General features: G+C 42.5%; 1 protein-coding gene across 1 annotated transcript; it reads left to right on the top strand.

Moving 5' to 3' along the window:
* The first annotated feature begins 28195 nt into the window (after positions 1 to 28195).
* Positions 28196 to 60641, top strand: LOC146865913 (uncharacterized). Its single transcript, XM_085640208.1, has 3 exons — positions 28196 to 29007; positions 32435 to 37441; positions 60564 to 60641. Exons 2-3 carry the CDS (start codon positions 32477 to 32479, stop codon positions 60639 to 60641), a joined length of 5043 nt encoding a protein of 1680 aa, XP_085496334.1. The 5' UTR covers positions 28196 to 29007; positions 32435 to 32476.
* The last annotated feature ends 307 nt before the right edge of the window (positions 60642 to 60948 follow it).

Genomic DNA, 60948 nt, shown 5'->3' on the forward strand with positions numbered 1-60948 from the left:
TTTATATATGTTTTGTTTTTGTGTCATATTGACCAGTCTGTTTAGCATTAATACAAGTTCTCGTCAATCTTTGCGCAACGCTTGACTGGAACTTGTTCACAATTACTAAATTTCACAGACATGATATTACCATTATCATGCTGTTAAAATAGCATACAACACGTTATCAGTGTATGTCCAATTGGTATTGGAGATGAATAAAAGAAAAAAAAAAGTTATGCAAGACTAAAATATGTGTCACATGACTGCCCTTCTCTTATAGACAGGCAGCCTCGGTCATATGTTTCCAGATTGGACATTAAGGAACAATTATGATCTGTACACTGGCATCTTAACACTTGAAATGCCTGTTTTAAATAAGGACTGCCACCCCAGAGTGACAACTCTGCCTTTTAGAATGTTGTAAATGGGTTTCCACAAATGAGGCTCGGTATTTAGGGTAATGAGAAAATATCTGACAGGATTTCCTTTTTCAAGTTTGCTTTAGTAAGCCCATTCTTGTAAATGGTGGCTCCAAAAGTTGACATGTTTTTAAATTAGGCTATTGGGTTTCTGAAGGGAGACGTTTGAATATGAAAGGCGAGGGATGCAGCTTATTGTATAGGTGGAAATTATTGCAAAATGACTGGTTTCTTTAGCAGATAAATTAATAATTATGAAATTATCAACATTAATAAGTGTTCTTAAACTTGGTTTTCCAAATATATAGGAAGATTAGCTTTCTTATTAGGGCCTCCTAGCATTAATATTGACTGCAGGTTGGTGTAGGTTCACATAATAGGGACATTTGCATATGAGATGTCAATTGGCCAGCCTATGAGCTCACACAATGAGGTTTGTACATTTGCTAGAAGGATTTCTCGCCATTTCAAATGCGCTGTGCATCTCCTATAATTTTGCTTACGCCCAGTTGCTACACACAGGGTTTGTAAGTGTTTGACAGCAGTGAAATCTGTTTCAGATTTCCTCCTGTCAAAAGGGGGGAAGGAGGAGAATATTGGCTTCCTGCTGGCCCCTGAGGAGGTTCGCTTCCCGCTAGCCCCTTAGAAATTAGCCCCCTTAGAAATTAAGCCGAGGAAATAGGTATGTTGCTCTTCCCTTTTTCACAGCCCAAGACACAAAAGGAGGTACGTGCATTCATTGGCCTCACTTCATATTGCAGGCAGTGGATTCCCCAGTATGCTTACATAGCCAGGCCCCTAATACAGTTGACGACACAGGAGGCAGCTTCTACTAATGTCCTCCCTTGGACACAGGAACACACTGTAGCATTTGAAGAATTAAAAAGAGCTTTATGTCAAGCACCAGTTTTAGCGATCCCTGATTACAACAAATCTTTTATGCTTTTTGTGACAGAGCGGGATGGAACAGCACTCTCTGTCCTAACACAAGATCATGCAGGAAAACACAAGCCCTGTGCTTATTTTTCTAGTACATTGGACCCAGTAGCACAGGCTTTGCCTGCGTGCCTAAAATCTGTTGCAGCAACGGCCTTAGCCATAAGACAAAGTGACTCGATAGTGCTGGGCCACCCCCTGACAGTACAAGTACCACACGCAGTGGAGGTTCTCTTGAACCGAACACAAACACAACACCTGACTGTAGCAAGACTGACAGGTTATGAGCTGACGTTATTTCAACCACACATAGAGATCAGACGATGCAACATACTGAATCCTGCTACTCTTTTGCCCTCCAGTACAGAAAACGTTTCACCACATGACTGTGTTGAAGTAATACATACCGTGACTAAACCAAGACAAGACTTGACAGATGTTGCACTCCCAGATCCTGACCTAACACTCTATGTTGACGGCTCATGCATGAGGACGGGAGCGGGAGAATTAGTGGCAGCATATGTAGTGACCACTGCTACTGAAATCATAGAGACTAAAAGAATAGACATACTGTCAGCACAAGCAGCAGAGCTCATCGCCCTGACACAAGCGTGCATAAGAGCTAAGCACTTGAGAGTAAACATTTACACCGATTCACCATACGCATATGGGGTAGTTCATGACTTCGGAGTACTGTGGAGAGAAAGAGGTTTCTTGACCTCTCACGGGGCCAAGATACAGCATGGCCCCCTTATTCAAGCCCTTCTGGAAGCGATACATTTACCAACAGCCATAGCTATCTTGAAATGCAAAGCACATACTAAAGCCACAGATACCATTTCTCAAGGCAATGATCTGGCAGACCGAACTGCTAAACAGACAGCTCAGACCCCACTAGACATGACAAACTCACAGATACCATCAGTGTCCAAAGCCATGACAGTCAGGGATCCTTCCAGAGATGTACAAGACATACAGACACATGCTACTCTAGACGAATTAAAGAAATGGTCTGAACAAGGAGGGGTACTGACTGATCAGGGTTGGATGACTAAGGGCAAAACAACATGGTTTCTTCCTGACTCGATGGTACAAGTGATCATAAATACCGCACATAGTCCTGCACACTTAGGAGAGAAAGCAATGCTAGACAGCTTACAGAATATATGGTTCAACAAGCACCTGCGTGCAGCAGCGAAACAAAAGGTCAGAACATGTATGATCTGTTGCCAATTCAATCCAGGTAAAGGCATTCCGATGGAACAAGGTGGATTCCATCCACCTGACCATCCTTTTGAAGTCCTCCAAATGGATTATATCCAAATGGACAGATGTAGAGGTTACAAATATGTCCTGGTAGTAGTATGTTCACTGACAAGGTGGACAGAAGCTTTTCCAGTCCCAGATTATACTGCTGTAACCACCGCCAGACAATTGGTGCGAGAGTTTTTCCCACGTTATGGATTACCGCGTGTCGTATATTCCGACAACGGTCAGCCTTTCTCCTCTGAACTCATGAAACAGGTGTCCCTTCTGTTAGGGTATACCTGGAAGTTCCATTGTGTACGACATCCTGAGGCAGCAGGCCTTGTAGAAAGACATAATCAGACCTTAAAGATAAAACTAGCAAAGATTTGCGCAGACAAAGGTGTAGATTGGATGGTAGCCCTGCCGGTTGCCCTCTTTTACATGCGAATGGTAGCCCATTCTAGAACAGGCTTATCTCCCTATGAAGTGGTCTTTGGTAGACCACCGAATATGTGGGGCACTCCAATGCCTAAAAAGATTACTGATGTTGATAGTAACATGCTGACAGATTACCTGGCTTCCTTGATGTCTGCACTACTCTCTTGTCGTTCGCAGGTTGCTACCGCCTTCCCTGACAACACCCAGGTCAAGGAACACTCCATCGCTCCTCAGGATTATGTCCTAATAAGGAACTTTGCTAGATCGAGCCCTCTTGAGCCGAGGTGGAAGGCGCCGAAGTCGTTAAAGTCGAAGGACGGAAAGGATGGGTTCATCTTCATCATTGTAAACGCTACTTCGGGAATAACCACTCTTTTAAAAAAGGACACAAACTTTTCAGACTTTGAGCCCCCTTTACTAGAGGAGACTCCCCAGCAGGAGTACAAAGCTAAACTTAGATCTAAAAAGTCAGAACCCGTTTGATCAATTAAGTCCACTAGGTGGTGAAGCGGTTGAACATGTATTCTGGCTTGCATAAGATCTCGAACAATAATAATGATGAAAAGAGCAAGATGAAAAGCAAATACTGTAAAATATTACGTGGTAGATGTATAGTGACTTTGATTTTTCTATCCCTTCTGTGTATCACGATAATATGTATCAGCTTAATACTACATGCTATTTTTCCTCCTATTGCCTCCCTCTTACACTCCTCCACTAATGATACCATAATGCATACATTCAGTGATCTGCCATCCCATGAGCTATCATATCGACTTGCCCTGCGCAACAATACCTTTATTCAGATGCTGCACCATTCACATCAGACTAGCAATGCTACAGACTGCTGGGTCTGTGGCCGACTTCCCCCGTATCAGAAGGTGAAGGGAGTGTTGCCTCTTTTCCCTTTTCCGTTCTCCCATAATGGATCTTGCGGAGCATGGTTTGCCTTAATGACATCCATCAATGGTGATGCCAAAGAATGCCAAGACAAGGAGTGTAGGGGCGACTGGGTATGGGGTAACTTGAATAAAGTCATGAATGAAGCATGTTTCCCAGACGAAGAAGGTCTTCCCCAAAGGAAAGGTACAGATCTAGAAAATGAAGAGTATCTGCAAGGAAAAGCGACCCTTGACTTTATAGTGTTGAATGTCAAGCCCATACACAATTTAGGTCCATCCTCAGTTACAGTCCTGCCAGTAAAAGGGAACTTGTGTGTCAGAAAAGAAGGCTCAGTACATTTGGGGCACAGCGAGTGTAATACTATACTAGTGTTTACAGACAAAGGAAAGTCCTATTTCAGAGCATCACGACACACCTACTTTATTTGTGGCCAGACAGCCTATGTACAGCTGCCCTTAGACTGGGGTGGGACGTGCTACATATCATTTCTTTTATTCCTAATAACGCACCATCTGTATGCAAAGCAATAACAAGGCTCCACAAGATTGCCCAAAGCATACATCAAGACCCAGGCACGTGGACTTGGTCCGGTTGGCTCTGGGGAGTAATATCGGCATGGGGATGGAGAGTGTTGACCGTCTGTGGGTTAATACTACTAATGGTATTCAGTTGTTGCCTATGTCTGCAGTGTGGCCCGGCTATTTGCGGCCTGTGTGCTACTGCATGTGTTCCACATCCCCATTTACAAAGCATTGAAAATGGAAAAGTAAGGCTGCAAGAACAGATCGACTGTCTCATGAGAATAGATGTGACATGAAGGGTCCACTAGGGGACAAGGAGGGAATGAGGAAATAAAAATTGTGAGACCTATATGTCCCCTATGTGCCCCTCAAACGCTTTATGTATACATGCATGTAACCTATGCATTTCCCCTCCATGGCCTGTCTATCATGATGCTTATGCTATAACGTGGCCTGCCATCATCCAGTCTCCCATGAGAGAAACGACAAATCTGCACTGAGGCCTACACGTTTTGCATCATGTTTTCCTGTATTTTCATGAAAACCCATGTTTGTGGCTCAGCCAGAGCCGAAAAGAGGTTTCAGGCCTCAGACGCTCTGAGAGCTGCAGCTGCGTATCCTTGGCCTTGCACACTTGGGCCTCAGCCAAAGGGGCCCTGTCCGAGGTGCCGAGACAGTATTGAGCACGGTTATCTGCTTACTCCTACTAAACCACATTCCTGCCTGGAGAAGGAGGAATAAACATGACACGTCTGCAAAGGAGAGAGAGCCTAGCCTTTCTGTCTCTTTTCGTGTGATTGCAAAGCTCACGTCAGTAAAAAGCCCATAGCCCCCATGTTACGCCTACGCAGTAAATGAAGAAATAGATGCCACATTGGCTCTTGGTGATGGGCAACCTATGTCACAAATCAGTCCCTGCTCCAGACTTTAGATATCAGATAATACAAGATGTGCTGGTCGTCCTGACACTGAAGGCCTCACTTCCAGACTCCCCGATTGCACAGCAGCCCTTCCCCACGTCAGTTACACGTCATGCTCGAGTTGAGCACAAGTAAGGCAAAGTTCCAGTTAAATTCCAGCAGATCACGCAACCCCCTCCAGGCATCCACCCACCTATGACATCCACCTATTATCATCAAGTGGACGCCCACATGGACGCCCACCTTCACGCCTACCTACACACCCACATGCTCTTATCTCATTCTCTCTTGCTCTCCTGCTTACGTGTATTATTGAAATGTATATATACTGTACTCTGTGAATAAAGTTTGAGAATATTCTGATCAGAAGACCCTTCCTGATCCCTTGTGGTGATGGAGCTATTCTCCATATAACTCGAGTTATTGGAATAAAGCCCTTTTGAACCTGATACCACAGACTCAGCCTCTTGCTTTATGCATGATCATATTTATATATAGAAATTCCGAGTGCGTAATACTTTATTTACGATCAGATTAATGCTGATTGCGACACAAACACCGGTCTTAGACCAAAATCTAAATTCCAGCCACCTATTCACACGGTTCCTCCACAGGTCCTAGCCTTTGAGCAAGCTGTTGCGGGTGATATTGCTTCACTGTGGAGCACAACAGTCAGGTCATTTAACAACCTTACCAAATCAGAACAAATGACACTGAAATCACTTTCAGAGGATCATTTAATAACTATAAAGCCTGCAGATAAGGGCGGCTCTATAGTTATTTTAAACACCACGGTTTACCAGACTGAGTGCTATAGACAACTAAACAATAGACAGGCATACTCTCCCTTGTCTACAGATCCTACAGAAGAGGTGACTAAACAGATACAGGATATGGTTGAAGAAGCTTTATCTGAGGGTTGGATCACTCAAAGTGAGGCGACTTATTTGGTTGCTAAACACCCAACCACTCCTTATTTCTACCTTTTACCAAAGGTACACAAACCACAGAGGCCACCGCCTGGTAGGCCTAATATTTCAGGAATAGAGTCTCTCCTGGAGCCGTTGTCAACTTTTGTCGATTATTTTCTGCGGCCAATTGTACAGAAAATGCCTACATATGTGCAGGACACTAAAGATGTCTTGCGTGTCCTTCCAGAAATTGATTATGATATTGAAAGAGACCTCCTGGTCTCTTTCGATGTAGAATCACTGTATACTTCTATCCCTCAGGATGAGACTTTGGAAGTCGTAACATCCATCCTGAGGGATAGTATATGTGAAACTATCACCCCTGTACCATTTATAATGGCTTTGGCAACTACAGCCATGAAAATGAATTTCTTCAAGTATGAGGACAAGCTGTTTCTCCAGATCTCGGGCACGAGTATGGGCAACATTTTCGCGCCGAGCCTGGCGAATTTATAAGTGCACCAGTTCGAACAACAACACGTACTGACACCCACCAACCCCTTCCACACCTCTATTAGGTGGTGGAAGCGTTATATTGACGACGTGTTGGTGGTGTGGAGAGGCACGGTGGATTCCGTCAATGAATTCCACCAATGGCTAAACAGTAGAAACCAGTTTCTTAAATTCACCATGGAAACAAATAAGGAAAGAATTGCATTCCTAGATCTGTCGATCTATGTCACTACTTTAGGATTGCAGAGTGAACTGTACAAGAAACCTATGGCGCGGAACTCACTTCTCCTTTACAAGAGCTACCACCCGAAGTCCCTGCGCCAGAATCTACCATATGGCCAGTTCCTACGGGTTCGCAGGAACTGCTCCAATAGAGAGGACTTTGAGGTGCATTCTAGGAATCTCTGTGGACAATTACGGGACAGACACTATCCTAATTCACTCATAAAAAGATCAAAAAAGAGAGCGGTTAACAACAACAGGGAGGCCCTCCTGGAAGCTCCAATCCCTAAACCACCTCTGACTAGACTCACTTTCGTGAGCACCTTCAATACTAGAAGCAATGCCATCCAGAAGATTGTCAAAAGACACTGGCGCCTTCTGAACCATGGGAGAGAGAAAATCGCGCAACCCTTGTTTGCGTTCAAAAGGGCAAGTAGCATTCGGGATCGACTTGTTCACACGCCCAAAAGAGCTCCCTAGGAAACTTGGTGGAACACTGTGGAACATTCCACCAGCTGTCGGGCATCACCCTTGCGGCATTTGCTCAGTCTGCCCTCAGATCAAACATATGAAGGAGATAGATATAGGCACCACGAGACCTTGGTTGCAGAGTAACTATAGTAATTGCAATAGTACCAATCTGATTTATATGCTGACATGTCCTTGCTCCACACGATATGTGGGTATGACGACCCGCAAAGTCCGCACCAGGATGTTGGAACACAAGAGTTCTTTTCGTTGTAAGAAAAACAACACTAAACTTACGAGACATTTCCTGGAGCGTGCACATTTAGAAACGGACTTCCAATGGACTGTCCTGGAGAAGCCGTATATACCCAGTCACATAAGTGATGTGTCGGGTTACCTTTTTAGAAAAGAGCAAAAATGGATTTATAAACTTCGGTCAGATACAGGAGGATTAAATGATGATATTCCTTGGACCTCCCTGTAGCCTTGGCACTAATGAGTAATAACTGGGATATACTGACTGTAATAGGGTGTGTCTACATAAACATGTTGTACATATTGATTCATGCCTGAATTACTTTGCTCACACTTTTCTCATAATATCACAAATAGGTTTGTTTATGGGAGTTTTTTGACATACACTGGAGGGTGACATATAGCTATGCACAACCATTAGGATGGTTCCCACATTTAAAGATTTTGGAGCATCTGCATAGTTATGCCCATTGAATACACTCTGAGGCCACTCATGGCATACTACTTAGAGCATTTATGTTCCCAAAAACAACATTGGAATATCACGGACCAATAGGTTGCAGTCATTGCACTACAAAGATGTCCGAAATGACATCATTGGGCAGCTGTCATTGCCCAATGACTGGTACTTGTTTCAAAAACAACACATGGTCAATCGTGATTCTATGATATACAGGTTGGAGCCTTCAGAACTACAAAGATGGCCGATATGTTGTCATCGGGTAGTTCTGAGCGCATCTTCCCACGTGATTTCGAGCGCTAAGTAGTGCGCTCTTGTTCCTAAGAAAACAAGCTCAAGTAGGCTTATTTTGGAGAAAAATAGGCAGTGACTCACAACACTGGGGGCATTCTAACATCATATGCACGTGAGGAATAATCACGGTTTAATGATTACCAGATCATAGTGTTAGGAACTACAAAGATGGCCGATATGACATCATATGGTAGTTCTGAGCACTTCCTCTCGCGAGGTCTCGCGAGATTTCGAGCGTAAAGTAGTGTCCTCAGTTTTCTTATGAAAATAAAGACCAATAAGGCTTACTTCACAATAAATGTCTGATAATAGTGTCCTTGCCACTAATATATACCAATTGAAGGGACACATGATTAGATCGCCACTATCTAGTATACATCTTAAAGGTGGAGGGATACTTCACTAACAAACCCTCACTAGACTACTTATACTAGCATCTCCTACAGATCGGTGCCTCCCCCAAGTCTCAGATGGGAGCTTGAGGTACCGACGGAAAGGTGAGCAGCTACCACAGAATATTTTTAGAATATTTTTAGCTATACTATGTTGTAAACTTTAGCAAATCACAGGTTTTGAAGATCAGTATGTTGTAAAATTCCTGAATAAGCATACAAAGGAGTTTTAATCTTCCTTAAAGGTTGGTGTCTTAGTCGAGTTTCTGGGTCATTTTGAGGCTTAGTACACTGAGTTTGGGGTGTTTATCTACCTGACATGTTCTGCCTCTAGATACAGGGCATTTGGTTATAGGAATGATCATAGGCAGGGTATAAAGCGGAAAAAATTTCTTTACAGTACTTTGCCACATTCTTTTGTTTTCCCTATATCTTTGTAGTGCGGGGCCTCTTAGTACCTGAGCAGTGTCCAGGTGAGGTGAGGTCTATTGCCCTACCACAAAGGGTAAGCATAAAAATTAATTTTCTGACCCATATTATTGGTTGGTTTGGTGACACACTATGCACATGAGACTGATGCATCGAATACAGTACTAATGATATAACGTTTTCCTTCACAGAATTCACAGTAACAATTGTGAATCGGAGGGTTAATGTCCATGGTTGTTACAGGTTGTACCGTTTCTAACCAGTTTTACTATAATTTGTTTTTGGGGATGGTGGTGAATTCTATATTTCACTATTAGGAGTGCAACTATTATACGAGCAGAGGCCCTGACGAATGCCAAGGGATTAAATACCCGTTAGGCAGAAAAATGTTGGCCCTTATGTAGACAGATAATTGTCACTGTCTTCTTTTGCACTGTTCTATTTTTTAATTAGGAGGCGTGTCCAGTCCGTAGAATAAAGTATTTAGAAGGAGGACATTCCATCCTATTTTAAATCACTTTCTTGTTCGTTGCACTATTTTTTCTTACTTTACCATCAAAAGATCAGTCATTATGGACGGTTTGTGTATTTGGTGGACCAAATCCTGATACAACAATAAGGTGCGGAGCTGAGTGTCCCACTGATCAGGGGACCAGCCTCATTTGCACATGGGTTTGGCCAAATGATAGGACTGATCATTGAGTCTAATTTGATGGAAACCCTTTACAATCTGTTGTGGATTAATCAGCCATTTTATGAATAATCGATGATGTACCGGTCTCCTCTATGCATGTAGTGTTAGCCTTTTTCCTTCTTTATCTTTATTAATACGTTATATGTGTGCGATAAAGATATTTTGAGATCTTGTTGACTCAGTATCGACAGTGTAGCCTCTTAAATTTAAATTTGGCTGTTAGACCCCCTGTGTTTCGTGTGTTATACATTCAGTTGGTGCTGGGGATAGAATCAGGTGTGGGTCTTTAAAATACATATCCCTTGGACCCTATTTTAAATGGTTTTGTTTAATCTGGTCTTCTGTGCTGCCACAGCCCCTCTCACCTTCCCGGTGTGGTCAGCTAGCTGCCCCTAACCCCCTCCCAACTTCCCTCCATGGTCTGTGCGTATGTCATTTTAGTCTCACTGTTGCTCTCCATGGTGTGTCTTGCTTCTAATGTCCATCCTGCCTGACCTCCATGGTCAGCTTGCTGCTCCTGCCCTGCTCCCTTGTCCCCTGCTCACTGTTTTTCATGTGCAGACACCTATTCCCTCCCTCCTGGCTTGTCTGTTCCATTGTAATGCCCCTCATCCCTCCCTCCTGCCCTTTATGGTCCGTTATGCTGCAGCTTTCTCTCCTGTCTGTCCCTTATGGTCAGCCATTGCCTCTTTCCCCTCTGTTCTCTGTTGTCCATGCACATGGTCCTGTCCCCTCCCTATTGCTTTCTATGGATTGTTGTGCTGCACTCCCGTCCCACATGCCCTGTGTGGTGTATTGTGCTGCTGCAAACCCTGATGCCTGCCCTGTAAGGTCCATTTGGTGCACCTCTCCATGTCCCTGCTGTCCTCTGTTATCCGAGTCCATGTCGCTACCCAAATTCCTCCTGCCTTCCATGATCCACTGTACCATACTTGCTAACATTTTGAACTTGGTAAGAGGGAGATGTTGAAAAAAAGCTGGAGTATTGATTTTCCCCATTGACTTACATTGAAAAAGAGGAGATTGTAGACAGGAGACAGATCAAATGAAACCCATGTGGGCTTAAAAACATTGGGTGTTTCCTGGCTGATTCGGGTCTGTTGGCATGTATGGTTGTACTACCACTGCCTCTTCCTTCTGCCCACAATGGTCTATTATATTGCCACAGCCTCTCTTGCCTGTCCTGTATTGTTGGTTTGTTGCCCCTACCCCCCTTTCCACTGCCCTCCATAGTCCATTGTGCTGCCACTGCCCTTCCTGCCCGCCCAGTGTGGTCAAATTGTTGCCTCTGCACTCTCCTACCTGCCTTCAATTTTTGGAGTCCGTGCCCCTGGCCTCTGCCTCTCAACAGTATCCTAATGAGCAACTAGATTGCAAACATTCTATATTTATTACAAAAGTGTGGCACGCCTGACGTCATCTTGATGTAATCAAAACTGTAATACCTAGAGCCTTTCCTTTAGAATTTACATAGATGAGAGGGTCTTATTTGCATCGAAAGTATGGTTAGTGCTCTAAAAAAATAAAATGAGGACATATTTTCTGAGTTTTCAAATAGCGACAAAGCACTTTTAAATTATTTGTTATGTTTATTTATCCAGTTAACCACTTGATTAAATGTTGCACCTAGTGGAGAGGGTGTGGTGTTACTTCCAGAGTTGCAGACTTTGCAACCGGGGAACCAGGTTGGAGTTTCTGCTTCAGCTCGACATTCTGTGATTGTGGTCAAATCACTTAATCTCCCCATGTCTACAACCAACAAGAATTTGTCCTTGTGCGATGTAACAAATGCTCATGTAAAGCACTCCAATACTTGACCAGTCTGCACTATATAAAACTGCAAAAACACAAAAAATAAAAAGTGTTTAGCACACCTCTGTCATTGGGCTACATGTGGGCTACATCTGGGTGATATTTGTGCTACATTTGGGCTCTTTTGTCTCTGGTGGCCATCTTGGAAGATTTATTTGTTGTGAAGTTTCCTAATTTCCTCATTTACTGTAGTCTCCTCAGTAGGAAATAGTCAGTTTTTTACTTTGATTCCATCAAGAAGGCATTCAAATGTGTCACACATTTGCCATAAAGTCTGAATGTTAGCACTCTAGTTGCTCATTAGATCACTGTAGTAAAGCTACTGCTCACCAGGGAAGTCTGCTCCTGGTATTGAAAGTGCATATTTCAGCCTGCATGTCAGAATTTTTTTATGCAATAGAAGGGGATTTGAGAAGTCACTCAAAATGTGCCCTAATTTTTCTTTCTTCAGCACTAATCATAATTTCTATGGCAAAATTAACCCCCTCACTGTGTTCCTTTTAAAATTAAATGTTTTAAGTGTTACCAGTTCATTCCAATAAAGATGGCTTCAGGTGTGTAATACTTTTGCTATAAGTTAGACTGTTAGCACTCTAGTTGTTCTTTAGAACACTCCGGGACATTCTGTCATTGGGCTATACGTGGGATACATCTGGGTGATATTTCTGCTACATTTGGCCTCTTTTGTCTCTGGTGGCCATCTTGGGAGACTTATTTGTTATGAAGTTTCCTAATTTCCTCACTTACTACAGTCTCCTCAGTGGGAAATACTTTCATTTTTAGGCCTCGTCTGACCCAGCGCATGCGCTGGTCTGGCGAGACTTATTGAGAGGGCTCCAAAAAGTGCTACCAGGCCAGCCTAGAGCTACAGTGCATGTGCTCGGGTGTGCGGGCCGCGCTTTACCGCGATTACTTTCACTTTCGCGGCCGCACGGCCGCTTTGCATAGCCAATAGGTCTCGCTTTTGGGACCTTATAAGTATTTAGTTATGCAACTGTTGTATGGCTAAACACTTATAAGGTCCCAAAGGTGAGACCTATTGGCTATGCCAATGCTTGTTTTCTTTGAATCTATGTCAGTCCACGGAGGCTCAGATTATGCTTCTCTTAACTATACTGACATTCACAGCAGCCAATAAACTTTAAATTTGCATAATCCCAGAAGGATAACCCCTTCCATTGTATGCACCAATCACCTATGAGTCCCATACATAACAGTCCTTGTATGATCTTCCTCTTCCTTTGCTGCTGCAGTATTAAGATAAGTACCTTTTCCTTTTATCTTGGTATGCTGGAGTTTGGGGGTACTTTCTGTTATGATTCATTGTTCTGAGTTTAAACGATTTGAACGCTGGAGCCGATACAGCATTTTTCATAGGCATGCTGTGTCGCGCTGTCGGTTTACCCCTATTATTCATGTTGTGTGGTCTTCACTGCTTTCATTAACAGAATTACAGCATTTAGGGGTTCCAACTGTTTTTTGTGGCGTTTTAAGCGCTCCAGCGCTCTTTGGGCATGAACTAGTGGAGCGGGACGCGCTTCGAGCGCTCAGGGAGCAGTCCTCTTTCAATGTCCACGCTTTGCTCATGCATGAACGGCCGATTCGAATGTTAAGCAATGTGCTCTTCATGCATCAGCAAACTTATTGACTGCTCTATCCCCGGTCCCTTATTAACGCGGACTGGAGCAGTTTCTGGAGCAAGGCTCTGCCTTAGGGGAGATTAGGGGTGGCTCCCTCCACATGACTAATAATATACTGGCATACTGTGGTGTATGGTAAAGGGACAGTTTGTGATGGTTATATAGGGACAGTATAAACAGTGCCTGTGCAGACAAGAACACCCCAGGGTTTCCCCCCCCCCAAAGCTCCTTCAGACCTCCTGCAGCACAATGGTGTACTACCCCCGAGGAGGAAGATCAGTGGGTTGAGAATATGATGAACCTGAAGAGCACCATATGAAGGAGCAGTTGGTTGAGGCCCTGGATACCCACGTCCAGGGCTCTGTAAACAGGGCATTAATTAAGGCCTTACAGCCATTTACCAAGCCATTGAAGAGTTATGGCAAATGTAAGTTTGGTGCTTCGCAAGGGGAAGCCTCAGGACCTACCTCGGCTTAGGTCCTTGCTCAGATGGCCCACAATGTTATGAATGACCATGGCTACATGGGGTCCCCCAAGTGTTCTAAAGCATTGGTGACGCAGATGGGGGAGGGGGAGGAGTCTTCTCCTACCGCACCTGACACATCTCATTCGGGTAAGGAGTCGCAAGTCTCTTGGAAGGCGACAAAGCGGAAACGCAAGTCCCACAACGTTGAGGACAAACCAGTCAATAAAAATCTTTTGTTCGACCCCAGAAGCATCATACATCCAAGGTCCACTGAGTGGGTCTCCTGTGTCGAGGTGGCACACTATGTGCAGGAGAACCTCTGGAGAGATTTCGAGAAGGAAGTCAGGGCTACCTTACGCTCCGAATGTCCCAGACCATCTTTAATGGGAAAAGTGGCAGGCACACCAAAAATAGACCCGAACATGGCAACTTTTATGAAGAAGCTTGCAAAGGACCCCAAAAAGGGAGTCGACCGAGCTTGGAGGGGATGTCAGGATAAACTCCTTGACGTTACCGGACCCCTGACAAAGATACTGGATGCCGCGGTCACCGCCAAAGACTCCAACAGTCCATTGGACCCCACGGAGGTTCTGGAGTGGGCGCAGCGAGCTTTGTGTTTTCTCGGGAATGCTAACTGCGCCCTTTCGGCAGAACGGAGAAGGTCTTTCTTTATGTGCATTGATCCGCAACTAGCGGAAATGGCAAATACGGAACCAGGCACTCTTGCCAATGGTATGCTTTTCGGGGAGAAATTCGTGAAGGAGATGAGGAAATATGTGAACACATTCTCCGCCCTGGATATGGCTCAGGTGAACATCAAAAAAGTATTCCACACTGGCCTTTTTAACAGGGGCGGACGTTTCATGGGTCGAACGACCGGCCGAGGGTTTAATCAGACCTCTCGAGGCTTCAAACAGTGTGGCAGAGGTGGTGCCCAACGCTCAAAATTCTACCCTACCCGCAATCGCGGTGACAGAGGGAGACAACACAGAGGTTACAGAGGAAAGAACAAATCCTCCGGAGATACCTCTTATTCAGGTAAGCTTAATGCACCCTGGGGACACCAAGGTGGGAGGTCAGATTGCTTTGTTCCACCATATGTGGGAGAATATTACACAAGACCCTTGGATCCTTCAGACGGTAAAAGGGTTTCAGATAGAGTTCTATGCCTCACCCAATCAGGTTCATATTCCTCCACCTCTACATTTTTCCCACGCAGAGATGTTTTTCATAGATGACGAGGTACAGTCACTGTTGGAAAAAGGGGCAATTGTGCAAACAGTTCCTCATCCGCTGGGTTTTGTAAGTATAATTTTTCTAGTGCCCAAAAAAGACAAAGGTTTCAGACTGGTGCTCAATCTGAGGGAGTTCAACTCCTGGGTAGTGTATCACCATTTCAAAATGGAAGGCACACATTTATTTAGAGACATCCTGTTGGAAAAGGATTGGATGGTGTGTCTGGATTTGAAGGACGCGTATCTGGCAGTGCCCATTTTTCCTCCTCACTGGAGGTTTCTGCAGTTCCAGTGGAGAGACCAGTGGCTCAAGTTTTCAGCCATGCCATTTGGTCTCTCGCCCTCCCCTTGGTGTTTCACCATGTTGCTAAAACTCATGGTTCAGTATCTGAGGGAATGAGGGCTGAGACTTATAATTTACTTAGACGATATTTTGATTATACCACAGAATATGAACACGGTTCTTCTTCATTTGAACTGGACGGTCCAACTCTTACAAGAGTTGGGATTCATCATCAACGCACAGAAGTCCATTCTGATTCCAACGCAGTCAATGTAATTCCTGGGGTTTCAGGTGGACTTGATTACGGCTCAACTACTATTACCCTTGAGAAAGAGAGTGGCTATCAAGAAGGAGTTGAGGAGGGCGCTAGCGTCTCCGATTATATCCTTGAGGACGTTGGCCCGATTGGTGGGGCTTCTAGCCATATCAATTCAGGTGATATTCCCAGGGCCCTTACATTACAGGGCGCTCCAACATTTGAAGATTCTGCATTTACGCAAAGGTCTGAGTTATGCAGAGCAGATCTCGATCTCCAGAGAGGCCCGTACCGAAATGACTTGGTCGTTGAAACACATGGATGCATGGAATGGCAAGGCCATTTTTGCAGCCAGTCCGGAAATAGTCATAGAATCAGATGCCAGCAGATGGGCTGGGGAGCCTGATGTGGCTTGGTGGAGACTGGGGGTCGGTGGTCCCAGGAGGAACTGAAACTCCATATCAACCGTCTGGAGCTTCTTGCAGGCTCGTTTGCGATTCGGACACTCTCACCTCAATGGGCGAGTTGCTGTATTCTACTGCGAATGAACAATGTATCAGCAGTAGGATACATCTATCGTCTGGGGGGCACGAGGTCTCGTCTTCTGGTAGAGATAGCCAAAGACTTTTGGCATTACTGCCTGGACCATCATATAACTAACGGCGGAATACATCCCGGGGTCTTCCAATGTGTTAGCGGATTGGAACTCTCGTTTTCTGCGGGAAGCCAGTGATTAGAGACTGCATCCCAGAATATTCAGGCAACTGAACAACAAGTGGGGTCCATGTTCAATGGATCTTTTTGCGCCCAGACTCAATGCACAACTACCTCAGTTTTAGAGTTGGCAATCTGCTCGGATGCATTCCTTCAGTCATGGACGATGGGTATTTCATATGCCTTCCCACCTTTCGCCATGATTCCGAGGGCATTGGCACAGGTCATTCGACAGAATGCGGAGGTGATACTAGTCTCACCACGTTGGAAAGCGCAAGCGTGATTTCTGGTGGCTCTAACTTTAACATGTTTTTTTTTTGTGAAAAAGGATGGGGCCCCTGAAATTAGGATACAAAAATGTCGTATTCTAACCTTAACATGTGCACTTCCAGTGCAACTACGGTCGTTTCCAGAGATTCTGGAGGACCCTCTGGGCTTACCTCATCCGTTGGTAATGCAAGGCCAACTGTGACTCATGGTGTGGAGAATTTCAGGTGACAATGGCAAGTGCCTGGAGTTTCACAAGAGGCTCTGTTCTACTTATCGCAATCTTGGGCACCCGCTACGCACCAATATGAATCAGCTTGGCGAAGATAGGTTAGTTGGTGTGATTGTGATTTGTTAAAGCCCACTTGGGCATGATGGACATTAATTGTGGACTGGGCAGGAATGTAATATGATATATGGATTAAGATTGATCACCACTTTTCAATTGGCCCACTGGGGCAGAATTGACAAATACTATTATCATGTATGTTTTAATTGCACACCTGTGAACCACAATTTTTATTTTTCATTAGACTTATAACGATCTCAATAAGTTTAAATCACTTGGAAACCTACTCTAGAAATGCAGTTTAAGATTCGCAGCAGCTCCATTGAATCCTATAGAGGAGTTGATACTTCAAAATAGATGACGTTTTTTCCTATGTTGGATCCAGCATTGGGATATGAAGTCCTACTTTCATTACTAGTATTTTGCACTATATGTAATTGATTAACCCAAACAGTCTGACCCGTGACCAAGGTGCAGCAGCACCGAAACACGTCGGGCGTTTGTTTTTGCCACCTGTTTGATTCAAAATAACTACGCTTGAACGGATCTGGGCTCCTTATACTTTTCTGACATTGGATTTGCTGTATATATATATATATTCACTGAAAAAACCATAGGTTTCAGGGGTGTTATAGTTAGCTGGACTTTTCACTTGTACAAAACCATTGAAATTCCCCCGTTATAGTTAGTTCAGCTAACTATAACTCGCGCGCCCGCAATGCACTGCTGATGACGTCACATATTACATCACTCATGACATGGTCAGTGACATCACTCATGACATCACTGATGACATCTCAAATGACATCACTGATGACATCACTGATGACATCATCCAGTGAATGTGTGTTTTTCTGAAAATTAAATATGTTTTATATATGTATATCTCAAGGTCGATGGAAGAATAAATGGGTATATAAGTGTCTAAATGGATGATTTGTTTTTGAAAAATTGATTGTGTAACTGACTGATTAAGTGTATCATAGTGAATACATGGCTTAGTGAGTAATGTTTAAATATGTAAATATCTGTATCAGTCTCTCACTTTGTGTATAAGTGGCTGCATGGGTTGGTGAGTAGCTACATGGGTGTCTATATAGGTTATTAGTTGGTTTTTTGAGTATCAGTCTGAGTGTCTGCATGGTTCGGTGGGGGGTATTACGTAGTGCATAGGTGCATGAATGAGTGACTCACTGTTTGTATGGGTTGAACACAGCATGTGTGCAGGACTGTATGGGTGGATGAGTGTGTGTATGGGTGTGTTAGTGAGTGAATGACTGTCTCAATAGTGTCTTTATGAGTAACTACATATGTTTTAAACTAGTATATGTGACTATTGGTGTATATATGTGAGTATATGTGAGAGTGAGAGATTGAAAGAGTTCCTGTATGAATAAGTATGTGTTTCTTTAAGTGATTGTTTAAAAGACTAAGTATGTGTAAGTTTCCGTAGAAGTAAGTATGGTGGTGTGTGTATAACTGTATATGCAAGTAAATGTATGTTTGATTCTTTATTAGCATGAGTGACTATGTGTGTGAGTAACTCTATGGATGAGTGGCATTGTGTAACAGGATGTATAGGTGTATGAGTACATATGATGAGTGAGTACATGTATGAGTGACTGTATAGGACTGTTGGTGAATGAGTAGATGTGTATGTGGATCTTAGAATTACTGAAGAGGTTGTTGTAACTGGTATTGGTATGTCCATTGTTTTGAAAATTTTAGTCTCTATTTTTGAATGTGTGTATCAAAGGTTATATTAGGGTGAGAGGAGGTCTGCCACTCTATCACACGGATGATATCATCAGTGATGTCATTTGAGATGTCATCAGTGATGTCATGAGTGATGTCACTGACCATGTCATGAGTGATGTAATATGTGACGTCATCAGCAGTGCATTGCGGGCGCGCGAGTTATAGTTAGCTGAACTAACTATAACGGGGGAATTTCAATGGTTTTGTACAAGTGAAAAGTCCAGCTAACTATAACACCCCTGAAACCTATGGTTTTTTCAGTGAATTTCTGAGGTTTTTTAAATGCTAATTCCTAACTATAACGTGCCTGAAACCTATGGTTTTTTCTGTGAATTTCAAAGGTTTTTTAAATGCTAATTTCTAACTATGCCTACAGAGATAGGACATGTGAAGAAAGAAGAAAAAATGCACAGAAAGAAACAAAAGAAGTGCAGAAAGAAGCAACAGAAGTTCTCAAATACGAAGATAAGTCCAGGAAGAAGGATAACGTGCAGAAAGAACAAAAAGAAGAGCAGAAAGAAGCCTTGTTGCAAAATCATCCTGTACCCTCAACTTTTTCAGACGGATACTGGTGGTAACTGAGTCTGACTAACCAGTCCTAGAGCCAGTGCTATGTTAAAAGACACTTAGAATACAGTGAAAACACCTACATACACTAGGGAACATTATGTGTTGGGGTCCCCCTGTGATTAGCATGACCTCCTCTGTAAGCCCCTAGTATATAATAGGGCATGGGGATTAAAACTACCTCTTAAAACAGACCACAGGGCGTTTTTGCACACGTTAACTCAGGCCCCGTCCCCTCCATTCACCACTGTGTAAACACGCCCTGTGTCCATTTTTAGTTGGGAGATTAAGTTCATTTGAATCCTGAGGGTCCCTAGGGTCCAACTAGCCCACTAGGTACCTCCAGTAAGTGCCACAGAGCTGCGTTGCAGAGAGGTGTAAAAAGTGGCACGGCATGGACCACCTCTCTGCAATGCAGCTCAGTGGCGCTTACTGGAAGCACTTGGTGGGCTAGTTAGCCCCCAGGGGCCATCAGTATTGAAGGGAAATTATATCCCCAATTTAAAACGTGCCATAGTGCGTGTTTGCACACGTCACCTCAGGCCCCGTCCCCTCCCTTCACCACTGTGTAAACGCGCCCTGTGGCTGTTCTAAGTTGAGAGATTAAGTCCCCTTGAATCCTAAGGGTCCCTAGGGTCAAACTAGACCACTAGGTACCTCCAGTAAGCGCCACAGAGCTGCGTTGCAGAGAGGTGTAAAAAGGGGCTTGGCCTCAGAACACCTGGCTGCAGCGCAGCTCCCTGGCGCATACTGGAGATGCCTGTTGGGGGCGCGTTTGCAGAGTGCTGCACAGAGGGGGCACGGCCTCCGGCACGATGCCAGTCTTTTATTTATTTTAGTTTTTTAAGAAGGGGGGCTGTTTGGTTCCCCTTCTTATTCTAATTTATTGGCCCTGATGACCCCATCCCCCAGGGCCAGTCTCCTAATTATATTTTTTTGACCCCAATCCCCAGGGCCGGCCACTGTTTTTTATTATTTTTAAAAAATATATATTTATAGACACACCTAGGACATGCTGGACAAACCGTACGTACCTATCACCCTGACGATTTGCGTGATATTCATTAAAAGGCGACTATGCATGCAATGAATCCACGTGGAATGTATTTACACCACTAGTGAAGCTCTGACATGTCTGATGCCCTACCGTGCCTAATCCTGGTAGACACCCTTGTCGTTTATTTATACAAACATGGGTAGCTATTGACGGGCACATTTAATACACATGCACACCAAGCCATTCAAAGGGGATTCGACATCAATTCGACCAAAACTATGCAAGAAACCCCCCTCACGGTTAATAAAACACACATCCACTGCCGGATGTGTAATACTTTTTATTTTACTCTCTGGAAAGGGGACGAACATCACTTGAGAGTCACAGCGTGCTCCTGACAGAGCCCAATGCTGTGTTACACCCACCATTGCCTGCCGAGTGCCACACACCTCTGTGTTGTATTCCACTAGCTAGTGCATATGCTATGACACTCTCTAGCCCATGTGCACTGTAACACCACCCCGTGAATATGTCATGCCACACTTGTCTTTGCACGGGTTATATTGCCCCATCTAACGTGCCTTTCTCGATGCCTATGTTATAACGCACAGTGCTATGCCATACATATTACAATCTGGGATCCATATCTTTGTCACAGTGCATATGCAACGTTACACTCCCCAGCACATATTTTATATTACAACTTTAGAGACTAGTTAGGTTACACAACACTGCCCTGTGCATATTACACTCCAAGGCGCATATCGCATAGCACACGCTAGTGCCTGTGCTATCTCGCGCTCTCCAATGAATCTGTCATTGCGCACAATGTATTGCATATTATATTTCACGCCCGGTTCATCTTATATCACACTTTTTGGTGCATAGTTTATACCATACACTATATCTAGTTTTCATTTTCAATCGTGCTCTCAGGACTATGTTCTATATAACACTGTGTTCACCTACCCTTTTCACGGGCATTACATTTTGCGATAGGGGGTGGAGGGTCAGGGGGTGTTTCTGCCAAGTGAGCCCGGAGTCACAGTCACAAACGTCCTCTTCTTCCTGAATAAAAGTGAGATTATGCTGCATACTTGTTCATATTTTAAGTAGTTCGCACAGACACAATGTTTTAAAAACAATAAAGTTCCAAATACCCGCCTTCTCTGAACAGTTAGCTTGCTGCCCCATCCCCTTCCTCCCTATCCTCTGTTGTGTGAATCCATGGACTAGCCTCCTCCCTCCTGCCATGCATGGTCTGATGTGCTGCCACTGCCCTCAATTTAGTATGATGTACCAGTCCACTCCTCCTGCCCTCCATTGCCCAATTCTATGCCCCATCATTGACCTCCTGCTTAAACTCTGTGCTTAGCTTGCTGCCCCTATTCTCCTTCCCCCTGCCCTCCGATGTCTTTGTGCATGCCCCTGCTCCATCCTTTTTGCCCACCATGTCCCATGGACCTGCCACTCCTATCTACTCTGAGTGTTCTGTTGAGCTGCCACTCCCCTCCCACCTGCCTAGCATTGTCAGATGACTGTAACCTGTCCCTGCCACCTCCACCCTGCCTGTCCACATGCCATGCCCCTATCCTCTTCCTCCTGTCCTACATGGTCCATTGTACTGCCACACCCTTCTGCCCTCCCTGGTCTGTTGTGCTGCAACTGCTCCTCCTGCCTGCCCCGTTTGGTCTGTTGTGAGGTCCCTTCCCCTGAACTTTCTTGTCTGCGCACAGGTCCTGACCCTCCCTTCTATCCTCCATCGTCCTTTGTGCATGCCCCTCCACCCTCCTTCTTGCCCATCATAGCCATTGTGCTGCCACTAACCCTCCCACTTGCCATGCATGGTCTTCTGTGCTGCCATGGACCCTCCCACCTTCCCTGTGTGGTCAGTTAGCTGCCCCTGACCCCCTCCCACCTTCCCTCCATGGTCTGTGTGTATGCCATCACAGTCTCACTGTTGCTCTTCATGGTGTGTCTTGCTTCTAGTGCCCATCCTGCCTGACCTCCATGGCTATCTTGCTGCTCCTGCCCTGCCCCCTTGCCCCCAGCCCTACTCCCTCCCTCCTGGCTTGTCTGTTCCATTGTAATGCCCCTGATCCGTCCCTCCTGCCCTTTATGGTCTGTTATGCTGCAGCTTTCTCTCCTGTCTGTCCATTATGGTCAGCTAGCTACCATTGCCTCTTGCCCCTCTGTTCTCTGTTGTCCATGTGCATGGTCCTGTCCCCTCCCTCTTGCTTTCTATGGATTGTTGTGCTGCACTCCCGTCCTGCATGCCCTGTGTGGTGTATTGTGCTGCTGCAAACCCTGATGCCTGCCCTGCAGGGTCAGTTTGGTGCACCTCTCCATGTCCCTCCTGTCCTCTGTTATCCAAGTCCATGTCCCTATCCCATTTCCTTCCATGATCCAATGTACCATACTTGCGAACATTTTGAACTTGGTAAGAGGGAGATTTTGAAAAAAAACTGGGGTATTGATTTTCCCCTTTGAGTTACATTGAAAAAGAGGATATTGTAGACAGGAGACAGATCAAATAAAGCCCATTTGAGCTTAAAAACATTGGACGTTTCCTGGCTGAATCGGGTCTGTTGGCATGTATGGTTGTACTACCATTGCCTCTTCCTTCTGCCCACAATGGTCTATTACATTGCCACAGCCTTGAAGGAGGGTAGATTTTGTATCACAGGGGGCCCCTGGCCCGTTCTGTCCACACCTGAAGTATGAGACCCTTGTCCTTGCCCTGCCAGCTGCATTTGTAGGCCGTATTAAATTGACCAGCGGGTCCTGTGTTGCTATATAATTATCCTGAGACATCCTTACCACTCAGCCAGCATAAAACCCCTGTGTAGGCCCTTCTGTTCAATATGTAGGCCTCTTTGTTAAATTGACCATAGCTCTGCAATTTTAGTGTATAGCAGTCTGAAGGCAGGTCTGCGAGGCCTTCTGATCCAAACTAGTAGCCCCCACCCTACCCGAGTGCTCCATGCTCGGTATCAAAGTTCAACATCCCCCTGAAGCTGTCGACATACAGTAGGCTGCATCCTGGACTGGTACTTGCTTCCTGGGCAGGTTTCCCGCTTTTAAGGAAGTGGCAACCGCAGAGCGTCAAGTTAGGAGAACTGAGGAGATTTTATACATGAATATATTGAATTCCCGTACAATACCCATTATTTTCTGCTTGCTCTATGGAACTTACGATAAGCGATTGGCCTGAGAGACTGACCTTTTCACCCAGTCCATTGTCAGCATTAAGTGGGTAAATGACGAAATGTCTGGTAAAATCTGCAGACGAAGCTTTTGGGTAGCATACGTAGGTAGATGTAGCGTGCAAAGGAGCCCACAAAATGATATAAAAAGGGAGCACCCACAGATATCGACGGACTACCTCGCCGTCTGTATGTAGGTTAACAGGCAGTGCAGGTTTTCCCCAAGAGCTGGGAGCTCTTGTCTTCCTTTGCTTAAAATGTCTTGCTCTGCTTTGCTTGAAGTATCTTATTCTATTTTACCTATATGAAATGTCATGTTATGTTTAACCATTGTTCTCTTTACTTTTGCATTTAAAAGATTTTGTATTGTAATTGCAGGAATGCTTGCTCTAAGAGTAAACGTGAGTGTTCCTAGGTAACATTTTCCTTGGTGTAACTTGTTTCTCATGGTGCATTTATAGATGTGTTTTCTCTCTCTCTCTGTCAGTACATTAATTGAGATACAGAGAATATTATGACAGCTGTATGATTATCTGGATTCTGTATTTTGTACTTTATGTCTCTATTCTGCGGTTTCTTTGAAGTTGCATCTTCTCATTAAACTGCCATTGTATTCTGCCTCCAATTCCATGTCTCATATGTCTGTTTTCTTCATTTTTGGAGCAAGCGTTCCTAGGCACCCCGGCTCAAATTAAGGTGCCCCTTTTGTCCCTGACTCACTCTCCTGCTCAGTTCTGTGGTGGCTCCCGGGGATCTGGGGACCGCCCCTAGCTTCCTTGACCCGTAATAGATCTTCCCTCCAACAGCCTCTCTTGCAAGTCCTGTATTGTTGGTTTGTTGCCCCTGCCCCCCTTTCCACTGCCCTCCATAGTCTGTTGTGCTTCCACGGCCCTTCCTGCCTGCTCAGTGTGGTTAAATTGTTGCCTTTGCACCCTCCTACCTGCCTTCAATTTTCAGAGTCCGTGCCCCTGGCCTCTGCCTCTCAACAGTATCCTAATGAACAACTAGATTGCTAACATTCTATATTTATTACAAAAGTGTGGAACGCCTGACATCATCTTGATGTAATCAAAACTGTAATACCTAGAGGATTTCCTTTAGAAATTACATATATGAGAGGGTCTTATTGGCATCAAAATTATGGTTAGTGCTCTAAAAGACTAAAATAAGGACATATTTTCTGAGTTTTCAAATAGCGACAAAGCACTTTTAAATTATTTGTTATCTTTATGTTTTTTTATCCAGTTGACCACTTGATTAAATGTTGCACTTAGGGGAGAGGATGTGGTGTTACTTCCAGAACTGCAGACTTTGCAACTGGGGAACCAGGTTGAAGTTTCTGCTTCAGCTCGACATTCTGTGATTATGGTCAAATCACTTAGTCTCCCCATGTCTACAACCAAAATGAATTTGTTCTTGTGTGATGTAACCAATGCTCATGTAAAGCACTCCAATACCTGACAAGTCTGCACTATATAACACTGCAAAAACACAAAATAATAAGTGTTTTGCACACTTCTGTCATTGGGCTATATTTGGGCTACATCTGGGTGATTTTGGGCTACATTTGGGCTCTTTTGTCTCCGGTGGCCATCTTGGGAGATTTATTTGTTATGAAGTTTCCTAATTTCCTCATGTACTGCAGTCTCCTCAGTAGGAAATGCTTTCAGTTTTTTACTTTGATTCCATCATGAAGGTATCCAGATATGTCACACATTTGCCATAAATTCTGAATGTTAGCACTCTAGTTGCTCATTAGATCACTGTAGTAAAACTACTGCACCATGGAAGTCTGCTCCTGGTATTAAAAGTGCATGTTTCAGTCTGCGTGTCAGAATGTTTTAATGAAATAGAAGAGGATTTGAGAAGTCACTCAAAATGTGCCCTCATTTTCTTTCTTCAGCATTAATCATAATTTCTATGGCAAAATGAACCTCCTCATTGTGTTCCTTTTTAAATTAAATGTTTTAAGTGTTACCAGTTTATTCCAATCAAGATGGCTTCAGGTGTGCCATACTTTTGTCATAATGAAGACAGTAAGCGCTCTAGTTGTTTTTAAGAACATTCTGGGACATTCTGTCATTGGGCTATACTTGGGCTACATCTGGGTGATATTTGGGCTACATTTGGGCTCTTTTGTCTCTGGTGGCCATCTTGGGAGACTTATTTGTTATGAAGTTTCCTAATTTCCTTATTTACTGCAGTCTCCTCAGTAGGAAATACTTTCAGTTTTTTACTTTGATTCCATCAAGAAGGCATTCAGATGTGTCACACATTTGCCATAAATTCAGAATGTTAGCACTCTTTTTGCTCATTAGATCACTGTAGTAAAGCTACTGCTCACCAGGGAAAACTGCTGCTGGTATTGAAAGTGCATGTTTCAGTCTGCATGTCAGAATTTTTTAATGAAATAGAAGAGGATTTGAGAAGTCACTCAAAATGTGCCCTAATTTTTCTTTCTGCAGCACTAATCATACTTTTTATGGAAAAATGAACCCCCTCATTTTGTTCCTTTTTAAATTAAATGTTTTAAGAGTTACCACTTTAATCCAAGCAAGATGGCTTCAGGTGTGCCATACGTTTATCATAAGTAGGACTGTTAGCGCTCTAGTAGTTCTTTGGAACACTCTGGGAAGCTGCAGTAGAACACAAAGGAATCAACTGACAGTCTCTGCCCTTGTTGGATGTACATGTTTTACTGAGAATGTCAGACTTCATTCTCACATGACTGAGAAAGATAATGTGAATTTACAGAAAATAAGCTCTCAGTTTAGCCTATAGATCACCTTCCAAACCTCTGTGGTAAAAGCATGAGAAAATATTTTTCTCTCAATCATGATATCCCAGCAGAAGGCTTTTTCACATGGTGAAATCACCTTAGAACATACCACAATTCCTAAAATGAGTATGGTACCATCAACAAATGATTTATAATGTAACTAAAGTCTTAAAACCTTCTATTAACTGCAATGCTTTTTAATGAGGTGCTATCATGTATATTGGTCCCAAGATGGCTGCCAACACTTCTTGGATGAAGTGCTGACAGCCAATCAGATCTCAGGATGAGATGTTTGGTTAGGCTCCGCCCACATATATATATGCTTTTAAATGCTATTTTCTCAGGAAATACTGAACAGATTTACACCAGACCTGCAAAAGGCACTTCCTTGACCTTATGGCTACCTCTCTGCCAAATTTCAAGTAATTCTGTTCAGCCGTTCGGGCTGTAGCTGTGTCTAAAGGTCCTATGGAAAAATGCATGGGGAAAACGCGTTTTGGGACCCCCCTTTTTTCTCGGCCCCTGCTTGACGAATCCCCCCGAGACTTTCAGGGTAGGAGCGGAGCGTAGCGCCCCACCTATTTTGAAAATTTCGCGAGGATTCGTCGACCGGCGCCAAAGTTATTCCAAATAGAATGTTGCGGATTTCCTATGGAAACAGGGTCCTAACTATAACTACCTACTGGCGACCGCCAGTAGGTAATATATATATATATATATATATATATATATATTACCTACTGGCGGTCGCCAGTAGGTAGTTATAGTTAGGACCACGTTTCCATAGGAAAACCTCAACATTCTATTTTGAATAACTTTGGCGCCGGTCGACGAATCCTCGCGAATTTCTCAAAATAGGTGGGGCGCTACGCTCCGCTCCTACCCTGAAAGTCTCGGGGGGATCCGTCAAGCGGGGGCTGAGATAAAAGGGGGGTCCCAAAACGCGTTTTTCCCATGCATTTTTCCATAGGACCTTTAGAACGAGCTACAGCCCGAACGGCTGAACAGAATTACTCAAAATTTGGCAGAGAGGTAGTCCCTAGGTCAAGGAAGTGCCTTTTGTAGGTTTGGTGTAAATCTGTTCAGTAGATTCTGAGAAAATAGCCTTTAAATCAATATATATATCTGAGCCCGCTTACGGTACGCTTACCGTACGCTTACGGTAAGCGTACGGTGGCGTGCGCGAGCGCGATTCTGATTGGCTCTTAGATCTTAGTAAACATTCGAATCGGCCGAAACCAGGAAGCGGCGGCCGCCATTTTGTGTATTTCACTCTGAAAAAAAAGAGTGAAAACAAAGAAAGGGGGCAATGAGGAGAGTTACAGACCCCCTAACAATTGTAAGGGGGTCAAAGAAGGACAGAAAAGTACAAAAAAAACATTTATTGATTTTAAAAAAATCACGGGGTACGCGTACGGTAAGCTCACGGTAAGCGTACGGTAAAAAAAATAAAAATAAATAAATGAAAATCAGATTTAAGAGTTTAGAAATTAGGGAGCTCTAAAAAGAGCTGTTGTGTTTATGGAGTCATTTTTTTAGTGGTACTTACAAGTAAGTACCGATGCAGAGTCTAAGGTTCAAGAGGAAGACTCTGTTCCCTTCATCATTGAAGTGCACACCATCTCCTCTATAAATGTCTTGCATGTCGTAACGCAAGTTGTTGTGGTAAATGGCACCCATACCATAGTCACGGAGGAAAGCAGAAACAGATTTGTTGACGTGCTTTCTTGCTTTGTCAATCTGTGGACAGAAATGATTGGACCAGTTCCATTTTTGCCTTTGGCATATGTTGGAAAACACAAAGGCAGTTTTAGGGAAAAGTGTAAACAGTTGTGCAAAGGTGTCCTTCATAAGCATTTACAGACCTACCCCAGTCAAAGTGCCTAGGTCATTGCCACCACAGTGCACTATTATGAGGTCAGGGTGTTGGATTTGCATGAAGGATTTCACCAATGGCATCAATTGGTGCCACTTTAACCCTCTCTGACCAATCCATTTAATGTCTACATTTGGCAAAGCAAGGTCTCTCACCATATCTGTTTTCTCTGCAAACTTTTCACTCCAGAAGACATAGCTGTGCCCTACAATCCACACTGTGAACATCTTCAAAGGAGAACTGGATGCACTCAGGAGGTGTCTTTCAGTAGAATGGCAATATGAAAATAAAGACAGTTTGGAAATGGAGGCATACATATTTTTTACAAAACAAAAAGAACTGATTGGCTGTTTCATACCATTCTAGAATAAAAAATAGGCTGTATGTGAAAATTAATAGAAGCATGTTTTGTATTGGTACAAAAAAATGTGTAACCAAAGAACAGTACTATGGATTTGCAGTTAGGTTTGAAAAGTCAAGCACTCTTGCTCTGTGGAATTGAAACATTGTGTGTCGAACTTCTGACCTAACTGCACACAGCAGTGTTCCATGAGCTGTTGCTATGGTAGCAGGCAGAAGTCAAGTTGGGGGAAGGGTACTAGGCAGAAGTCAAGTTGGGGGCAGGGTACTTTTGGAAAAGGGTTGGTTTTCAACCAATAGAAATGTGTCATTACATTTGAAAAAAAGGGGGAAGCACTGAGATTTGAAACTTACATGTATATGTGTGGAAAAATAGAGGGAAAGTTTGCCATTATCTGGTTCTGCTGAGAGGAGAGAGGTGTACAGAACAGAGATCCTGGCTCTGATAATCTGCTGTTTGAGTGACACATTTCTTTCACAACTAACTAAATTTAAAGGTGAGTTTACAGTTTGAGAGGGGATGTATGTGGTAACTTAAGAAATGAATAATAGAAATGGGAATTGTTTTTGTTGTAGTTACACATGGTGGATTCATAATGTGTCAGTCTGTAAAAGAGATTTTCACTTGGCCCGAAAAAAAAAGAGCAGTAAGTGTGCTTTCAAATTGGCAAAGAAATTTCGTTTTGGCACTTATGTGAAAACATGACTCTGTGTGCATAGAAGAATTATAGGCAGAAATGTATTGCGTCTTGCTCTGGTGATTTCACAGTTGCAGTAGATGGAAAAGAGGAGCGAATTTTTGGGGGAAGAAGCAGAGGCTTAGCACACACCCATGTGCTTGCCATGTATAGTCATGCACAGTAATTAGAAGCGAGTGGGGTTTTCAGGTTTAAGTCTGTAATGCAAATACATTCAGCATCACTAAGGCTGGTTGCCCCTGCTGGAGTGTAGGCAGTCACAGAGAATACACACGGTGGTGGTCTGAAAAAAAAACAGCTTGGATATGTGCATTTAAATAAATTTAAAAAAAAGGTTTCAGAATGTGTCAGTCTGTAAAAGTGATTTCAAAGTGTAAAAAGAGATTTTCACTTGGCCCGAAAAAAAAAGAGCAGTAAGTGTGCTTTCAAATTGGCAAAGAAATTTCGTTTTGGCACTTATGTGAAAACATGACTCTGTGTGCATAGAAGAATTATAGGCAGAAATGTATTGCGTCTTGCTCTGGTGATTTCACAGTTGCAGTAGATGGAAAAGAGGAGCGAATTTTTGGGGGAAGAAGCAGAGGCTTAGCACACACCCATGTGCTTGCCATGTATAGTCATGCACAGTAATTAGAAGCGAGTGGGGTTTTCAGGTTTAAGTCTGTAATGCAAATACATTCAGCATCACTAAGGCTGGTTGCCCCTGCTGGAGTGTAGGCAGTCACAGAGAATACACACGGTGGTGGTCTGAAAAAAAAACAGCTTGGACATGTGCATTTAAATAAATTTAAAAAAAAGGTTTCAGAATGTGTCAGTCTGTAAAAGTGATTTCAAAGTGTAAAAAGAGATTTTCACTTGGCCCGAAAAAAAAAGGAGCAGTAAGTGTGCTTTCAAATTGGCAAAGAAATTTCGTTTTGGCACTTATGTGAAAACATGACTCTGTGTGCATAGAAGAATTATAGGCAGAAATGTATTGCGTCTTGCTCTGGTGATTTCACAGTTGCAGTAGATGGAAAAGAGGAGCGAATTTTTGGGGGAAGAAGCAGAGGCTTAGCACACACCCATGTGCTTGCCATGTATAGTCATGCACAGTAATTAGAAGCGAGTGGGGTTTTCAGGTTTAAGTCTGTAATGCAAATACATTCAGCATCACTAAGGCTGGTTGCCCCTGCTGGAGTGTAGGCAGTCACAGAGAATACACACGGTGGTGGTCTGAAAAAAAAACAGCTTGGACATGTGCATTTAAATAAATTTAAAAAAAAGGTTTCAGAATGTGTCAGTCTGTAAAAGTGATTTCAAAGTGTAAAAAGAGATTTTCACTTGGCCCGAAAAAAAAAGGAGCAGTAAGTGTGCTTTCAAATTGGCAAAGAAATTTCGTTTTGGCACTTATGTGAAAACATGACTCTGTGTGCATAGAAGAATTATAGGCAGAAATGTATTGCGTCTTGCTCTGGTGATTTCACAGTTGCAGTAGATGGAAAAGAGGAGCGAATTTTTGGGGGAAGAAGCAGAGGCTTAGCACACACCCATGTGCTTGCCATGTATAGTCATGCACAGTAATTAGAAGCGAGTGGGGTTTTCAGGTTTAAGTCTGTAATGCAAATACATTCAGCATCACTAAGGCTGGTTGCCCCTGCTGGAGTGTAGGCAGTCACAGAGAATACACACGGTGGTGGTCTGAAAAAAAAACAGCTTGGACATGTGCATTTAAATAAATTTAAAAAAAAGGTTTCAGAATGTGTCAGTCTGTAAAAGTGATTTCAAAGTGTAAAAAGAGATTTTCACTTGGCCCGAAAAAAAAAGAGCAGTAAGTGTGCTTTCAAATTGGCAAAGAAATTTCGTTTTGGCACTTATGTGAAAACATGACTCTGTGTGCATAGAAGAATTATAGGCAGAAATGTATTGCGTCTTGCTCTGGTGATTTCACAGTTGCAGTAGATGGAAAAGAGGAGCGAATTTTTGGGGGAAGAAGCAGAGGCTTAGCACACACCCATGTGCTTGCCATGTATAGTCATGCACAGTAATTAGAAGCGAGGGGGGTTTTCAGGTTTAAGTCTGTAATGCAAATACATTCAGCATCACTAAGGCTGGTTGCCCCTGCTGGAGTGTAGGCAGTCACAGAGAATACACACGGTGGTGGTCTGAAAAAAAAACAGCTTGGACATGTGCATTTAAATAAATTTAAAAAAAAGGTTTCAGAATGTGTCAGTCTGTAAAAGTGATTTCAAAGTGTAAAAAGAGATTTTCACTTGGCCCAAAAAAAAAAGAGCAGTAAGTGTGCTTTCAAATTGGCAAAGAAATTTCGTTTTGGCACTTATGTGAAAACATGACTCTGTGTGCATAGAAGAATTATAGGCAGAAATTTATTGCGTCTTGCTCTGGTGATTTCACAGTTGCAGTAGATGGAAAAGAGGAGCGAATTTTTGGGGGAAGAAGCAGAGGCTTAGCACACACCCATGTGCTTGCCATGTATAGTCATGCACAGTAATTAGAAGCGAGTGGGGTTTTCAGGTTTAAGTCTGTAATGCAAATACATTCAGCATCACTAAGGCTGGTTGCCCCTGCTGGAGTGTAGGCAGTCACAGAGAATACACACGGTGGTGGTCTGAAAAAAAAACAGCTTGGACATGTGCATTTAAATAAATTTAAAAAAAAGGTTTCAGAATGTGTCAGTCTGTAAAAGTGATTTCAAAGTGTAAAAAGAGATTTTTACTTGGCCCAAAAAAAAAAGAGCAGTAAGTGTGCTTTCAATTTGGCAAAGAAATTTCGTTTTGGCACTTATGTGAAAACATGACTCTGTGTGCATAGAAGAATTATAGGCAGAAATGTATTGCGTCTTGCTCTGGTGATTTCACAGTTGCAGTAGATGGAAAAGAGGAGCGAATTTTTGGGGGAAGAAGCAGAGGCTTAGCACACACCCATGTGCTTGCCATGTATAGTCATGCACAGTAATTAGAAGCGAGTGGGGTTTTCAGGTTTAAGTCTGTAATGCAAATATATTCAGCATCACTAAGGCTGGTGGCCCCTGCTGGAGTGTAGGCAGTCACAGAGAATACACACGGTGGTGATCTGAAAAAAAAAAAAAGCTTGGACATGTGCATTTAAATAAATTTTAAAAAAAGAGCAGTTTGTGTGCATTGAAAATGGCAAAGAAATTTCGTTTTGTGACTATTGTGAAAAGAAATGTAGTAATATATTTAAATACAATAAAGGATTTTTTTTTTAGTTTTTTTCAGGTATTGCTGAAGAACAGTGAACAAAATTTAAGATGCCTACAAAATCTCGAGTTCAAAAAACGCTAAAAAAAAAACTATATTTGAGGACAACTGGAGGACCAAAGTTAGTAGAAGATGCTGATGTTGGGAAAAAGAAAAAATCTTCTGGTAAGCAAAAAAGACAATTCCTAAACAAAATATTGAAAACAAACAAAAATGTACAAAATGTCTGTTCTCGGAAAAATGTAACAAAACCTACAGAACAGCAAAAAATTGAGGATTTAGTTAATGCAAATATACCTTCTGCAATTGAAAAGTTTAACATAAACAGAAAAACAGCATTTAAAGAGATACGTAGAAAAATGTTTCAGAGAAGAGTTATGTCCAATTTGATAAAGGATATAAAGAAATATAAGCAGAAGGCTAAATATTATAAGAGAAAAAAAGAAATTGAAGCCATTGCAGCAAAAGCATTAGAATTAAAAAGGAAACTATTCATATTAATTTTGAATAGGATGCGTACATTAGATAAAATGGTTAATGTACTGAAATCACAAAGCAAAAGCAAAAGAGTAGTGAACAGAACAAACTTTTGTAAAGTGTTTTTAGGAAAGTGGATGCATAGTTCAAGTAGTGAACCTTTTTTTAATGAAGAAAGCTATTTTCAAAGCAATAGTTTGCTGCATGCAGTTGACACCAGAGGTCGTTCATACGAAGTAAAAAATGGTTGCATAATGGAGAAGGAGATAATGGTTCCAAGAGATGAGGTACAAGTGATGGCAGATGAGGCAATGGGGAGACGTCCTAAAGCCCCAGTGTACACTTGGAATTGTAGTAGTATTTGCACTGTGCGTCAGGAATCTATTGACAGATTTCGAGAGTTTCTAAGAGAATATAGTAAAAAAAGTGTAAAACAAAAGATTAAGGTGCTTCAAAGTCTGGATCCATGCAGAGTGAGAGAGAATACTGGTTTGCAGGGTCATTCTCTTGCTTGTCTATCTAGAAAAGTGTGCAATAGTGTTTTCCATCATTTTAGGATGCTGGCTGTTCATCATACTGAAATGAGAAAGTTTGTGAGACGGTTGTATTTTGCCAAAAGTCCAGCAATAAAGTTAAATGAATTGAATAGGGCTCTGTTCCGAGGAACGGTATCAGATGTAGAGAAGGTTGTTGATGAAATTCAGTTTTGTTACTTTGGTCCTGAACAAAACAGTGCAGAGAAGGACACAATAAATGAGGCAGAAGTGGAAGAGAATGTAGAACCCTCTGTAAGTAACACATTTAATGATCACATAACAAAATTTGCAATAGTCTCTAATGAAAGACCAAATGTTACTTGTATTTGTTGCCGCAGAACTCATTATAGAAAACAAACTAGGAATGTTGATCTCTACAGAAAGAGTGAAAATGAAGATAATTATAAGTGGATGGATTTTGCCACATATATATTTCTTGAAAATTGTTTTGAATTGGGTGAAGATCAGCGTATTTGCAAATACTGCTACAACAAGTTAGAGGAAAATAGAATGCCGACCAGAGCTGTACATAATAATTTAGAATTGGATGCTATTCCTGCTGAACTTTCTGAATTAAATACATATGAGTCTATACTCATTCAATGTGTTCATCCGTTCCAGACCATAGTACGTATGGAGCCCAAAACTGGTAAATTACCTCCTTCAGATTTACTGAGAGGTTTAAAAGGTAGAGTGGTGTATTTGCCCTTGGATTTGAAAAAAAATATGGAAACTATTGATGCAGATACTTTGGAAACTGAACCATTAATTATTCTGGTTAATGGTGTCCCTACAAAGAATAAGAAGATTTGGCAGGAGCTGGTAGATGTGCGGAAAGTACAAAGAGCAAATTTGTATTTGAAAAAAAATAACAAATGGTATGAATCAATTTATATAGAAGAAGAAGAAGAAGAAGAAGATTTACAAGGAGACACAGAAACACCAACTGGACAAATTGAAAAAGTGGACAAGTCAAAGGAAGAAGAAATTTATGAACATTTTAGCATACATCCTCTCCATTCGAAAGAAGTTATGGGAGACAATATTGATCTCTTTCAGATGAAGAAAGCAAAAGGAAATCCTGTGAGTGTATGGGAGGAGAGCTTGGAAGCTCGATGTTTTCCCCAGCTGTTTCCTAAAGGAAAAGGAGGACGATACGATGAACGTCCGGAACAGATTCCAGCTTCTGAGTATCGGACTACAAGACTATATGCTGAAGATCCCAGATTTCGACAAAGTATCCCTTATTTGTTCCATCTTTTATTTGAAAGCGACTTGTCTGCACTGTCTTATGCAGTAAATCACATTTTAAAAAGTGGAGTACATTTACAAAATGTGTCTGCTAAGGATTTTATGGAGAAAGTGCAGCACCGAGATGATCATTTGGAAACACAACTGATCAATCTGATGGCTTGTCAGCGTGGGACAAATGAATATTGGTACCGACGCCATGGTGAACTAAAATGCATGTTACGCAACTTAGGAACACCAACATGGTTCCTTACCCTAAGCTGCGCCGAGTACGCTTGGGATGATTTACTGGATTTTCTACGAGAGGCCAATTCAAACATTGAAAACATCGAATACAAGACAGCAGGAGAACTGTGCTCATTGGATCCGGTTAATGTTTGCAGATATTTCAATCATAGATTTGAGGCTATGATGTCCTTCATCTGCAATAAAAAAAATCCACCCCTTGGAGAAGTAGTGGATTTCTTTTGGAGAAAAGAGTACCAGGCAAGAGGTGCTCCTCATATTCATATGCTGCTGTGGATCAAGGATGCCCCAAAGTTTGGAACAGATACTGATGAAGCAGTGTTATCTTACATTGAAGAATATGCAACATGTGCTATACCTAAAAACACAGAAGAGAACAAGTTAAAGGAGCAAGTTCTACGTTTCCAAAGTCATCGGTGTGGAAAATACTGTCGACGGAAATACAAGAGCAAAGAAAAATACTACACTAAATGTCGATTTGGATTTCCTAGACCTGTTCTTACAAATGGAAGAGTCAACAGTTTTATGTCAGCTGTGAGACATACTATCACAAGAAAATCACCTAAGAATACCTACAACCTTAAAAGAAAAGAAGAATCAAAAAATATAAATGACTACAACCCAGTCATTTTATCCATGTGGAACGCTAACATGGATATACAGTATGTTGCTGACAATTCCATTGCTGTTGCTCGATATGTAACGTCTTACATTACGAAATCAGAAAAAACAGAATTGAAGGAAATGTGGGAAGAGATTTCTCACGAGAAGACTGTCAGTAAGAAGCTGTACAGTTTTAGTTTGAAGATGTTATCGCATCGAGAAATTGGATCCTACGAATGTTCAGATAGGTTATCTTCTGCAAGTCTCTACTCGAAGTCAAGAAGAATAATTTGGGCAAGTTTAGGCCTTGCAGCAATGAGAAATCGGGTACTGAAATCTGTTGGAGAAATTGAATATTTGGCCGAGAATGACCCAGAAAGTACAGACATATTGAAAACAAACATGTTGGACACATATTATCCCAAGAGAAGTCATCATCTGGAGAACATGTGTCTCTATGAAGTGCTGCAGAACTACATTTATTCACGGAAAGCTGCAGAAGACATCAACAGTGGAAAATATAAAGTTGTTGGTGAAGAAGGATGTTTGGTGAAGCAAACCAAAGGAAGTTTGATAAATCACCGGAAGCTGAGTTGCGACACTACCGACAAGAAAGAATTTTACTACTTGGCTCTTTTACAGTTGTTTAAACCATGGCGTACAGAGGATGAACTACTGGGAGAATTCCAGAGCTATGAAGATTCTTTTAATGCTTGCAAAGACAGCATACAATGCAGTACATTCTCAACTTATCTGCAAATGTTAAATGAAGAAATTGAACAGGAAACTACAATTGCAGCAGAAATAGCTAGAGACAGTTCTCAGGACAGCCAAAGTTCAGGAACACACAGTCAAGATCCCCTAGGACAACCAATCGTTGAAAATGAAGCATCAATAGCCATGAATGAAGTGGAAACGGCTATGAATCAAGCTCAAGAAGAATTTATAGACTTAGAAAATTTGGAAAGACAACTGAATCAAGAGCAGCAACAAATTTATGAAGAGATCAAAAACAAAATTGATCACGGATTTCTACATATCAAAAAAGAGTGCTCATGCACATCATTTCATCCAATCAGGATGTATGTAAGCGGACAAGCTGGCACTGGAAAAAGTTTCCTAATTAAAGTCATCAGAAGCTACCTAAAGCAAAAAACGGATTCTACTTTGTCTTGTGTGGTTACTGCTCCAACTGGGTTAGCAGCATATAACATAAAAGGAATCACCTTACATCGTTTGCTAATGTTACCAGTGGAGCATGAGAACAAAATACAATTCAACAAGCTAACTGGAGAAGCATCCTTGGAAGTTTCACGAGTATTGAAGAAGATGCAAGTTCTCATTATTGATGAGGTGAGCATGGTATCAAACTTAATGCTTGCCTTTGTGCATTTAAGAATGCAGCAAATTTTGAAGACAGACTATGACGTGTTATTTGGTGGAAAACACGTCATAGTTTTTGGGGATCTTTTGCAACTTACTCCAGTTAAAGGACAACCAGTGTTTAATACTGTGACACATGAAGACACGAAGAAGTCATTGGGAAGCATTGGAAATACAAATATTTGGTCCTTCTTTGAGTACAAGGAACTTACAACTAATATGAGGCAAGCAAACGATGAAGAATATGGAAGTATTCTGAAAGATATCAGGATTGGACTACTCACAGATGTTGGGAAAAAAGCATTACAGAGTCGGCTGCTACATAATTTATTTCCAAAGGAAGAAATAGTTGCAGAGAAAATATACAAGAATATTGCAGAAAACAAAAGTGTCATCTGCTTAATGCCAACTCTACGTGAATGCTCAATATTTAATGAGGAGCTTTTGAAATTGGAAAAGGAAGACATCAGGAAATTGGAAGCAGTGGACAAAATTGAGGATGGAAGAATTACAGTCACAGTAACAGGCAAACTGAAAAATAAATTGGACTCACTAGAGAAGAACATCTCCAAAACAGCAGGATTAGAAAAAAATCTTTATGTTTGCATGAACTGTAGAGTGTTTTTAAGGAGAAATTTTGATGTTGAGAAAGGCTTAGTGAATGGAGCGATGGGAAGAGTTGTGGGTTTTATTAATTATCAGAAAAAAGAAGGAATTGAATGTTTACAGATAAAATTTGATCAGATAGAGGAAGTTAAAGACATTTGTCGTTGTTCAGTTCGTTTCATGCTTGTGAAAGACTTATATGTACGTAGGAAGCAGTTTCCGTTTTCACTAGCATATGCTGTAACTATCCACAAGTCTCAAGGATTGACTGTAGATTGTGCATTTGTGAACATTGGTTCAACTGTGTTCAAAGAAGGTATGGCATATGTAGCTTTGTCACGAGTCAAAACATTATCAGGTTTATTCATGATAGACTTTGATGACTCAAAAGTTAGTGCTGATACAAACTGTGTAAAGGAGTATAATAGATTAAGAAGAAGCTATGCTCCTTATTTAGGTCAGTATCCTGTGTTGGAGAAACGTGTAGTTTCTCGTAAAAGGAGAAATGAGAATATCTGTAAAGAAGATGTAGAGAAGAGGAAAAAAAAGAGGAGTGATGTAATTGCAAGCAAAAAGAATAAGGAAAATGAAGAACAGGTTGTAGGATGTCATTTTGAAAATAGCTCTGGTGTCAACTGCTACGCTAATGTAGTGCTGAATGTTGCATTTTATCTGGAAAGTTTGCAAGAGCAGATAATAGTAAATCAGGGAAAAAGATTCTGTTCAGAGCTCAGTCTCCTTTTTCAAAAGCTGAGTAAAGATAAAACTCAAATAGAAAGTGCTACTGAAATTAGAAAACTTTTAGATGTATGTTCAGGACGAACACAGTTTTCTCAAAATGAACAGCAAGATGCACACGAATTTTTGATGTATTTTCTTCAGGTAGTGGAAGAAGAAGGAGTTCCCATTGACATTTTTTTTGGTCTCTCTTATAAATGGGAACATAGTTGTGATAATTGTTATAATATATGTGGCTCTATTGTTGATAATGAAAGGTTTATTTATTTGACATTGCCAGAGAGTAAAACAGTCACTTTTGCAAAATTAGTTAAAGATGCTAATCATAGCATGAAATGTGGTGAGTGTAATTCTGACATGTTTTCAACATTAATTTTAAGGGAATACGGACAGTATGTAATTTTAATGATGCAACGATGTAGAGCTGATGGATCAAAATTGGATACTTTAATAAAGAAGTTTACAGGACAGCAATTATCAATTTCAGGAAAAACTTTTGTAACTGTTGCAATAATTTTCCATGATGGACCTACTGTTACTTCTGGACATTACACAGTTTATCTAAAATGTGAAAAGGCTGGACACTGTGTAATGATTCCAAATTGATTTTCAAACAACGTTTGCCTTTTGATTTAGCAAATTCCTATCTAATCTTCCTGAAACCTAAATTTTAGAGAGATTTGGCAAGATCTGGACAAAATAATTTTACCATTTTACTGGATTACCATTGCAATTTTGTAGAAAAAAGATTTTTAAAATTATCATTTGGCCTAAAGGAAAGATAACCAATTGTAATGTGGACTTTTTTAAATTTTAATGCAATTTTCAAAAACCAATAATTTAGAGATAATCGGTAACTTCTGCACATTTTAATTTATGGAATGCTATTGGACTGCCATTGGAAATTTTTTCAAAAATGATTTAAAAAATTACTATTTGGCCATGTGGAAAAGTAAGCAATTCTATTGTGGACTAAATAAATTATTCAAAAAATTTTCGGGAACCAAAATGTTACAGAGAATTGGTGAGATCTGGACAGATTAAACTTTAGAATTTTAATGGTTTTCCCTTGGAAATTTATTCCAGGAAAAAAAAAAAATACTATTTGGCCTAAAGGAAATAAAATCAGATGTATTTTGGAGTTATTTGAGATATAATATTGTGATTATACTTTTGAAACAAACATATCAGACGGTATTTTAAAGAAAAAAGTATTGTTTTTAGATGATATTTTTTTAGAATAATATGCATTTCTGTAATGATAAGTTTAAGTGAGAAGACATTCTGGGCTTTTTTAATACAATCTTTGTGATTGTTAATTTTTTTTGCCCGCTGTAAAATGATGAATGCAATTGCTTTCACAATTAATAGTGAAATGCAATATATTCTGAAAACAGCAAAAATAAGGCAAAAATATTTTTTTTAAAAAAATGTAAATATGTGTATTGTATTATAAAATGGATAAAAAATATTAATACTTTTTTCTTTATTTTCAGATCGATATAGAAAATTTTCGGAAACTACAACCATTTTAAAAACTATTTTTAAAAAAAACAAATGAATAAATATTTTTTTGAGTGAGTATGGTAAGTTAAAAATAAAAATTGTAGTCTCTCAAGGACTTTGTAATGAGATAAATGATTTTTAGTGTTTTTTTTAAAAAAATAAAAAAAAGGTACGCTTACCGTACGCGTACGGTAAAAAAAAAAAAAAAAAGTTTTTAAAAAAAAAGAAAAAAAAAGATGAAAGATAAGGTTGGCTCTTAAAAGAACCGTTGTGTTCATGCAGGGACAGAGGAAAGAAAGATTGGGAATATTAGACGGTACGACAAGTGTGCTGATCTATTTTACTGTTCACCAGGGAAACACTGGTCTCCCTATAAGTAATTAGATCGTGACAAGTGGCGCACCGTACTTCAACCCTCGCAAACCGAGGGTTAATTTCCAGAGGGCCAGCAAAAGGAGATTCTCCCCCCACAGATGAAGGGCTCACCTGACCTGCAGAAGAAGGAGTCTGCCCTGCAGATGATGGTCCAGGCTGAGCTGCTGTGGATGTACTGGCTCGTCTTTCTGAAGAGTTACCTCCAAAAAGATGACCATGTGTCCTTCTGTGTACTTCCTGGAGGTGTCTCTTCATGGTGTGATTCCCAAAGGAATACTTCCTGTTAGGATTACCTCTAGAAAGTACACGCTTACACAGCTTGCAAGTAACTAAGGGTGCATTCACCTTTTGCTGGCCTTCTGGAAAAGTAAAATACTCCCAAACGTAAGAAGGCTTTACTTTCCTCGCTCTCTGCCTCAAGACAGTGCTGCTGGTGCTAGCCTCACTCTCAGAAGAGCTCTGCTGTTCTGCCATCGTATCCCAAAGACAAACCAGCTCCTTCTCCCAAGGGATCACAAGCAGAAATGAGGGGAATGGGTGTGGTGTAGGAGAGTTCTAGAACTGAAAGTAGTTTCAACCAATCAAAAGTTGTGTTTCAAGATCACATGACCTACCGTACGCTTACGGTACGCTTACGGTACGCTTACGGCAAAAAGTACGCGTGCGCGTAAAAAAGACACGCGCTTGCGCGCATGCGCATAACAGTCATTTCCCGGCACTTCCGCGTAACGTGCGCGTGTTGCGTAAGCGCGCACGCGTCCCACGCGCAGTACGCGCGGCTACGCAAAGTACGTAACTATACGCAAGCAGCGTAGATAGATTACGGGCGTTGCGTAAACCGTACGCTTACCGTGAGCTTACGGTACGCGTACTATAAAAAAAAATAATAAAAAAAAAAAAAAAACTGGAAATAAATTTTACATGTTTATTTTAAAAAATATATATAAAAAAATATTTAAGGATTTTAAAAATTTAAGCATAGTCTTTATAAAAGATAAGAAAATTAAATTAAAAATATGTTTGAAAAAAATGAAGAATAAAAAAAAAAATAGCATTTAAAAAACCTTGCAAATTCACTGAAAAAACCATGGGTTTCACACACGTTATATTTAGGAATTAGCATTTAAAAAACCTTGCAAATTCACTGAAAAAACCATGGGTTTCACACACGTTATAGTTAGGAATTAGCATTTAAAAAACCTTAGAAATTCACTGAAAAAACCATAGGTTTCACACACGTTATAGTTAGGAATTAGCATTTAAAAAACCTTAGAAATTCAGTGAAAAAACCATAGGTTTCACACATGTTATAGTTAGCTGGACATTTTACTCGTAAAAAACCAATGAAATTGCCCCGTTATAGTTAGTTCAGCTAACTATAACTCGCGCGCCCGCAATGCACTGCTGATGACGTCACATATTACATCACTCATGACATGGTCAGTGACATCACTCATGACATCACTGATGACATCTCAAATGACATCACTGATGACATCACTGATGACATCATCCAGTGAATGTGTGTTTTTCAGAAAAATAAATATGTTTTATATATGTGTATCTCAAGGTCGATGGAAGAATAAATGGGTATATAAGTGTCTAAATGGATGATTTGTTTTTGAAAAATTGATTGTGTTACTGACTGATTAAGTGTATCTCTCACTTTGTGTATAAGTGGCTGCATGGGTTGGTGAGTAGCTACATGGGTGTCTATATAGGTTATTAGTTGTTTTTTTGAGTATCAGTCTGAGTGTCTGTATGGTACGGTGGGGGGTATTACGTAGTGCATAGGTGCATGAATGAGTGACTCACTGTTTGTATGTGTTGAAGACAGCATGTGTGCAGGACTGTATGGGTGGATGAGTGTGTGTATGGGTGTGTTAGTGAGTGAATGACTGTCTCAATAGTGTCTTCAGGAGTAACTACATATGTTTTTAACTAGTATATGTGACTATTGGTGTATATATGTGAGTATATGTGAGAGGGAGAGATTGAAAGAGTTCCTGTATGAATAAGTATGTGTTTCTATAAGTGATTGTTTAAAAGACTAAGTATGTGTAAGTTTCCGTAGAAGTAAGTATGGTGGTGTGTGTATTACTGTATATGCAAGTAAATGTATGTTTTATTCTTTATTAGCATGAGTGACTATGTGTGTGAGTAACTCTATGGATGAGTGGCATTGTGTAACAGGATGTATAGATGTATGAGTACATATGATGAGTGAGTACATGTATGAGTGACTGTATAGGACTGTTGGTGAATGAGTGGATGTGTATGTGGATCTTAGAATTACTGAAGAGGTTGTTGTAACTGGTATTGGTATGTCCATTGTTTTGAAATTTTTAGTCTCTATTTTTGAATGTGTGTATCAAAGCTTATATTAAGGTGAGAGGAGGTCTGCCACTCTATCACAAGGATGATGTCATCAGTGATGTCATCAGTGATGTCATTTGAGATGTCATCAGTGATGTCATGAGTGATGTCACTGACCATGTCATGAGTGATGTAATATGTGACGTCATCAGCAGTGCATTGCGGGCGCGCGAGTTATAGTTAGCTGAACTAACTATAACGGGGCAATTTCATTGGTTTTTTACGAGTAAAATGTCCAGCTAACTATAACATGTGTGAAACCTATGGTTTTTTCACTGAATTTCTAAGGTTTTTTAAATGCTAATTCCTAACTATAACGTGTGTGAAACCTATGGTTTTTTCAGTGAATATATATATATATATATATATATCCACACGTAATCCCTCCAGCTGGAAGGACAAACAGGACGCACTCTCTGCCACCTTTTGCACTTTTTTTATTTTCTTATTACCAGATACCTTGCTCACGATCAACTGTTTGCTTGGCACCGCGGTGATCGTGAGCAAGGTATCTGGTATACTGAAACACGTAGATCTGTTCATGCCTGTATCCCGTGAAATGAAGTAATTAAGAAAATAAAAAAAGTGCAAAAGGTGGCAGGGAGTGCGTCCCGTTTGTCCTTCCAGCTGGAGGGATTACGTGTGGATTTAAAGCGGCGTGGTTCTGCCGCAGAGACAAGCACCCACGAGGAGCGCTGCAACTGCCCGGTGACTGGGGAACCAAAAGAGTGGATATATATATATATATATATATATATATATATATATATCAAAACACAAGGTGCCTGGAGAGAAGGAAGCCCACAACAGGTAGGTTTAGCCAAAATTCTTTACTTGGAGGGAACAAGGAGGATGTAAAGTTCGCCAGCACAGGGGTGTCGTCCAAGCCGCCTGACGCGTTTCGTGATATTCACTTCTTCAGAGGCGATGGATTGGTTGAACGTGAGGCAAATCAAATTTCAGGCTTTTAAATGTCAATTTCTTGCTCCGCCTCAGTGGGCGTGGTCACAGTTCGTGGCATGATGGTAGTTGCAGTGCCTTGTATTTCTACAGTGAGCTGACGTTGCCTCACATTAAAAATGTCAAATGAAGCCAACAGTGGGGGGTGCTGCAAACCAAATTTCCTCGTTGACGCTGAGTGTCTCCAAGTAATAGGCACCTGTCCCTTGAACAACGGCGTCGATTGGCGTCGCTGCAGGGGTGCAGAAACACCAGTGCTTCCTCCGCGGCTCAGGCGAGACCGCTAGACATCAAAACACAAGGTGCCTGGAGAGAAGGAAGCCCACAACAGGTAGGTTTAGCCAAAATTCTTTACTTGGAGGGAACAAGGAGGATGTAAAGTTCGCCAGCACAGGGGTGTCGTCCAAGCCGCCTGACGCGTTTCGTGATATTCACTTCTTCAGAGGCGATGGATTGGTTGAACGTGAGGCAAATCAAATTTCAGGCTTTTAAATGTCAATTTCTTGCTCCGCCTCAGTGGGCGTGGTCACAGTTCGTGGCATGATGGTAGTTGCAGTGCCTTGTATTTCTACAGTGAGCTGACGTTGCCTCACATTAAAAATGTCAAATGAAGCCAACAGTGGGGGGTGCTGCAAACCAAATTTCCTCGTTGACGCTGAGTGTCTCCAAGTAATAGGCACCTGTCCCTTGAACAACGGCGTCGATTGGCGTCGCTGCAGGGGTGCAGAAACACCAGTGCTTCCTCCGCGGCTCAGGCGAGACCGCTAGACATCAAAACACAAGGTGCCTGGAGAGAAGGAAGCCCACAACAGGTAGGTTTAGCCAAAATTCTTTACTTGGAGGGAACAAGGAGGATGTAAAGTTCGCAAGCACAGGGGTGTCGTCCAAGCCGCCTGACGCGTTTCGTGATATTCACTTCTTCAGAGGCGATGGATTGGTTGAACGTGAGGCAAATCAAATTTCAGGCTTTTAAATGTCAATTTCTTGCTCCGCCTCAGTGGGCGTGGTCACAGTTCGTGGCATGATGGTAGTTGCAGTGCCTTGTATTTCTACAGTGAGCTGACGTTGCCTCACATTAAAAATGTCAAATGAAGCCAACAGTGGGGGGTGCTGCAAACCAAATTTCCTCGTTGACGCTGAGTGTCTCCAAGTAATAGGCACCTGTCCCTTGAACAACGGCGTCGATTGGCGTCGCTGCAGGGGTGCCGAAACACCAGTGCTTCCTCCGCGGCGCAGGCGAGACCGCTAGACATCAAAACACAAGGTGCCTGGAGAGAAGGAAGCCCACAACAGGTAGGTTTAGCCAAAATTCTTTACTTGGAGGGAACAAGGAGGATGTAAAGTTCGCCAGCACAGGGGTGTCGTCCAAGCCGCCTGACGCGTTTCGTGATATTCACTTCTTCAGAGGCGATGGATTGGTTGAACGTGAGGCAAATCAAATTTCAGGCTTTTAAATGTCAATTTCTTGCTCCGCCTCAGTGGGCGTGGTCACAGTTCGTGGCATGATGGTAGTTGCAGTGCCTTGTATTTCTACAGTGAGCTGACGTTGCCTCACATTAAAAATGTCAAATGAAGCCAACAGTGGGGGGTGCTGCAAACCAAATTTCCTCGTTGACGCTGAGTGTCTCCAAGTAATAGGCACCTGTCCCTTGAACAACGGCGTCGATTGGCGTCGCTGCAGGGGTGCAGAAACACCAGTGCTTCCTCCGCGGCTCAGGCGAGACCGCTAGACATCAAAACACAAGGTGCCTGGAGAGAAGGAAGCCCACAACAGGTAGGTTTAGCCAAAATTCTTTACTTGGAGGGAACAAGGAGGATGTAAAGTTCGCCAGCACAGGGGTGTCGTCCAAGCCGCCTGACGCGTTTCGTGATATTCACTTCTTCAGAGGCGATGGATTGGTTGAACGTGAGGCAAATCAAATTTCAGGCTTTTAAATGTCAATTTCTTGCTCCGCCTCAGTGGGCGTGGTCACAGTTCGTGGCATGATGGTAGTTGCAGTGCCTTGTATTTCTACAGTGAGCTGACGTTGCCTCACATTAAAAATGTCAAATGAAGCCAACAGTGGGGGGTGCTGCAAACCAAATTTCCTCGTTGACGCTGAGTGTCTCCAAGTAATAGGCACCTGTCCCTTGAACAACGGCGTCGATTGGCGTCGCTGCAGGGGTGCAGAAACACCAGTGCTTCCTCCGCGGCTCAGGCGAGACCGCTAGACATCAAAACACAAGGTGCCTGGAGAGAAGGAAGCCCACAACAGGTAGGTTTAGCCAAAATTCTTTACTTGGAGGGAACAAGGAGGATGTAAAGTTCGCCAGCACAGGGGTGTCGTCCAAGCCGCCTGACGCGTTTCGTGATATTCACTTCTTCAGAGGCGATGGATTGGTTGAACGTGAGGCAAATCAAATTTCAGGCTTTTAAATGTCAATTTCTTGCTCCGCCTCAGTGGGCGTGGTCACAGTTCGTGGCATGATGGTAGTTGCAGTGCCTTGTATTTCTACAGTGAGCTGACGTTGCCTCACATTAAAAATGTCAAATGAAGCCAACAGTGGGGGGTGCTGCAAACCAAATTTCCTCGTTGACGCTGAGTGTCTCCAAGTAATAGGCACCTGTCCCTTGAACAACGGCGTCGATTGGCGTCGCTGCAGGGGTGCAGAAACACCAGTGCTTCCTCCGCGGCTCAGGCGAGACCGCTAGACATCAAAACACAAGGTGCCTGGAGAGAAGGAAGCCCACAACAGGTAGGTTTAGCCAAAATTCCTTACTTGGAGGGAACAAGGAGGATGTAAAGTTCGCCAGCACAGGGGTGTCGTCCAAGCCGCCTGACGCGTATCGTGATATTCACTTCTTCAGAGGCGATGGATTGGTTGAACGTGAGGCAAATCAAATTTCAGGCTTTTAAATGTCAATTTCTTGCTCCGCCTCAGTGGGCGTGGTCACAGTTCGTGGCATGATGGTAGTTGCAGTGCCTTGTATTTCTACAGTGAGCTGACGTTGCCTCACATTAAAAATGTCAAATGAAGCCAACAGTGGGGGGTGCTGCAAACCAAATTTCCTCGTTGACGCTGAGTGTCTCCAAGTAATAGGCACCTGTCCCTTGAACAACGGCGTCGATTGGCGTCGCTGCAGGGGTGCAGAAACACCAGTGCTTCCTCCGCGGCTCAGGCGAGACCGCTAGACATCAAAACACAAGGTGCCTGGAGAGAAGGAAGCCCACAACAGGTAGGTTTAGCCAAAATTCTTTACTTGGAGGAAGGAAGGAGGAAGCACTGGTGTTTCTGCACCCCTGCTGCGACGCCAATCGACGCCGTTGTTCAAGGGACAGGTGCCTATTACTTGGAGACACTCAGCGTCAACGAGGAAATTTGGTTTGCAGCACCCCCCACTGTTGGCTTCATTTGACATTTTTAATGTGAGGCAACGTCAGCTCACTGTAGAAATACAAGGCACTGCAACTACCATCATGCCACGAACTGTGACCACGCCCACTGAGGCGGAGCAAGAAATTGACATTTAAAAGCCTGAAATTTGATTTGCCTCACGTTCAACCAATCCATCGCCTCTGAGGAAGTGAATATCACGAAACGCGTCAGGCGGCTTGGACGACACCCCTGTGCTGGCGAACTTTACATCCTCCTTGTTCCCTCCAAGTAAAGAATTTTGGCTAAACCTACCTGTTGTGGGCTTCCTTCTCTCCAGGCACCTTGTGTTTTGATGTTTAGCGGTCTCGCCTGAGCCGCGGAGGAAGCACTGGTGTTTCTGCACCCCTGCAGCGACGCCAATCGACGCCGTTGTTCAAGGGACAGGTGCCTATTACTTGGAGACACTCAGCGTCAACGAGGAAATTTGGTTTGCAGCACCCCCCACTGTTGGCTTCATTTGACATTTTTAATGTGAGGCAACGTCAGCTCACTGTAGAAATACAAGGCACTGCAACTACCATCATGCCACGAACTGTGACCACGCCCACTGAGGCGGAGCAAGAAATTGACATTTAAAAGCCTGAAATTTAATTTGCCTCACGTTCAACCAATCCATCGCCTCTGAAGAAGTGAATATCACGAAACGCGTCAGGCGGCTTGGACGACACCCCTGTGCTGGCGAACTTTACATCCTCCTTGTTCCCTCCAAGTAAAGAATTTTGGCTAAACCTACCTGTTGTGGGCTTCCTTCTCTCCAGGCACCTGGTGTTTTGATGTTTAGCGGTCTCGCCTGAGCCGCGGAGGAAGCACTGGTGTTTCTGCACCCCTGCAGCGACGCCAATCGACGCCGTTGTTCAAGGGACAGGTGCCTATTACTTGGAGACACTCAGCGTCAACGAGGAAATTTGGTTTGCAGCACCCCCCACTGTTGGCTTCATTTGACATTTTTAATGTGAGGCAACGTCAGCTCACTGTAGAAATACAAGGCACTGCAACTACCATCATGCCACGAACTGTGACCACGCCCACTGAGGCGGAGCAAGAAATTGACATTTAAAAGCCTGAAATTTGATTTGCCTCACGTTCAACCAATCCATCGCCTCTGAAGAAGTGAATATCACGAAACGCGTCAGGCGGCTTGGACGACACCCCTGTGCTGGCGAACTTTACATCCTCCTTGTTCCCTCCAAGTAAAGAATTTTGGCTAAACCTACCTGTTGTGGGCTTCCTTCTCTCCAGGCACCTTGTGTTTTGATATATATATATATATATATATATATATATATATATATATATATATATATATATATTCACAGAAAAAAACATAGGTTTCAGGCACGTTATAGTTAGGAATTAGCATTTAAAAAACCTCAGAAATTCACTGAAAAAACCATAGGTTTCAGGGGTGTTATAGTTAGCTGGACTTTTCACTTGTACAAAACCATTGAAATTCCCCCGTTATAGTTAGTTCAGCTAACTATAACTCGCGCGCCCGCAATGCACTGCTGATGACGTCACATATTACATCACTCATGACATGGTCAGTGACATCACTCATGACATCACTGATGGCATCTCAAATGACATCACTGATGACATCACTGATGACATCATCCTTGTGATAGAGTGGCAGACCTCCTCTCACCCTAATATAACCTTTGATACACACATTCAAAAATAGAGACTAAAATTTTCAAAACAATGGACATACCAACCTCTTCAGTAATTCTAAGATCCACATACACATCCACTCATTCACCAACAGTCCTATACAGTCACTCATACATGTACTCACTCATCATATGTACTCATACACCTATACATCCTGTTACACAATGCCACTCATCCATAGAGTTACTCACACACATAGTCACTCATGCTAATAAAGAATCAAACATACATTTACTTGCATATACAGTTATACACACACCACCATACTTACTTCTACGGAAACTTACACATACTTAGTCTTTTAAACAATCACTTATAGAAACACATACTTATTCATACAGGAACTCTTTCAATCTCTCACTCTCACATATACTCACATACATACACCAATAGTCACATATACTAGTTTAAAACATATGTAGTTACTCATAAAGACACTATTGAGACATTCATTCACTCACTAACACACCCATACACACACTCATCCACCCATACAGTCCTGCACACATGCTGTGTTCAACACATACAAACAGTGAGTCACTCATTCATGCAGTTATGCACTACGTAATACCCCCCACCGAACCATGCAGACACTCAGACTGATACTCAAAAAACCAACTAATAACCTATATAGACACCCATGTAGCTACTCACCAACCCATGCAGCCACTTATACACAAAGTGAGAGACTGATACAGATATTTACATATTTAAACATTACTCACTAAGCCATGTATTCACTATGATACACTTAATTAGTCAGTTACACAATCAATTTTTCAAAAACAAATCATCCATTTAGACACTTATATACCCATTTATTCTTCCATCGACCTTGAGATATACATATATAAAACATATTTAATTTTCAGAAAAACACACATTCACTGGATGATGTCATCAGTGATGTCATCAGTGATGTCATTTGAGATGTCATCAGTGATGTCATGAGTGATGTCACTGACCATGTCATGAGTGATGTAATACGTGACGTCATCAGCAGTGCATTGCGGGCGCGCGAGTTATAGTTAGCTGAACTAACTATAACGGGGGAATTTCAATGGTTTTGTACAAGTGAAAAGTCCAGCTAACTATAACACCCCTGAAACCTATGGTTTTTTCAGTGAATTTCTGAGGTTTTTTAAATGCTAATTCCTAACTATAACGTGCCTGAAACCTATGGTTTTTTCTGTGAATTTCAAAGGTTTTTTAAATGCTAATTTCTAACTATGCCTACAGAGATAGGACATGTGAAGAAAGAAGAAAAATGCACAGAAAGAAACAAAAGAAGTGCAGAAAGAAGCAACAGAAGTCCTCAAATACGAAGATAAGTGCAGGAAGAAGGATAACGTGCAGAAAGAACAAAAAGAAGAGCAGAAAGAAGCCTTGTTGCAAAATCATCCTGTACCCTCAACTTTTTCAGACGGATACTGGTGGTAACTGAGTCTGACTAACCAGTCCTAGAGCCAGTGCTATGTTAAAAGACACTTAGAATACAGTGAAAACACCTACATACACTAGGGAACATTATGCGTTGGGGTCCCCCTGTGATTAGCATGACCTCCTCTGTAAGCCCCTAGTGTATAATAGGGCATGGGGATTAAAACTACCTCTTAAAACAGGCCACAGGGCGTTTTTGCACACGTTAACTCAGGCCCCGTCCCCTCCCTTCACCACTGTGTAAACACGCCCTGTGTCCATTTTTAGTTGGGAGATTAAGTTCATTTGAATCCTGAGGGTCCCTAGGGTCCAACTAGCCCACTAGGTACCTCCAGTAAGTGCCACAGAGCTGCGTTGCAGAGAGGTGTAAAAAGTGGCACGGCCTGGACCACCTCTCTGCAATGCAGCTCAGTGGCGCTTACTGGAAGCACTTGGTGGGCTAGTTAGCCCCCAGGGGCCCTCAGTATTGAAGGGAAATTATATCCCCAATTTAAAACGTGCCATAGTGCGTGTTTGCACACGTCACCTCAGGCCCCGTCCCCTCCCTTCACCACTGTGTAAACGCGCCCTGTGGCTGTTCTAAGTTGAGAGATTAAGTCCCCCTGAATCCTAAGGGTCCCTAGGGTCAAACTAGACCACTAGGTACCTCCAGTAAGCGCCACAGAGCTGCGTTGCAGAGAGGTGTAAAAAGGGGCTTGGCCTCAGAACACCTGGCTGCAGCGCAGCTCCCTGGTGCATACTGGAGATGCCTGTTGGGGGCGCGTTTGCAGAGTGCTGCACGGAGGGGGCATGGCCTCCGGCACGATGCCAGTCTTTTATTTATTTTAGTTTTTTAAGAAGGGGTCTGTTTGGTTCCCCTTCTTATTCTAATTTATTGGCCCTGATGACCCCATCCCCCAGGGCCAGTCTCCTAATTATATTTTTTTGACCCCAATCCCCAGGGCCGGCCACTGTTTTTTATTATTTTTAAAAAATATATATTTATAGACACACCTAGGACATGCTGGACAAACCGTACGTACCTATCACCATGACGATTTGCGTGATATTCATTAAAAGGCGACTATGCATGCAATGAATCCACGTGGAATGTATTTACACCACTAGTGAAGCTCTGACATGTCTGATGCCCTACCGTGCCTAATCCTGGTAGACACCCTTGTCGTTTATTTATACAAACATGGGTAGCTATTGACGGGCACATTTAATACACATGCACACCAAGCCATTCAAAGGGGATTCGACAAAAATTCGACCAAAACTATGCAAGAAACCCCCCTCACGGTTAATAAAACACACATCCACTGCCGGATGTGTAATACTTTTTATTTTACTCTCTGGAAAGGGGACGAACATCACTTGAGAGTCACAGCGTGCTCCTGACAGAGCCCAATGCTGTGTTACACCCACCATTGCCTGCCGAGTGCCACACACCTCTGTGTTGTATTCCACTAGCTAGTGCATATGCTATGACACTCTCTAGCCCATGTGCACTGTAACACCACCCCGTGAATATGTCATGCCACACTTGTCTTCGCACGGGTTATATTGCCCCATCTAACGTGCCTTTCTCGATGCCTATGTTATAACGCACAGTGCTATGCCATACATATTACAATCTGGGATCCATATCTTTGTCACAGTGCATATGCAACGTTACACTCCCCAGCACATATTTTATATTACAACTTTAGAGACTAGTTAGGTTACACAACACTGCCCTGTGCATATTACACTCCAAGGCGCATATCGCATAGCACGCGCTAGTGCCTGTGCTATCTCGCGCTCTCCAATGAATCTGTCATTGCGCACAATGTATTGCATATTATATTTCACGCCCGGTTCATCTTATATCACACTTTTTGGTGCATAGTTTATACCATACACTATATCTAGTTTTCATTTTCAATCGTGCTCTCAGGACTATGTTCTATATAACACTGTGTTCACCTACCCTTTTCACGGGCATTACATTTTGCGATAGGGGGTGGAGGGTCAGGGGGTGTTTCTGCCAAGTGAGCCCGGAGTCACAGTCACAAACGTCCTCTTCTTCCTGAATAAAAGTGAGATTATGCTGCATACTTGTTCATATTTTAAGTAGTTCGCACAGACACAATGTTTTAAAAACAATAAAGTTCCTAATACCCGCCTTCTCTGAACAGTTAGCTTGCTGCCCCATCCCCTTCCTTCCTATCCTCTGTTGTGTGAATCCATGGACTAGCCTCCTCCCTCCTGCCATGCATGGTCTGATGTGCTGCCACTGCCCTCAATTTAGTATGATGTACCAGTCCACTCCTCCTGCCCTCCATTGCCCAATTCTATGCCCCATCATTGACCTCCTGCTTAAACTCTGTGCTTAGCTTGCAGCCCCTATTCTCCTTCCCCCTGCCCTCCGATGTCTTTGTGCATGCCCCTGCTCCATCCTTTTTGCCCACCATGTCCCAGTGACCTGCCACTCCTATCTACTCTGAGTGTTCTGTTGAGCTGCCACTCCCCTCCCACCTGCCTAGCATTGTCAGATGACTGTAACCTGTCCCTGCCACCTCCACCCTGCCTGTCCACATGCCATGCCCCTATCCTCTTCCTCCTGTCCTACATGGTCCATTGTACTGCCACACCCTTCTGCCCTCCCTGGTCTGTTGTGCTGCAACTGCTCCTCCTGCCTGCCCCGTGTGGTCTGTTGTGAGGTCCCTTCCCCTGAACTTTCTTGTCTGTGCACAGGTCCTGACCCTTCCTTCTATCCTCCATCGTCCTTTGTGCATGCCCCTCCACCCTCCTTCTTGCCCATCATAGCCATTGTGCTGCCACTAACCCTCCCACTTGCCATGCATGGTCTTCTGTGCTGCCATGGCCCCTCCCACCTTCCCTGTGTGGTCAGTTAGCTGCCCCTGACCCCCTCCCACCTTCCCTCCATGGTCTGTGTGTGTGCCATCACAGTCTCACTGTTGCTCTTCATGGTGTGTCTTGCTTCTAGTGCCCATCCTGCCTGACCTCCATGGCTATCTTGCTGCTCCTGCCCTGCCCCCTTGCCCCCAGCCCTACTCCCTCCCTCCTGGCTTGTCTGTTCCATTGTAATGCCCCTGATCCGTCCCTCCTGCCCTTTATGGTCTGTTATACTGCAGCTTTCTCTCCTGTCTGTCCATTATGGTCAGCTAGCTACCATTGCCTCTTGCCCCTCTGTTCTCTGTTCTCTGTTGTCCATGTGCATGGTCCTGTCCCCTCACTCTTGCTTTCTATGGATTGTTGTGCTGCACTCCCGTCCTGCATGCCCTGTGTGGTGTATTGTGCTGCTGCAAACCCTGATGCCTGCCCTGCAGGGTCAGTTTGGTGCACCTCTCCATGTCCCTCCTGTCCTCTGTTATCCAAGTCCATGTCCCTATCCCATTTCCTTCCATGATCCAATGTACCATACTTGCGAACATTTTGAACTTGGTAAGAGGGAGATTTTGAAAAAAAACTGGGGTATTGATTTTCCCCTTTGAGTTACATTGAAAAAGAGGATATTGTAGACAGGAGACAGATCAAATAAAGCCCATTTGAGCTTAAAAACATTGGACGTTTCCTGGCTGAATCGGGTCTGTTGGCATGTATGGTTGTACTACCATTGCCTCTTCCTTCTGCCCACAATGGTCTATTACATTGTCACAGCCTTGAAGGAGGGTAGATTTTGTATCACAGGGGGCCCCTGGCCCGTTCTGTCCACACCTGAAGTATGAGACCCTTGTCCTTGCCCTGCCAGCTGCATTTGTAGGCCGTATTAAATTGACCAGCGGGTCCTGTGTTGCTATATAATTATCCTGAGACATCCTTACCACTCAGCCAGCATAAAACCCCTGTGTAGGCCCTTCTGTTCAATATGTAGGCCTCTTTGTTAAATTGACCATGGCTCTGCAATTTTAGTGTATAGCAGTCTGAAGGCAGGTCTGCGAGGCCTTCTGATCCAAACTAGTAGCCCCCACCCTACCCGAGTGCTCCGTGCTCGGTATCAAAGTTCAACATCCCCCTGAAGCTGTCGACATACAGTAGGCTGCATCCTGGACTGGTACTTGCTTCCTGGGCAGGTTTCCCGCTTTTAAGGAAGTGGCAACCGCAGAGCGTCAAGTTAGGAGAACTGAGGAGATTTTATACATGAATATATTGAATTCCCGTACAATACCCATTATTTTCTGCTTGCTCTATGGAACTTACGATAAGCGATTGGCCTGAGAGACTGACCTTTTCACCCAGTCCATTGTCAGCATTAAGTGGGTAAATGACGAAATGTCTGGTAAAATCTGCAGACGAAGCTTTTGGGTAGCATACGTAGGTAGATGTAGCGTGCAAAGGAGCCCACAAAATGATATAAAAAGGGAGCACCCACAGATATCGACGGACTACCTCGCCGTCTGTATGTAGGTTAACAGGCAGTGCAGGTTTTCCCCAAGAGCTGGGAGCTCTTGTCTTCCTTTGCTTAAAATGTCTTGCTCTGCTTTGCTTGAAGTATCTTATTCTATTTTACCTATATGAAATGTCATGTTATGTTTAACCATTGTTCTCTTTACTTTTGCATTTAAAAGATTTTGTATTGTAATTGCAGGAATGCTTGCTCTAAGAGTAAACGTGAGTGTTCCTAGGTAACATTTTCCTTGGTGTAACTTGTTTCTCATGATGCATTTATAGATGTGTTTTCTCTCTCTCTCTGTCAGTACATTAATTGAGATACAGAGAATATTATGACAGCTGTATGATTATCTGGATTCTGTATTTTGTACTTTATGTCTCTATTCTGCGGTTTCTTTGAAGTTGCATCTTCTCATTAAACTGCCATTGTATTCTGCCTCCAATTCCATGTCTCATATGTCTGTTTTCTTCATTTTTGGAGCAAGCGTTCCTAGGCACCCCGGCTCAAATTAAGGTGCCCCTTTTGTCCCTGACTCACTCTCCTGCTCAGTTCTGTGGTGGCTCCTGGGGATCTGGGGACCGCCCCTAGCTTCCTTGACCCGTAATAGATCTTCCCTCCAACAGCCTCTCTTGCAAGTCCTGTATTGTTGGTTTGTTGCCCCTGCCCCCCTTTCCACTGCCCTCCATAGTCTGTTGTGCTTCCACGGCCCTTCCTGCCTGCTCAGTGTGGTTAAATTGTTGCCTTTGCACCCTCCTACCTGCCTTCAATTTTCAGAGTCCGTGCCCCTGGCCTCTGCCTCTCAACAGTATCCTAATGAACAACTAGATTGCTAACATTCTATATTTATTACAAAAGTGTGGAACGCCTGACATCATCTTGATGTAATCAAAACTGTAATACCTAGAGCATTTCCTTTAGAAATTACATATATGAGAGGGTCTTATTGGCATCAAAATTATGGTTAGTGCTCTAAAAGACTAAAATAAGGACATATTTTCTGAGTTTTCAAATAGCGACAAAGCACTTTTAAATTATTTGTTATCTTTATGTTTTTTTGTCCAGTTGACCACTTGATTAAATGTTGCACTTAGGGGAGAGGATGTGGTGTTACTTCCAGAACTGCAGACTTTGCAACTGGGGAACCAGGTTGAAGTTTCTGCTTCAGCTCGACATTCTGTGATTATGGTCAAATCACTTAGTCTCCCCATGTCTACAACCAAAATGAATTTGTTCTTGTGTGATGTAACCAATGCTCATGTAAAGCACTCCAATACCTGACAAGTCTGCACTATATAACACTGCAAAAACACAAAATAATAAGTGTTTTGCACACTTCTGTCATTGGGCTATATTTGGGCTACATCTGGGTGATTTTGGGCTACATTTGGGCTCTTTTGTCTCCGGTGGCCATCTTGGGAGATTTATTTGTTATGAAGTTTCCTAATTTCCTCATGTACTGCAGTCTCCTCAGTAGGAAATGCTTTCAGTTTTTTACTTTGATTCCATCATGAAGGTATCCAGATATGTCACACATTTGCCATAAATTCTGAATGTTAGCACTCTAGTTGCTCATTAGATCACTGTAGTAAAACTACTGCACCATGGAAGTCTGCTCCTGGTATTAAAAGTGCATGTTTCAGTCTGCGTGTCAGAATGTTTTAATGAAATAGAAGAGGATTTGAGAAGTCACTCAAAATGTGCCCTCATTTTCTTTCTTCAGCATTAATCATAATTTCTATGGCAAAATGAACCTCCTCATTGTGTTCCTTTTTAAATTAAATGTTTTAAGTGTTACCAGTTTATTCCAATCAAGATGGCTTCAGGTGTGCCATACTTTTGTCATAATGAAGACAGTAAGCGCTCTAGTTGTTTTTAAGAACATTCTGGGACATTCTGTCATTGGGCTATACTTGGGCTACATCTGGGTGATATTTGGGCTACATTTGGGCTCTTTTGTCTCTGGTGGCCATCTTGGGAGACTTATTTGTTATGAAGTTTCCTAATTTCCTTATTTACTGCAGTCTCCTCAGTAGGAAATACTTTCAGTTTTTTACTTTGATTCCATCAAGAAGGCATTCAGATGTGTCACACATTTGCCATAAATTCAGAATGTTAGCACTCTTTTTGCTCATTAGATCACTGTAGTAAAGCTACTGCTCACCAGGGAAAACTGCTGCTGGTATTGAAAGTGCATGTTTCAGTCTGCATGTCAGAATTTTTTAATGAAATAGAAGAGGATTTGAGAAGTCACTCAAAATGTGCCCTAATTTTTCTTTCTGCAGCACTAATCATACTTTTTATGGAAAAATGAACCCCCTCATTTTGTTCCTTTTTAAATTAAATGTTTTAAGAGTTACCACTTTAATCCAAGCAAGATGGCTTCAGGTGTGCCATACGTTTATCATAAGTAGGACTGTTAGCGCTCTAGTAGTTCTTTGGAACACTCTGGGAAGCTGCAGTAGAACGCAAAGGAATCAACTGACAGTCTCTGCCCTTGTTGAATGTACATGTTTTACTGAGAATGTCAGACTTCATTCTCACATGACTGAGAAAGATAATGTGAATTTACAGAAAATAAGCACTCAGTTTAGCCTATAGATCACCTTCCAAACCTCTGTGGTAAAAGCATGAGAAAATATTTTTCTCTCAATCATGATATCCCAGCAGAAGGCTTTTTCACATGGTGAAATCACCTTAGAACATACCACAATTCCTAAAATGAGTATGGTACCATCAACAAATGATTTATAATGTAACTAAAGTCTTAAAACCTTCTATTAACTGCAATGCTTTTTAATGAGGTGCTATCATGTATATTGGTCCCAAGATGGCTGCCAACACTTCTTGGATGAAGTGCTGACAGCCAATCAGATCTCAGGATGAGATGTTTGGTTAGGCTCCGCCCACATATATATATGCTTTTAAATGCTATTTTCTCAGGAAATACTGAACAGATTTACACCAGACCTGCAAAAGGCACTTCCTTGACCTTATGGCTACCTCTCTGCCAAATTTCAAGTAATTCTGTTCAGCCGTTCGGGCTGTAGCTGTGTCTAAAGGTCCTATGGAAAAATGCATGGGGAAAACGCGTTTTGGGACCCCCCTTTTTTCTCGGCCCCTGCTTGACGAATCCCCCCGAGACTTTCAGGGTAGGAGCGGAGCGTAGCGCCCCACCTATTTTGAAAATTTCGCGAGGATTCGTCGACCGGCGCCAAAGTTATTCCAAATAGAATGTTGCGGATTTCCTATGGAAACAGGGTCCTAACTATAACTACCTACTGGCGACCGCCAGTAGGTAATATATATATATATATATAGTAACATATTAAATAAAGATATTTATTTTACCTGCTATTATTTTTTAATAGTTTGAATTTATTACAGTGAAAATCTCAATATAATAAATATAATAGGAATATTTATTTTACAGTGTATTACTTTTTAAAATATTTTAAATTAATTAATACGAAAATATTTATATATATATATATTCACTGAAAAAACCATAGGTTTCACACATGTTATAGTTAGCTGGACATTTTACTGATAAAAAACCAATGAAATTCCCCCGTTATAGTTACTGTAGGCAACTATAACTCACGCGACCGCAATCCTCTGCTGATGCTAATACTGTATTTAGACACTTATTTGCCCATGTCTTCTTCCATTAAATTTTAGCTATACATATATTACAAATATTTTTTTTTCATAAAGACACATATGTCATCAGCAGAGGATTACGGTCGCGTGAGTTATAGTTGCCTACAGTAACTATAACGGGGGAATTTCATTGTTTTTTTATCAGTAAAATGTCCAGCTAACTATAACATGTGTGAAACCTATGGTTTTTTCAGTGAATTTGCAAGGTTTTTTAAATGCTAATTCCTAACTATAACGTGTGTGAAACCTATGGTTTTTTCAGTGAATTTGTACGGTTTTTTAAATGCTAAGTTACTTTACGCCATTTGTGGCGTGCGCGCCCACTTAACGCAGTTCGTTCCGTGCGCGCACGGTGCGCTTCGCGCACCGTGCGCGCACAGTGAGCACGCGGTGCGCTTCGCGCACCGCGTGCCCACGTTACGCTAGATGGGCCATGAACGCACGATGCGCTTCGCGCACCGTGCGCACATGGAGGACATATGATGAGCATCGTTGTGACAGGTAAAATATATGTTTTGCATTTAATGTAATAAGCCATGCACAAATGGTGCCCTGCAGGTACCATTTGCACACGGGGTGGGGAGAATGTGGATATTTTTTTTGTTGTTATTATTTATCACCGTACGCGTACGGTAAGCGTAATCGGCGAAATTTTCAAAAAAATTAAAATTGCCTTTTTTCACTTGGGGGATCGTTGGGGACACCCTCGACATGGCTAGGTGCTTGGGAGCTGTCTAAACAGCCCCTTTATATGTTTTTGGACTTTGTTTATGCTGCCCCCCTCAGAGTGCGAGTGAGAAAATGGCGGCCGCCGCTTCCTGGTTTCGACCGATTCGAATGTTTACTAAGATCTAAGAGCCAATCAGAATCGCGCTCGCGCACGCCACCGTACGCGTACGATAAGCGCACCGTAAGCGCACCGTAAGCTGGCTCAGATATATATATTGATTTAAAGGCTATTTTCTCAGAATCTACTGAACAGATTTACACGAAACCTACAAAAGGCACTTCCTTGACCTGAGGACTACCTCTCTGCCAAATTTCAAGTAATTCTGTTCAGCCGTTCGGGCTGTAGCTGTGTCTAAAGGTCCTATGGAAAAATGCATGGCAAAAAACGCGATTTGGGACCCCCCTTTTATCTCAGCCCCCGCTTGACGAATCCCCCCGAGACTTTCAGGGTAGGAGCGGAGCGTAGCGCCCCACCTATTTTGAAAAATTCGCGAGGATTCGTCAACCGGCGCCAAAGTTATTCAAAATAGAATGTTGCGGATTTCCTATGGAAACGTGGTCCTAACTATAACTACCTACTGGCGACCGCCAGTAGGTAATATATATATATATACATATATACACACACACACACACATATATGTTTGAAAGTATTTCTCTCGCTGTTCAGGGCTCAGAAAAAAAGGGTCACACACAGGAAAAAAGGGTCGCACACAGGTTTTCTTTATCTCAGGAGATTGTATTTAATGACTCTTTCTGCGGAGGGGAGTTGTCGTGAAATGATGTTGCCGAGTGGCTGGGGAGCATGTAGGGGAGAAAGAGACAGGGATGGATAATGCCAATAATTGTACAGTGATTAATTCCTGGTACATAACAGGGGGGAGGGAGACCCCCTGATGGAACAGGAGAAGGAGAGAGATGGAAGGGGGCTTTGCCATATTACTGTAGAGTAATAGGAGGTGCTAATTATTCTCAGTTCACCCTAAGTGGACGTGAAGGTCCTCCTCATGGTTGAAGCTTACTTTGCAGCTTCACTATATATTCAGATTCCAGGCGTCGCAGATGACTTTCCCGATCTCCCCCTCTTGCTGATGCAGGAACCCTGTCAATGCCAAAGTACGAGATTTTAGAGCTAATATCTTTGACATCTGAGTGTACCAAATCACAGTGCTTAGCAATAGCGTAGGACATTTAGCTGTTTTTGATGGCGTGCAAATGCTCACGTACACGTTTCTTCACCGGGAAGATGGTGCTCCCCACATAGCGAAGACCACAAATGCAAATCAAGACATACAACAAAATCAGTATTGCAGTTTACAAAAACATTAACCCTCCCTGATTTTCCATTAGGAAGGTCGAAAGTTTTCACATTTGTGCTGCTGTTGCATGCTTTGCACCGCCCATACTTGTGGAAACCTGGGAGTTCCCTCAACCAGGTCCCCCGTGTCTTAGTTTTCACGGAGAGGTGACTGTACCAGCATATCCTTTAAAGACTGACACTTTCTGTATGTTATATGTGTGATGGACTGACCAATTTTCCAATGATTACATCATTTTTGACTATGTGCCAATGTTTGCGTATTATGCAATGTATTTCTTGTGAGGCATAGTTAAAAGTAGTAATTAGTCTCACTTCATGTTTGTCACCTTCATTCTCCTTTGGAATAAGTAAACTGTTTCTGTTTCTGCTGTCTGCTTTTTCAGTGGCTATTTTGATGGTTTTGGCCAAATAGCCCCCTACTTCTAAAGAGACCCCTCATGTTTTTCGCTTCTTTCTCGTAGGAAGCAGCTGAGCTACAGTTTCGTTTTGCTCTTAGTAGCTCCCCGTACGGAATGCTATTCTTCAGACTCGTTGGATGATGGCTATGTGCATGTAAAATGCTGTTGCTCGAAGTTGGCTTACTATACATACTGGTGTGTAGTGTTCCTAGTTTGACCTCCACTAGAATATCTAAGAACTCGATGCTGTGATGGTCAGTTTTGCTGGTGAATTTAAGATTTAAATTATTCACCGAGAGTCCTTGGATAAAGCCATCCAAGGCGTCCTGTGGAACAACCCAAATCAGAAAAATATCGTTAATGTAGCGGGTCCACAGGACAAAATTGTTCACGTGGAAGATATTGCCGTCATGCCACAGGTGCTCCGCCTCCCACCACCCCATAAACA

This window comes from Triturus cristatus, chromosome 2_1, assembly GCF_964204655.1.
Source record: "Triturus cristatus chromosome 2_1, aTriCri1.1, whole genome shotgun sequence".
NCBI lineage: Eukaryota > Metazoa > Chordata > Amphibia > Caudata > Salamandridae > Triturus > Triturus cristatus.

Excerpts from the sequence above, each read along its gene's own strand:
- LOC146865913 (XM_085640208.1), top strand. The coding sequence starts at position 32,477 with ATGCCTACAAAATCTCGAGTTCAAAAAACGCTAAAAAAAAAACTATAT. Across the intron at positions 37,442-60,563 it reads ATGGAAGAATTACAGTCACA|GAAGCAGCTGAGCTACAGTT; the intron begins GTAACAGGCAAA and ends TCTTTCTCGTAG.